Source organism: Anas platyrhynchos, chromosome 3 (genome assembly GCF_047663525.1).
Source record: "Anas platyrhynchos isolate ZD024472 breed Pekin duck chromosome 3, IASCAAS_PekinDuck_T2T, whole genome shotgun sequence".
In the NCBI taxonomy this organism is placed as follows: Eukaryota; Metazoa; Chordata; class Aves; order Anseriformes; family Anatidae; genus Anas; species Anas platyrhynchos.
The window spans coordinates 91,579,623-91,651,711 of record NC_092589.1 but is presented as its reverse complement, the minus strand read 5'-3'; the positions used below and the strand labels follow the sequence as shown (position 1 = coordinate 91,651,711).

Below are 72,089 nucleotides of genomic sequence, written 5' to 3'. Positions count from 1 at the left end.
GTTTCATAAAAGAGCATATTTAGTGCATTCAAAGTGATACTTTGTCCAAATATGGCAAGAGTTCTTGAATGCCTGATGAAAGGCCCATCTCTGAACTTTAATGTAAAAATAGTTGTTTTATTTTTATTATTATTATTATTGTATAACTTGAATGTAATTAAAAAATCTGATTTTCAAAAATAGTTTCTCCTTCCAGCTTGTACATCATAGTAGGACTATGATGTTGCATCTTGCAACAGGCACAAACTGAAACACAGGAAGTTCCATTTGAACTTGAGGAAAATTTTCTTTAGTGTAAGCATGGCATAGCACTGACACAGGTTTCCCAGAGATGTCTCCTTCCATTGATATATTCAAAAGCTGTCTGGACACAACACTAGGTGTCTCTGCTTGATCCGGGAGGTTGGTTTAGATGAGTTCTCTTCTAACTTCAGCCATTCTGTTATCTCATTTAACTTTACATTGCTTCTGGAATTCTAGTCTTAAAAATATATATATATATATAAAATAAAACAAAACAAAATAAAATAAAATAAAATAAAATAAAAAATAAATATAAAATAAAATATATAAATAAATAATATAAATAAAAATTATAAATAAATAATATAAAAATATAAATAATAATATAAATAAAAATAAATAAAAAATAAAATAAAATAGAATAAAATAAAATAAAAAATGCCATATTTGTGGTGTACCTCAATTCCGGAGATGCATTATTAACTGGTGGAAAAATGAAATTACCACTTGTTATAAAAATGAAATGCTTTTAACATATTTCAAATAAGGAACCCCATCAATTTGTCACTTCTAATAAATGATTGAATTAAGAAATTTGAGGTCTTCCTGACATTTCATTTTCATAGAGCTATTTCTCTTTTCTAAAACAGTCAATATCTCCTCATGCTGCTGCGCTGAATATACCTAAAGATAATGAAAAAGCACATTTAGATTTTTCTCCTCTTTTGACCCATTAGATTTTTTTTTCTTTATTCAATGAGACGGTAAAAATTAAGATCTTGGCTAATATTTCTTAATAATCTTGAGTAAGACATTTTGCAATATGGAATTTTCTTTGCTTCAGAATAGGCAAAAAATCTGGTATGAATATTTAACTCTCCTCCCAGTATCACAAAAACATTAGAAACAGTTGTAGGTGAGGAAACAACCCTGGGTAGATCTAATCAACTGGAATACTTCACAGACATTCCTTAAGCTTGTCAGCGTGGCCTCTCAGTGTAGTATTTGAGAAATTCTTTCCGTGTATTGAAATAACCTTGAATCTCCAATCCTGTGATATAAAGCCATGTAGTCTATTTTAAAATCTTCACTACATCCCACATACCTGAATTAGCATAAGTGGTGTCATTCAAAGTTTCTTTGTACTTAAATACAAACACATCTAATTAACCCAAAGCTTCTAAATCTATAGTGGCATACACACAAACACTGTAGAAAAATCAGCCCTGAAATCATAAGACAAACAAGAATTAAAGCTAGCCCTTTATGTAACTATGAATTGTCAATTACTGTTGACTGAATTTAAACTGCTCAGCACATTGTATTTCATTACTTGCCTATTTTTAGTGAAAAAGAAACTGCAGTTTCAGTTAACTGGACGCAGTGACAACAGTACAATTTGACTTGAAAGCTAATAGTTATATGACTTTGCACTCTTCAGGGGATCATGGCATTACAAGAAGATGATAATAAGAACAGATACTGTTTGTACCAGTTCCCATTTACGTTGCAAACTTTGTCACAAAAATGTTATGCTATTCTCTGTTCTTACTAGGTTCTATCTAAAAGAACCTAGAGAGGCATTGGAATGACGCATAGGAATTTTATTTTTTCCCATTTATAGTACTTAATACATTCCATGGTTTATGGTAGAATGATAGATTTCTTTCTCTTTTTTAGTGTTCTGAGTGACTTCAGTGTTTGAAATACAGTGTTTAAGTTTTGAGTGACCATTTTTATTCTCAGAGATAGCTTTCTAAGACTTTTGTGGATTAGTTAATGAACATAATATCGAAAATCAGTTATGAAAAGTCTTAATGCTGTGTTTTCCTTAGAACTTGATTTTGGAAAGTAGTTTTCATTTCCCGCTTATATGTAAATTGCAGGTATAATTAGTCAGGTACTTTGTTATATTGCTTGTTCATTGCAAAACAAATCAGCACTGGTGCTCAACAGACTACTTCCAATAGTTCTAGTAGTTGAATGTAAATGACAAACATTTAGAAAAATGCCAAACACCTCTGTGATCCTGTGACAAAAAATATAATAACCTAGTAGAATGAAAAGGGAAGCACATATGTTTCATAGTGGCTTTTAGAAATTGGACTTGATGATCCTTGTGGATCACTTCCAACCAGGGATATTCTATTTTATTTTTTTCAGCTTCAGTTTCCTCTAAATACAAGAAGGACAGGGAGGTGCTAGCTTTGTTGCTCAAAGAAGGGCAACAAAGTTGGTGAAGGGTTTTGAGAACAAGTCTAACTAGGAGTGGCTGGGGGAGCTGGGGTTGTTTAGCCTGGAGAAAAGAAAGCTCAGGGGAGACCTTATCATGCTCTACAATTACCTTCAAGGAGGCTATAGAAAGGTGGGGATCAGGTTCTCCCAAGCACCAAATGATAAGACAAAAGGAAATTGCTTCAAGTTGCACCATGGAAAGTTTGGGTTGAATATTAGGAAGAAAATTCTTCACTGAAAGGATTGTGAAGTATTGGAATAAGATTCCCAGGGAAGTGGTTGGGTCACCATCCCTGCTGACACATATAAATATGGCCAATGTTTATGTCTACCCTAACATATAATTGTGCCATCCTCACGATCTGCTTATGATCATATACAGGAAAGCTCATTTCTGTGTACAACTTTCCTTCAAAAGTTACTGTGTATTCCTGCAGGCATATGGATAAGTCACTGTCTCTATATCATTTTGGGATGATTACAATTGAATGATACGGCTTGGAAATTCTGTGGTGCTTCAGATATTAGCTGTTGTGTGATTTTTTTTTTTTTTTTTCCAGAAAATATAAGGTAACATAAACCTTATTCTCTGTTAGCTTGTATTTCATTTTGCCTTTTTATTGGTAGATGTCAAGTTCCAAACTGAAGAAGATTTGAGATTTTATAACCAGAGCTAAAAAGCAAATGTTGCAAAGGCAATAAAAATAAAATAAATCTTAATAAGTATTTGCCATGTGTTCTGTAATGGATTGTTTTTTCAATACAAGAAAAGAACAAGGGAATAGTTAGACCCAAGAATGACAAATAAAATTCACCTTAACAGATGCAGATTTGTTCTGATGTTGTGTGAGAGGATAATAAAGACGGCTTGTAAAATATTGAACAGGAACAGTATATCTCAGGTGTATGATAACATCCCCCAAACTTGTATTTTATCACATCATATACCTTTTTAAATTTGATGCCATTTATTAAATTCAGAATAATAAAATTGATGATTCAGATGACAGAATGTTTATTCTTTCTTTTCTAGTTTATGACCAGAACTGATTATTTCCTCACTATAAGTCTGGGGTCGTGTATAACCTATTCACACAACTACAATTTTTACACAGTTGTGTAGAATCTTCAGTAAGCCATTCCACAGTTCCATAAATCTATATTTCACAACAAACAAGAAGACAAAGGCATGAAGAAAGATTTTAGTTTTCTAATTCATTATGATATAACATGACTGTCTCAAGTTGTCTTTGTTTTTTGTTTCTTGTTTTTTAAATTGTTATTGCTATGTATTTTCTAACTTATAATTATCAAATGATGGGTCCTTGTGTGAAGTAAAGCCAGATGAACCTGTCCAATCTGATGTGCACCAGCATATCAAACCATCATTCTGGTGTCTTTAGTGGCAGCTCTATTTAAAAACTTCAGAGAAGCCAAGTATGATGTTAGGTTGCAGCCAAGTATGCTGCAACTTGAACTGTAACACTACCCTTCTCATAAAAGGTACACTTACTAGAGAGACAGTTTGCTTAACACTAAGTACCTCCTGCCTTACTGAGCAAAGAAGAGAGAGTGGCAGCACAAGTTACAGGTTTGTGTGACAAAACTCTTTTTACAGTTGTCTGATCTGAGCCAGTTTCTCTAATAAAAAGAGCTTTGGAAGACATGGGATTTGTGATGTTCAAAATCAAAACATTAGAAAGAAGAGAAACAAGCAAAAACAAACAACAACAAAAATAAACACAAAGATAAGTTGACAAATAAAATTTAAAAGGGGGAAAAAAAAGAAAGGAAATTAAGGGAAAATAAACAAAAAAAAAAGGAAGGGAAGGGAAGGGAAGGGAAGGGAAGGGAAGGGAAGGGAAGGGAAGGGAAGGGAAGGGAAGGGAAGGGAAGGGAAGGGAAGGGAAGGGAAGGGAAGGGAAGGGAAGGGAAGGGAAGGGAAGGGAAGGGAAGGGAAGGGAAGGGAAGGGAAGGGAAGGGAAGGGAAGGGAAGGGAAGGGAAGGGAAGGGAAGGGAAGGGAGATTTAAAAAGAGGCTGTGCACCTGACAATATAGCTACCTATCATTATGGAAGCAATGCAAGCAGTACCCATTTGTGAGATGGATCCTGGACATTTTCCTGGGTGTGTTTTTTCCCCATATATTTGTGCAGTATAAAAAGAAAGATTAATTTTTAACAATACAGAATCCTCAGATGATACTAAATTGCTGGTTAAATGCTAATATTCTCCCACTAAAAGCAAGTCACAGCAGCTATCAAGCAAACAAGAGACAGACAAGAGAGAATATAACACCACAGTGCATTTATGGGTATGTATTTAGGATCAGTAAGACTGATCAGAAGGCTTGAGCTTCTGCTTTTTACTTTGATAACTGAAAATTCCCCATCATCCATAGAAAGATTGCCAGAATTTTCTTGAGGCATATTTTAGCTTTAACAAGAAAATCTTAAACATAATTAAGATGGGAGGATTCACAGTATTATGCTTATTGTGAATACTGGGGCAGCTGTATATTGATCTATATTGATCTTATTAAATCAGATCTGGGTGATAAAAATGGCGGCTGCTTTTTTTTTTTTTTTTTTTTTTTTTGTATACATACATGGTGGAAGAGCAAGTGCCATTTCCTTGGTTCCTATTTCATGCCTGTTTCAGATTTCCTCAGGTCCTCTTTCCTGTCTACAGTTATTTTTCTATCTACTGACAACATGATTTTAGCGTCTGCTTTGTACCTGCAGCAAAACTGTCCATAAGACTAAACCATAAGACTATGCAGGTCCTATCATAAAAATAAGATGTGATCATGTAAGAAGGCATCTTTTAAGAGCCACACACAGACCTTCAGTTATCTTCTTGTTGCAGATCCAACATACAATCATGCATCGGCTTTCAAAAGCAGTATACACGAGAGAATACATTATATATAAGAATCAAATTCTTAATTGTCAGTCCATCAGTTTAGCTGCAGAAAAATTAGGCACTAACTTAATCCATGTGATTCTTGGATTTATTTAAAAGAAGTTTCTAACCAGATTCAAAGGGATGATTTCTGCATGTACCGCACTCATTTGGGAATAGACAACTTCTGCTGGGGAGAGCTGTGTCTGTTCTTATACAAGGGTAAGACTGCTGACTAGAAACAAGGTAACCATGTGTCTTATGGAAAAGATCTTTACTTGGCTTTTATTTTTAATCAAAGATTAATTATTCTATATTTTTGTGTACTGGGTCTGAATAATGGCTTACATAGTTAGGGTGGAATTCAACTCACTTAACCTAAGTGTTATAAGGATGGTACACATTTATGTCCATCACCCTTGCTTCTATTACAGTCAATGGTGTGCAATACATGACTAATTACATTCTGGAATTTTTCAGATTTCCAAGCTGAAAAGCCTTTTAAAGATGTATTTTTCTCAATATTGATTATAAAAGGAGCCTAGGATAATTAGCTAGGATTTATACAATTATCATTTAGAATTCTGAAGTTAGGAACAATGGGCACAATGAATTCCACCCATAGCTCATAACTGCCATTTTGTCTATACGGCATATTACATGTTTACTGTAGAGCTGTCTTCCAGGATTCAAACTGTACTTATTGTTTTTCTTTCTGACCAAAACTGCTGGAAAACTACAAACATCTTCACTGACTCAAGCTGAGACATGAGATTAATTCAACAAATTTCTGCATTTTCTAGCATGAACAATTTTCTGCCTTTACATAGCTAGATGTCAAGTAAGCTTTTCAAATAATGTTACACCTTCAAATGGACTGAGTCAACCATTGCAAAACTGTGTTTGGGAATATCTGGTCAAATTCCGAATGTCTGATTGATTTGGCAATGGTAATGATCACTTATTTGTTGTGAACAAATATGCATAGGTAAAGATATGTTTGGAGAATAACACTTTTTTAATTTTTTCTCCCATGCAAATAAATGCATTTACAAATATTAAAAAAGTGTGTCTGCCAAGAGGACATCACCTGTTACTGTGATAAATGTGATGGCTGATTCAGCAGAAATTCTCCTGCCCTTGGAATTCCTTTATCTTTAGTTATTTAGTACTGCTCCATTGATTTTCAGGAGAAAATGGATCTTTCAAAAAATGACTTGGCTGCTTGCTACAAGGGAATTTTCCCCTTTTGCTAGAGGGTCCAAGATTCAAGATTCTCTTTCTTTCCTTCTTTCTTTCTTTCTTTCTTTCTAGAGGGTCCAAGATTCAAGATTCTCTTTCCTTCCTTCCTTCTCCTTCCTTCCTTCCTTCCTTCCTTCCTTCCTTCCTTCCTTCCTTCCTTCCTTCCTTCCTTCCTTCCTTCCTTCCTTCCTTCCTTCCTTCCTTCTTTTTTTTTTTTTTTATCTTTCACTTTTTTTTGGCTCATTTGACCCATATATAACATTAAGCGGCTCCCTGGCTGACAAACAAGGCCATCTCATCATATGGTAAATGGTAATACACTCCATTACACAGTAAGTTTAAAATCACAGCCCCACTGAGAAAGTTGTGCTCAGAAACTAAATGTCTCTCCTGAAAGACATCAGCCACCACCTAAATATGTCAGTGGGGGAGAGCCACCTACTCCTGAAGATTTTTCAGGAGAAATTCTTGTACATGGTCCATGGAGTATCCTCCTTCACATGACTACACATCTTTGTGTTCCTTCTCTCCCATTCTATAATTACCTCTCACCATTTACATGGTGCTTCTCTTAACTTCCCTTTCTAACACTCAGACATGCACTTGCAGCTTGTATATAAAAAAATCCCATTTTTTTACCCATTACAATTTTATAGTTTGATGGAAATGAACATTTGATTTTCTTCACCCATATTTCTCCTCTCAATGATAAAGTTTCCCCCTCATAGCATCATTAAGGGCTTGAGTTATGTTGACTCTTGCATTGCTTGTAGCTGGTCACAGAGGCCAGAAAATTCCAGATCCAGTCAAAAAAGTTAGCTTCTTTACAGATACAGCGTATGACAGTTCTTCTCAGGAAACAGTATAGACAAATCAGGAAAACATTGCATATAACTCACTCAGACGATGTAAATATATACTGTACCTCGTATAACCTATGCTCTTTGAAAAGCATCAGGAATTAAAAGTAAGTCTGACACCTTATGATAAATTCACCTACTCAGAAGCAAGAACAGAGTTGACTGAAATGAAGGAAATTTTTAAGGAACAGGAAAAAGGAAAGGGATTACTGGCAGGAGAGGTGTGGGAGAAAGGGAAATTTGCGGCAGAATTCACATTAAAATAAATATAAAATGTTAAACTTAAGAGTGTTATCTTTTCATATTTATATATTTAATTATCTATAGGTTATATATGTGAAAGTATGAACCTTGTTGAAAGACAGAAGCATTTACTTTGGGTGCACTTGTATGCCCTTGTATATACTGTATGATCTGTGTCTCTTTCCACTGCTCCACGCTCTGCCTCATGGACATGCCAATGCAGTCAGAGCTTGCTCATCTACCTAATTGGAGCTGAAAGGCAAAGTATGGGAATGCCTTTGTACACTTATTTGGGAATCCAGTTGAATTTGTGAGAACACATAAGGAGAAAAAACAATGAATGCATAAATACATCCACGTATACCTATCATTGGAATTTGTATAATGCCTATCTTTTTTCTGGAAACATAATTTTTATATTTTTACTACCAATTGGAGAAAATTGAAAGACAGAATACTTTCATGACTATCTGAAAGAATAATCATTTCTTTTCCCAAATATATCATAGAATCATAGAATGACTCATATTGGAAGCCACTTAAAGATCAACCAACTCCAACCCCCCTCTCATAGGCAGGGATGCCACCTACTACATCAGGTTGACCAGGGTTCCATCCAGCCTGGCCTTGAACACCTCCAGAGATGGGGCATGCACAACTTTTTTTGGCAACATATTCAAATGCCTCACTACCCTTAGAGTGAAGAATTTCCTCCAAATATCTAATCTAAATCTATCCTCTTTTAATTTAGAATCATAAAATCATTAGGGTTGGAAAAGCCCACCAAGATCATCTGGTCCAAGCATCACCCTACGACCAATGTCACACACTAAACCACGTCCCTAAGAACCACGTCCAACCTTTCTTTAAACACCACCAAGGATGGTGACTCCACCAGTTCCCTGGGCAACCCCTTACAGTGCCTGACTACTCTTTCTGAGATGAAATGTCTCCTGATTTCCAAACTAGACCTCTCCTGGTTCAACTTTAGGCCATTCCCTCTAGTCACAGAATCACAGAAATGTCTAGGTTGGAAGAGACCTCAAGTTCATCGAGTCCAACCTCTGACCTAACACTAACAAGTCTTCCACCAAACCATATCACTAAGCTCTACATCTAAATGTCTTTTAAAGACCTCCAGGGATGGTGAATCCACCACTTCCCTAGGCAGCCAGTTCCAGTGCCTAACAACCCCTTCGGTAAAGAAGTTTATCCTAAGATCCAACCTAAAACAGCCCTGGTGCAACTTTAGCCCATTTCCCCCTCATCCTGTCACCAGGCACGTGGGAGAACAGACCAACCCCCACGTCGCTACAGCTTCCTTTATTGTACCTATAGAGAGATATAAGGTCGCCCCTGAGCCTCCTCTTCTCGAGGCTGAGCAAACCCAGATCCCTCAGTCACTCCTCGTAGGACTTGTTCTCCAGGCCCCTCACCACCTTTGTTGCCCTTCTCTGGACTTGCTCAAGCACCTCGATGTCCTTCTTGTAGCGAGGGGCCCAAAACTGAACACAGTACTTGAGGTGCAGCCTCACCAGAGCCGAGTACAGGGGGACAATCACTTCCCTAGCCCTGCTGGCCATGCTGTTTCTTATGCAAGCCAGGATGCTGTTGGCCTTCTTGGCCACCTGAGCACACTGCTGGCTCATATTCAGCCGACTATCAACCATCACTCCCAGGTCCTTCTCTGCCTGGCAGCTCTCCAACCACTCATCTCCCAGCCTGTAGCTCTGCTTGGGGTTATTGCACCGCAGGTGGAGGACCCGGCACTTGGCCTTGTTGAACTTCATGCAGTTGGCCTCAGCCCATCCGTCCAGCCTATCCAGATCCTCCTGCAGAGCCTTCCTACCCTCAAGCAGATTGACACACGCACCCAACTTGGTGTCATCTGCAAATTTACTGAGGGTGCACTCGATGCCTTCATGTAGATCATCAATAAAGATATTCAAGAGGACTGGCCCCAGTACTGAGCCCTGGGGGATGCCACTAGTGACCGGCCTCCAACTGGATTTGACTCCATTCACCACAAGTCTTTGGGCCCAGCTATCCAGACAGTTTTTAACCCAACGAAGCGTACGCCAGTCCAAGCCATGAGCAGCCAGTTTCTTGAGGAGAATGTTGTTGGAAACGGTGTCAAAAGCGTTGCTGAAGTCAAGGTAGACCACATCCACAGCCTTTCCCTCATCCACCAAGCGCATCACTGTCATAGAAGGAGATCAGGTTCATCAAGCAGGACCTGCCTTTCATAAACCCATGCTGACTGGGCTTGATCACCTGCTTGCCCTGCAAGTGCTGCGTGATGACACTCAAGATAATCTGCTCCATGAGTTTCCCTGGCACTGAGGTCAAACTGACAGGCCTATAGTTCCCCAAGTCTACTCTTCAACCCTTCTTGTAGATGGGCGTCATGTTTGCGAGCCGCCTGTTGACTGGGGACCTCCCCCTATAGCCAGGATTGTTGATAAATGATGGTAAGTGGTTTGTCCAGCTCCTCTGCCAGTTCTCTCAGTATCCTCGGGTGGATCCCTTCCGGCCCCATCAACTTGCATACATCCAAGTGCCATAGCAGGTCGCCAACCATTTCCTCATGGATAGTGAGGGCCACATTCTGCTCCCCATCCCCTTCCACCAGCTCAGGGTGCTGGGTATCCAGAGAGCAACTGGTCTTGCCGCTAAAGACTGAGGCAAAGAAGGCATTAAGTACCTCACTTTTCCTCATTACTTTTCCTCATCTCTTGTAACTAAGTTTCCCCCCGCATCCAGTAAAGGATGGAGATTCTCCTTAGTCCCCTGTTTTGCATTGATGTATTTGTAAAAACATTTTTTGTTGTCTTTAACGGCAGTAGCCAGATTGAGCTCCAGATGAGCTTTGGCCTTCCTAATTTTGTCCCTGCACAGACTCGCAACATCCTTATAGTCCTCCCGAGTTGCCTGCCCTCTTTTCCAAAGATTGCAAACCCTCTTTTTTCTCCTAAGCTCAAGCTACAACTCTCTCTTCAGCCAGGCCAGTCTTCTTCCGCACCAGCTCGTTTTTGGGCACATGGGGACAGACCGATCCTGCACCACTAAGATTTCCTTGAAGAGTGCCCAGCCTTCCTGGACTCCTCTACCCTTCAGAACCGCCTCCCAAGGGACTCTGCCAACCAGTGTCCTGAACAGTTCAAAGTCAGCCCTCCGGAAGTCCAAGACTGCAGTTTTACTGATCCCCCTCCTGACTTCACCAAGAATAGAGAACTCTACCATTTCATGGTCACCCTGCCCAACGCAGTTTCCAACCACCACATCTCCACCAGTCTTTCTCTGTTTGTGAACAGAAAGTCTAGTGGGGCACCTCCCCTGGTAGGCTCACTAACCAGCTGCATCAGGAAGCTATCTTCCATGCTCTCCAGAAACCTCCTAGACTGCTTTCTCTGGGCTGTGTTGTGCTTCCAGGATATGTCTGGGAAGTTGAAATCCCCCACAAGAACAAGCGCTGAAGATTTCACAACTTATCTCAGCTGCCTGTAGAACTCCATATCTGTCTCCTCATCCTGGTTCGGCAGTCTATAACAGACCCCCACCAGGATGCTTTCCTTGTTGGCCTTCCCGCTGGTCCTAACCCATAGGGACTCAACCTCATCATTCCCAGCCTCAAGTTCCATGACATCAAAACGCTCTCTGATATAGAGAGCCACACCAGCACCCCTTCTGTGCTGCCTGTTTCTTCTGAAGAGCCTATAGCCAGACATTTCACCACTCCAGTCATGAGAGTGGTCCCACCACATTTCTGTGATGGCAACCAAGTCATAGCCTGCCTGCTGCACGATGGCTTACAGCTCCTTTTGTTTGTTACCCATGCTGCATGCATTAGTGTAGATGCACTTCAGTTGGGCCATTGCCTTCTCTTTCAGCCTTTCCATTGTTCCCCCTGGCACAGCTCTAACAAATCTTGTTTCAGCCCCGTCCCCCTTCTTCTAACCTAGTGGAGGAGTTTGAGATGAGATTGGTTCTTTAGCCTCCTTATGTAATTTATATGTTTTACACATTCCTCTTTACTATTTGGACTGCCACACTATATCTCTATGGAGTGGGCTGACTGCAAGAAATGACTGCAAGAAATCCCCACAGTTTGCATTAAACATACCTTCTTATTCTATTAGTCTATTAGTTTTATATCTCTGTTTGATTTTCAAAGAAAATCTAGAACTGAAAAGGTAAAATACCAACTGTACCACCACCATCAGAGTAGTTTTGCTCTGTTTTACTTTCCCTCTGGTGTAACTGTCCCAGTGATCCTTTAAGCACGGCTTTGTAAGGAACAAGCATCTCTTTACCACTGTTGTGCTCTGTCCATTTTTTTCCCCACAATCTCTTCTGTGCACATGCTGAAGAAGTACTCAGTCTCTCCTGACTTTCCCTCTCCTTCTCACATAAAAATGTATTTTACGTAATATTATCTGTTTGCTTCATGAGGTTTTCTGAACTCTAAATCAAGAAAATATTGATACATCCAGGAACGCTTATTTCAATTAGCAGCTTTGCTGTCTTTGAGCTCATATCATGAGTAATGATCTCTTAGGCCAAGGCTCTGCTTGGCAAGTTTAGTATTACTTCAGATAAAAAATGGAGTAAAATTATTACCTTGCATTCCTTGGACTCCTTTACCATTTTCCCCTCTCCCCCCCTTCATAGCCTGATACTATGAAACATACTTCAGGAAGCTGTACCATAATTTTCTTTTTTATGTGTGCAGAGTTTTTGAACTTCGAGTATGAGCTTCTTGGAGTTAAGATCCAGTATAGGAATTGCAGGGCTTGCACATTTTTATATTTTACACCCATACCTATTGCTGACAAAAGCTGTAATTCAAATGCATAGCCAAATCCATCCATGGACAATAAATAAAGGATATTAAAAATAAAACCACTACAGAAACCATATACATTTTGCCCTTATTTATAAAGAAAAAAAAAAAAAAAAAGCATGAGACTTAATAAGGAAATTGAGGTGTTGATTCTGGCCTTACTGAAAAGCAAGCTACACAGTTTTATTGACATATATTTTAAAAAAGCTATATTTTAGGGTTTTAGTCAAGTCTCTAAAATACCCTGTTATTTTTAGTTCTCATTCATCATACTGATAAGTTTTAAACTTCAGCAGTGTAAGTTAAGCTCTTTTTAACTTTTCAGGTTATCTGACTGTGAATGTCATAATATACTTCCAAACCAATTTGGTTACGCTGGACAGATAAAATGCTGATTTATATATATCTGTTGATGTTGATCTATATATGTTCAGAAAATTTGTAGGCCATATGTAAATCCTGAAATTGTGTTTATTATGGCATATTTTCGAGAAGAGGTGGTATAATTGGAACAGGTGCAAAAAATTCTGATCCAAGATGTCCTTTAAGCCACTTCTTTTCGTCTCAAACAATATTCATTTAACTTTGAAAACCAAGGAAATGTTTTCAGTTACATTTCTAAATCTTCTATGACATGGGTACAAATGTCATAATATCTATAGCATTTTATCTTTGACATATTTCTTTTTATCTTTGACATATTTCTTTTGTTGTTTGGGCATGTTCATGACATTTCCTCTATGACAAGATTTGTATAGCATACAATAGTTTGCAATGCCTGTCCCAGAGGTATTCTGTTATATCTTTCAAGCCATTTGCACCAAAATGTGTGAGTTAGGGTTGTGTTAGACCACTTATTACTTTATTCCTTTTTTGTTTGTTTGTTTGTTTGTTTTTGAGGAGATATTTGTGAAACACATTGAAAATCTATTTGAATAGAAATTCACCTGGGGTACACCAGTGGTACACCTGTATGCATAAATGGCAAGGCTGGATGAATTTTGGATGAAAATCCTAGACGTACCTATGTTGGATTTGGACAGACCTAATAATCCAGTAAGCTTGAGAGTGCAGCTAGATGTTATGTTCTTCAGATGCAGGGGAAACATATAATAGATTATAATAATAATAATAATTATTATTACTACTATTACTGTTACTCTTACTATTATTTAATATGATCGATCACTGAATCACAGTTTTCAATTTGTAATGGAATTTTATAACCCATAACCCCTTTAAGCACTTGAATTTTCTTTAAAAAAGTTATTTCTCTTCTATTTAGTAAAAATCAAAATCATGTGGCAAGTGAATGACATCAAATTGAGCATTGAAAATCCTACTATGCTATCCTCGACAACAAAAATCTATGTAAAGCAAAGTAGAAATAACATATATATATATTCACTTGACATTTATCTTTAATAAGGGAATTTCTTATCTTTTTTTTGGGGGGGGAAGAGGGCTGGGGAAGGTGTGGGGTTGTGGTAGTTGCATTTATAACATTTTAATACATTATAACATTTAAAAACTTTAGTTATATCATGGTAGACTTAATTGTTTGTTGTATATAAATACTTTTTGTCAAGTAAAAGTTACACACTTGTTGTAAGATTCCTCTATGACTAAGGAAGGATAGATACCTCCAAATCCCACTTGGACTTCAAAAGAAATTCAGCTCTGGAAATCTGTTCCTCTTCAATAACTATAGACATATCTTGATGTAGGATACTATTTTAATACAGGTATAGTACCCAGAATGATGCCAAAGAATTCCCTTTCCATATTTTTTTCTTTGGCTGGTTGGTTGGTTGTTGTTGGTTTTGTGTGTGTGCATCAGAGGTCAAGTTGAGATCCTTCCTTTGTCTTCTGTTTCCAGCCATGTTGAACCTGGGTTATGAGTTATGAGCAAAGGTGTTTGAACAGTAAAGTAATCTCATGGAGCTCTTTCATAGGCATATGTCTATGACCTTTGCCTATACTTTAAGAAGTAAAGCCATCTCTTTGCTGAATCCATGTTAATTCAATGATTGTACATGTACCAAAAAACTCTGGGTAAAATTTTCAGCTGCTTCTGAGTGAGAGCTTCTTCAGAAATTAAAAGAGTTACCAAGCAATTTTACTTTCACTGGACTGGGGAACCTTGTCCTCAGTCTCCTCTCTTGCATGCTACTTTCGAGACATGCAATAACAGAAAGATAGTGATAAACTAAGGAAGTCAGTTGGAGATCCACCAAGATGATCAAGGTCTGGAGCACTTCCCTGTGAATAGAGGGTGTAGAAGAGACCCTCTGGGGGTAGCTCTTGCTATAGCTCTCCAGTGCTTACAGAGAGTGTTGAGGAGATGGAGCCAGGGTCTTCACCGTAGTGTATGGTGGGAGGATGAAAGAAAACAGGAATAACTTGAAAAAAAGAGAGATTCATGCTGGATATAAGGAAAAAAAAAATCCATTGAAGATGGTCCAGAAGTGAAGCAGTCTCTCCCAGAGAAGCTGTGCAGTCTCTATCCTTAGAAGTTTTCAACACCCAAGTGGATAAATACATGAGCAAACTGGTCTGTTCCTCCTTTGATCTGCGTGCTTAACTACAGACTTCCTGAGGTCTCTTCCAACCTTAATTACTCTATGATCTTGTGATCATGAAGTTGTTCCTGTTTGTTGCTGTTGTTTTCCTTTTTTTTTTTTTTTTTTTTCCCTCCAGGTTTTTGCTTGTTTTCTCAGTTTGCATGGCTTGAAATCTAAATGTATTAAAATTATGCTATGAGATTGTCTTAATGTTCTCTCTCAGCTAATGAAAGCACTTGATACCCTTTACACTTTTCAGAAGTAGAGACTAACCAGTCTGAAGAATAAATAATAGTTAAGTAGTAAATCTTCACTCTAAATAATGCATAAAATGGATCTTTCCCTTTGAGTTCAGAAGGAAAAAAAAAAAAGAAGTCTATTTCCATACATGAAATCACTCTTTCTTACTGGAGACGCCAAGCTCTTTGTTGTTGTTGTTGTTGTCATTGTTTTTGTTGTTTGGTTTGTTTTTGTTTTTGTGTGGGGGGGAATTTCTTTCCTAAATGGGGGCACTCAGAAATGTGGTTTATTAAGACATTGTTTGAATCACATTCTTTTAGTTCTTTTGTGATTCAGACCTACAGTAAACTAACAGTAAAATGTTAATAGTATTCTGCTTTCCCAGGCTGAAATGATGATTAAGTATTTTAAAAAGACAGAATGTGTTGATACAAAGCTACATTAAGGCAGTTACATAGGAAAATCTTTTTTATGATGAACTATTCACTGTGCAAATCAAAAGCACAATGAAAAATGTTGCTTCAGTTTTTGGTGGGACATTTCTACTAGAAAATTTAGATTAATACAGCATCTGTATAGAATACAGTTAAGCTTGAAGGTTTTTCTTATTCTACTTCCTTTGCAGAATATTCCATACGAGTAAATGCATATAAACCAATATCATATCATGAACCTGAATAGCATTCTCAGGATAATACAGCATGGTAGGTTATTTCAGACAATATAGGGTCTCCTCAAACTAATAATGCAAGTACAATTTAAAGCAGGTCAGAAGAAGCTTTATTAACTATGACCATACTGAGAGAACATTTGGAAAGCATCTCCCTCTCTGTTACCTTGTTCTCTCCTAAGTAAATGAAGATATATACTGATTGGGAGGAGGGGGAGAAGAGGGGGGAGTGGGAATAGTGAGGAAAAATAATAATTCCAACGTTAACAAAACCTCATCTAGGAAGAATCGACTCCAGACATTTATTCATATATTAACCAGGCTCAGAACCCATCCCTACCAAGGAACAACTCCTTAAATATTAATTGTCACAATTCTAAGAAGGAATGAAGCAGTGAATATGTGATAATATGGAGAGATTGTTCTTGGTGGATCCTACAGGTGTGGCACGTTTAATATTACTTTAGCTCAGTAGGAAGGCAAGGGTAGGAAACAAAGTCTTCTTTTAGTCAAAAGTAATGTTCTTTTTAATTTGGATAAACTTCTTTTCCGGGCCTTTAAAATCTTAAATATCACATTAGCAAAGTCCATAGATGTAAAAATGATTTTAATTGCAATGTTAGGAGAATTAAAAAGATGTTCTGAAATGTCACTTTTAAAATCTGCTATTAAATTTCTTGTCCAAGTGTTGTCCATGTATTTTTGGAAATGCATGCTGAAACGTATATGTATGTATACATATGATTAATGTGCCATAAACATAGTTTTATGCCTGTTTATGCTGATATATAGTTCTCTCCCAAGAGTTGTTGTTGTTTTTTTTTTTGTTTTTGTTTTTGTTTTAGCTCATGTCAGATAATTAATATTTATTTCTATGTAGTTAGTTAATTAGATTTATGTAGGGCTAGGTTTCCCATCTGCCATGAAAAAAAAATCAGAACTGGCTAGTACCATATTAAAACTCAGAAGTTACTATTCCAGAAAAATAAAAGATATGCAAACTTTATCATGGAGTTCTTAATTATGTATGAATATTATCTGCATAGGCAAAGAGGGAGAAAGAGAAAACTTAAAACCTCTGTGACACAAAGCACAGCAAATATTCAAATGTACAGCTAGGTGCCAGGATACAATTGACAATTTAAGTGCAAATTGCATGACCTGGACAAAAGATGAAAAAACAAATTAAAAGCAAAACCAAGAAAACCTCATGTTTTTTCTTGCACCATCAAGAAAGAAGTACAGAAATATCATCTGGTAAATTCACACCTTTCAACTTTAAGTTTATTGTGGACTACTTCCTACAAATGTTTCTGAAGACACATTATATCATAACATTATCATATAGTGGAGGGGGGAAATTATAATCAGCTACTTAACATCTTTGACAGATGTGTATGAGAACATTTTAAATAACTATATACTATATAAAATTTTCTCCATTAAAACCATATTCTGTCTCAAATATAATTTGTTTCATTTTTCTGTTTAATGAAGTGTAAAACAGTGATAAATTATAGAATTCTTTGTAAAGAGTGTTCATATTATTTGTATAATGCAGTTGGGCTAACTGTTTCTAAAAGCAATGAGTTGATGGGATGGAAATGTAATTTGCAGCTTAAGGATCAAAAAGCAAAGCAATAACATGGCACCACTGATACTTAATTAAATTAGTGTGTATTTCACTTAGAGCGGCAGCTTCAGTGCTTCAGCTCAGTAGCCCTCTTAGGAAACCTAGTGCAGCAGACGTGCTGAGGCACTTAGAAAACGAAATCTGCAATCTCTTCTCCACAGAGGATTGCTTGTGAGCACACAGAACTCTACTGCCATTAACAGGGTCTGGCAGCCAAAGGGATAAACAAAAACAAAGAATGGCAGTCATTTAAAGGATTGAGGCTTGGCAACTTTGTCACTACCTAAACAGAGATAAACACAGAAAATAAGGAAGTAAAAGTTCAGATTTTGTACTTAAAAGGGTCCCCACGTAGTGTAACAAGATAAATGTAATTCAGAAGACAACACCTTTTACCTTTGTGCCATATATGGGATTGGATGTATAGAAAATCCCTAACAAGAAATGCAAATGGATTAAAAGCTGCTACTTAAAGGGAAATGATTATTTGTATGAGGCATTTTTGACAGCTGAAACAAGTGAAAGCTTCTTATTGTAGTCATTGGGGAAAGAAGAGAATGAGCAATAAATATGAAACCAGAAAAACAGACTGGGTTCCTTGGAAGCTGTTAAGACACATGATGTAGAAGAACAAATAAATATACCATTTAAGAATGAGTATTCTTTTCTCAGATGAGTGAGAATTCTTTTTTTTTTTTTTTTTTTTAACAGTTATCCTCCTTCAGTTATCTCAAAACATATGACTTAATCTGACTGTTCCTAATATATATAACATTTTAATATAATAATAAAATTTGTTGTTCTCCAAGTATCATGTCAGCTATATAAATAAGAATTGTTTAAAATTGAGTAACTGTCCAAGCAAGAGGATAGTAACTGTTGTGGTTTAACCTGGCTGGCAGCTTAACTTCACACAGGCATTCATTCACCCTCCCTCCTCCCTCTCTGGGATGGAGGAGAGAAACGGGAAAGTGAAGCCTGTGAGTTGAGATAAAAACTTTTTATTAAGATAGAAAAAAAATAATAACAATAATAATAATAACAATAATAATGATAATAGTACTACTACTAATAATGTGTATGGAACAAGTGATGTACAATGAGATTGCTCACCACCTGCTGACTGATGCCCAGCCTAACCCCGAGTAGTCCGTCCCCCCCACCCCAGCTAGTCATATTTTTCAGCCTGACATCAGATAGTATGGAACTTTTGGACAGTTTGGGTCAGTTGTTCTGGGTCTGTCCCCTCACAGCTCTTGCTGCACCCCCAGCCTGCCCGTTGGCAGGACAGAGCAAGAAGCTGAGACGCCCTTGGCTTGGTGTAAGCACTGCTCTGCAACAATTAAAACATCGGGGTGTTATCAGCACTCTTCTCATCCTAAGCCAAAACATGGCATTCTACCAGCTACTAGGAAGAAAATTAACTCTGTCCTAAATGAAACCAGCAAAATATTATGAACATTTTTGCTGCAGCTGTACTGCCAAGACAAATACCTATGGAACGATTTTTCTTCTTTTTTTTTTTTTTTTTTTTTTTCTGTAGCTTCTGGGGAAAAAAAAATACTGATCCCATATGACAAGTTGATATTGTAATACTTTTAGTAATCTGCTAAAAGTTTAACTGTTTTGAATGTTTATAATGTCTTCAGGGTAACATTTCAGCTTGCATACTTAGGAAGTTAGTTTTAATGCATGAGTTGTTTCCTATGATGGCCTACAGAATCAGTCACTGATTCTGTGCTTGAGGTGCAATGTTTGTAAGCTTTTTTGAGCAGCTGCTGGAATGCATGCACTCTCCCAGACATGTAATCAAACACAAGGAGACCATTTTATTTTTAAGCTCTTCCTTCCCCAGTAATCACCTGTGCAACATACATGGTGTTATCCAACTTATCCAACACATATCCACTATCTGCACTCCCAAGGGTGAATTAAAATCAGATCTGTTTACGTTTGAGACATCAAAATTATCGATGCATTTTCTCCTGGGGTTTATTAAATAATTATGTCAAGATACTCCTTATGCCTTTAAAAATGTTCTATTAGCCACATGACTAGATAATATACCATAAAGATGTAGCAATGATCTTGTTTCCAGTCTATAGAATGAACAAGTTTAGTTACTAGGACAAAATAAATCCCCAAGAAGAAAAATATATGGAAACAGTAACCTAATTTCATAATTGTGAAAAGGACAAGCATTAATTCCCTGATAACTTAAGCTTTGTTTGCTACTGCATACATGAGATGATAGAAAGAAGTTCTTTTTATTCATAGCAAGTAAACTAAAAGGACAGTCTGTCAGCTTACGTGTATATAACTCAAAGGTGTAATTTAACCTGTGTAATTGTCTCTGTGTCACTGAAAGGTTAAGACTGATCCTTTATAACAGAGGCAAACGCTACTGTGGCTTCAAGGGAAAATGATTCCAGAATGGCTTCAATCCTTAACACTTCAATCCAAATTTATAAAAGAGCATGGGAAAACTGAGACGTCTTTAATGCAGCCTGGCATGATTTTCTTCTATGACAGAAACAAGCCACTCAAAAGGCCGCTTTGAAGATATGTTTTCTGTGCAAGATGCTCCCCATACTTACAATATTATATAATAATAATAATAATAATAAAATATCTGCTCTGCGCCACAGAAATGGGAAGTGATTAAGTGATTGAATACATGAAAATGTCCATTTTTATTGGTACAAAATCATTAACTCGAACAAGAAACATTTGAATGAATATTTTGTTATTCAGGTTATTGGTCTTCCACATCTTTTCTATTTTATTTTTTATAATTTGGAGTACATCTCTTATACTTAATGTAATCTGTAAGTCTGTTTTAGAACATACATGTATAGTTCTAATACATGCTCTAAGAAAAGAACTTCTGTGTTTAGAACTGTATCTTTAAATTTTTATTTTTTTTGTCAAAGTAGTAGTAATAATAGAAATAAAATATCTACAGTTTGAATACTTACACTAAATAAGGCCAAAGATTACATTTCAATTGTTCAAGTATTTTTAATTTGCCAAAGTAAAAAGAAATCATTTGCTGAGGAAGCAATGGCAAAGTAACATTAGGAACTTCTTGAAGTATAATTACAGTGTCATTACTGTAATTATTGCCGTATTATAAATACAGTATATTACAGTGTCAATCTTTTATGCTAATGTTCAGGACATACTTTACATACCAGTTTCCCCTAGTTTTGTCTTTTCTTATTTTGTGCTCACTTTACATTCATTTCCTGCCTTCTCTTAACCACTCTTGAATCTTTCTTGTCTCACTTAGAATTTCAGACAGTCGTGATAACAGGTCTGGAAGGAGACAGATTGTACAGGAATAAGAAGAAAATAGAAATCTGGGGCATCTTAACAAAGTCCTAACTTAGCAAGGCAGAGTTATAATTACTGCATAATCTGAATAAACATGAGAGACTAGGGTGTCTATATGTGGCTTTGAGTACCATTCACTTGGTACTCTTTTATTTCCGATTTAAAGCTCTGTGCTTTGTACATGTCTTTTATATTCTTGTGAATTACATATTTGTGATCACTAATATACTGCAAATAATTTTCATAGTAATAAATCTTCTTGATTAGGAGACTATGTCAAGATTGAAGATTACATATCTGTATGAAAGATTATACCCTCCTTTCTATTCAATTAAAACAGGTGAAATATGTCTGAGATTAGATTTTTATTTCTTTGTATGTTGGAATCACAGCCTAGTTAGATAAAAAACGAAAGTTTTAAACAGAAGTAAATTGACATCTAAATATGAATAAATCTTAATAAATATCAATTTCAACATATAAAACTAAGATACAAATATATATATATATATATAATAAATTTGTTATTTTTTGCAACATGAAGGAATTGGGCTATAGTCCCTCTCAAACATCACAGAATCTGTACTTCAATACACACACACACAAATACATGTATATGTAATCACTATTGGTATTGTTTCATTCTCTTTTACAACAACATTGTTTGGAAGTCACTCTCTACTAGTCCCAGGTTATCAGCATACAAATAATAATAATAATAATAATAATAATAATAATAATAATAATAATAATAATAATAATAATAATTAATAATAATAACTACACAAGTAAGAAAGTGTTAAGAATAAAATATTTGTCAATGACTGAAGATTCAAAATATTCATCTGATTTCAAAAGCTGTCTTTTAACATGACTGGTTTCAGGACCTGCTAATGGTCTATGAGGTCTTTTTGTAGAACATTGACACTATACTTTGACCTCTTCATTAACAGAAATGAAATTGTTTGGAATTTCAGTTCCTGCTGAGAAGTTGTCTACATTACAGTCTTCATGCCTGTGGCAGTTTTAGCAGCCAGATCAAGTACTAAATGTTCCATAAAATATACTAACATTTTTTTTGGATAGGACTTTTGTAGGAAAAGAAAAAGACAAGGCACTTTCAACATAATTGATGATGAAACAATAAAGATATGAGCAAGACACACTGCATTTGCCCATGCCATAATTACTATAAACATTCTGTTTATTTCTACTGTCAAAAAATTTTATCAGCAAATATGGAATCTAGTCTTTTGGTAACTAACTGAAGTTTTCTTCTGAAGACTGAATAAGTGATAGGAACCCAAATATTTAACTTAAAAAAAAAAAAAAAAAAAAAGCATTTAATGGGTTTTATAAAACAAAACAGAACAAAACAAAAAATTTTTGAGAGCCCTGTAGGGAAAGTGAATATGGAACAAATACTCAGATAAATTACTCCTTCAGATTTGTAAAGGTCTTGGACTGAGAAGACCTGAATGACCAAGGTCTTCTTAAAAAAATGTGCTTAGACTGATATTCTAATTTTGTGGTTAGTGTGTTTAAGAAATTTTTATGCCTTAATCCTTTGTGCTGTTACCTTGTCTAAGATTTATATTATTTGTTTTTTGTTTTATATTTGTTTGATATGTTAGCCTACTTCTACAGCTACTTATTTTTTAGTATTGTTAAAACCTGTACAGATATTATTTTGGAAAAAATATATGTGTATATTCATATTCACTCTAAAAAGGCAACATAGGTCCTAAACTATAAAATATACATTACTATTGAAAACAAAAATGAAACCTTAGAAAGCTTTTGTTTTCAAGTTTAATCATTCTGTACAAAACTAATGACTTCCAAATAAAAAAAATAATTTACATATCAGAATTAATGAAGCACCCAAAATAGTAATTATCATTAAAAGCATTTGTCGTCATTTGAAGCAGAGAAACAATAGCTATAATGTTCAATTGTTCAAATTCTACAAGAAAAATAACCTACAGTTTCTTTTTTGCATGTCTACATGAGACAGCTGATACTCAAAATGATTAAAAAGAAACTGTCTAGTCTAGAATGTTAGTGGCTAACTAAACATTTTTGACAAATTTTTGACAAAACTAAACATTTTTGACAAATCTCAAATCTCAAAGATAAATGAAGTCATACACTAGAAAAAAAAAAAAAAAAAAAAAAAAACATAAACCATCAAAAGGGCAGCTTTCTTGTGCCTTTCCTATGTGGTCTCTAATATTGGTTTCAGAAAGACAGAGGGGTTGTTTCAGTGTATCTGAGTGAGTTTTAGTACTGAGTTTTAGGCTTCCAAGAAAACTTTCAAGGACATCAGAGTTTTCACTTTCCAGGGTGCAAAACTTGTGATAAAAGAGTGTGAATGACTAACATGTTTTACTAAAATACTTTTATTCCCACAGTCTGAAATGTCAACTATACAAATGGGGTTACAGAAACCTCATATATATTTCACATGTGGTCATCTTTAGTACCTAACTAAGAAGAAATGGGTTCTGATTTGTAACTTTAATAGAAATTTTACTATTTAAGCTAAGTTACAGGGATTACTCGGTCATATTTTTTTCAAATTACCAACATTTTTACTTCTTTTTTTTTTTTTTTTTCTTCTCATTAGTTATCTTTCATCCACAGATAACTAACTTCATATCATTAAGAAATTTCACAATTAGGTAAAAATACACCTTTATAATTTGTCAAGCATCCCATAGACTGCTAGATTTTCTAGAATTGCTCTTCTTGTATTTATACACCTTTATAATTTGTCAAGCATCCCATAGACTACTAGTTTTTCTAGAATTGCTCTTCTTGTATTTACGTAGCACTTTGTACAATATAGCCATATATAGATTGATTCCTTTAGATAGTGTTGTAATAAAAACCTGTCACTAGATTTAAGCATGAAGTCTATAATATGTTCTATGAAGCCTGCAATCTTTGGAATTTTATTTTTTTTTTAACTTATTATTATTGCATTTAAAAATTCTTCAGTGGTTGTTTTGAAATAAATTTGAATATTTAATTTGGATGTTTCATTAAAGAGAAATACTACTGTTAAGAGTAATGAAAAATTATCAATAGCTATCAGCTGGAGAACATATTCAAATACGCTCTTGGTTGTTGTAAAAAACATGTAATTGTTGTCACATATAATATCTGTCTGGTGGAAGAAGAGTCAGGCAACTCGGGAAGAGTACAAGGAAGTTGGAGGGGAAGACGTACGAGGAACGGCTGAGGGCACTGGGCCTGTTCAGCCTGGAGAAGAGGAGGCTGAGGGGAGACCTCATCGCAGTCTACAACTTCCTCGTAAGGGGGTGTCGAGAGGCAGGAGACCTTTTCTCCATTAACACCAGCGACAGGACCCGCGGGAACGGGGTTAAGCTGAGGCAGGGGAAATTTAGGCTTGACATAAGGAGGGGGTTCTTCACAGAGAGGGTGGTTGCACACTGGAACAGGCTCCCCAGGGAAGTGGTCACTGCACCGAGCCTGTCTGAATTTAAGAAGAGATTGTACTGTGCACTTAGTCACATGGTCTGAACTTTTGGGTAGACCTGTGCGGTGTCAAGAGTTGGACTTGATGATCCTTAAGGGTCCCTTCCAACTCAAGATATTCTATGATTCTATGATTCTATAAGTTGCCAGCATATGCAGAGAAAAATCAGGAAGACCAAAGCCCCGCATGAGCTTAACCTGGCCACTATGGTTAAGGATAAAAAAATATGTTTTTATAAATATATTAATGGTGAAAGGAGGGCCAAGGAGAATCTCCATTCTTTGCTGGACACAGGGAGGAACATGACTACATAGGATAAGAAAAAAGTCTGAGGTTCTTAAAGCCTTCTATAGGTCTGTCTTTACTAGCCAGACCACTTATCCTCATAGTACGCAGCCTCCCAACCCAGAACTCTGGGATGGGAAGCAGAAGAAACCCCCCATAGTTCAGGTGGAAACAGTTAGAGACCTCCTGGACTGCCACAAATCCATGGGGCCAGATGGGATCCACTGGTGCTGAGGTGAGCATGGGTGCTGACGGAGTTGTCAGATGTGATTGCTGGGCCATGTTCCATCATCTATCAGTGGTCATGGTCATCCAGAGAGGTCCCAGATGACTGGAGACTTGCTAATGTGACACCTGTCTATAAGAAGGGTTGTAAAGAGGATCCAGGGAACTACAAGGGAACTACAGGCCTGTCAGCCTGACCTCAGTGCCAGGAAAGGTGACAGAACAGGTCATCTTGAATGCAGTCATGCAGCATATGTGGGACAACAGGGGCATCAGGCCCAGTCAGCATGGGTTCATGAAAGGCAAGTCCTGCCTGACCAACCTTATCTTCTTCTATGACTGGGTGACCCACCTGGTGGATGAGGGAAAGCCTGTTGATGTAGTCTACCTAGACTTCAGCAAGGCCTTTGACATGGTCTCCCACAATATTCTCCTGAAGAAACTGGCATCCCACAGCTTGGACAAGAACACTGTTTTCCGGGTTAAAAATTGGCTTGATGTCTGGGCCCAGAGAGTAATGGTTGTGAGGAATGTGTTAACAATTCGTGTCCATAAAGAACAATTCTGTTTGAATCCTGTCTGCCTGTCTGACATGGATAATGGAGTGATATCCAGCTGGTGACCAGTCACCAGTGGTGTTCCTGAGGGGTTGGTGTTGGGACCCATTCTTTTTAATGTATTTATTGATGATTTGGTTGAGGCAATTAAGTGCACCCTTAGTAAGCTTGCAGATGACAACAAGGTTGGGGAAAGTGTCCATCTGCTGGAAGGTAGGAAGGCCCTGAAGAGGGACTGTACAGGATGGGTCGATAGGCAGAGGTCAGTGGGATGAGGTCCAACATAGGTAATTATTGCTCTCCACAACTACCTGAAAGGAAGTTGTAGATAGCTGGGGTTCAGCCTTTTCTCACAGAGAACTAGTGATAGGACTAGATGGAATGGACTCAAGTTGCACCAGTAGAGGTTTAGACTGGAAATTAGGAGACATTTCATCTCAGAAAGAGTAGTCGGGCATTGGAAGGGGTTGACCAGGGAGGTGGTGGAGTCACCGTCCCTAGTGGTGTTTAAGGAAAGGTTGGACCTGGTACCTAGGGACATGGTTTAGTGTGTGGCATTAGTAGTAAGGTGACAGTTGGACCAGATGATCTTGGAGGTCTTTTCCAACCCTAATGATTCTGTGATTCTATAAAAGCAGCAACCAAGCAGAATATTAGCAAAATAGAAATCAAATCAATTTCATAAATGGTGCATGCATGCTTACTTGACAGCAAATTTATCTGCACAGGCATAAAGAAGGGTAAATTTCACAAAGTAACCTGTCAAACTCAGTTTCATTTACGAATTCATGTTGGATTCAGGCAGCCTGAGTTTAAAGTCAAGTGTCTGGGTTAAACTGCACAGTGGACTGTAAATAGTCTGTGTTGCTTCACTCGTGTACAGCATACAAATAAGTAGATTCTCCCATAGTGGCATGTGTAAAGGAAGCAAAAGATGAAAAGGTATGCACTCCCTGGACATGACTCCAGTAGCTGGTACTAAATTCAACTTATACTAGACTCCTGGTAGCTGGCACCACAGCTTAATCCTTCCAAATCATGTACAAGACCACTGTCATACTGGTCACCCTCAGTAGCTGGTTTGCAAGCACAGCTCTAGTGTCTGGGAGTAAAAGACTCCTACTCACTCCAGCAGCTGGTATTGAGACCCTTGACTCATTCCAGTAGCTGGCACCACAGGCCAGGGCTGCCCACATCACCAATCCTATTTCAGTAGCTGGCATCCATTTCACTCAAGCCAGCTCCCCAGGAGTTAGCACTCCAGGCATAAAAACTGTAGGACCCTCAGTAGATCAAGAGAGTTATGGACTCTCCAATGACTGATGCTAAGGTCCCCACTCACTCCAGCAGCTGGCACCACAGATGATGGGTACCCACACCCTTGGCCTCACTCTAGTAGCTAACATCAGTTTCACTCACACATGATTCTTGCCAGTATCTGACACTTAGTCCTCACAGCACACACACATGGGATAGAGAGTGTGAGTATGCAGAGGAAGAGTCAAGTAAATTAGCAAGGACATATAAGACAACGTGACAGGCCAAGGTCAGGTACAGACCTCAGCCAGATAAAGTGTACTGTCCTGTTCCATTTTACATACAACCACCCCTTTTCTATCCTTTTCTACCTATTTCCCTCTCTTTTTCCTCCTCCTCTCCCTTCCCCCTGCACACCACCAATAAATTTGCAGAACTCTACCATTTTTGCATCCGACCAGTCTGTGCCCCCTTTTTCGCAATATTCTCAGCTGCAAGCTTCATCTTTTCTGGAATTGCATCTGTGGCTTGTTAGCCTACCAATCAGTGCAACTTGGAAGTTTGTTTCTTGTGATTGTCTTCCAGACTAGAAATCCTTAATCAGATAACCCTGTTGCAATCAACATTCCCACATTCTCACACAATCTTGTAAATTAGTGTGACCAACCAGAATTGGTTCCCATCACTTTCTTCCTTCCTTATTATCTCTTATTGGCTTGGAAAAGGCCCTTGACCATGTACACTTAAAGGACCAGACACTCTTCTACATATACTTACAATATCTTTTGAAAAGAGGTAAACTATATGGCAGTAGAGAAACAGAGTTATCATTTATAGAAGTTTTTATCCATTCTCCTCATTCTGAAATCAATCCTAATGCTGCTCTGGGTAAAGAGATTCCTTTTTGTGAGCAGGAGATAAGCCTAAACATCATTAGAGTCCCTCTAGGCTGAAAAAATTTAGGATTGCAAGAACTAAGTTGGTCTGGAGACCAATCAAACCTTGAATTACAAATATTATACTAGTGACTGAATATTCTGCTAAAGTTCATAAAAATCTCAAAGCTTGAATATACTTGCTGTAACTAGTGGAGCAGTTTGGAGAAACAAAATGTATACAAATGTCCATCTGTTCATAGAGACAGAATAAAGGTCTACATTCAGCAAATACATGATGAATACTTCAATCAGCTAAGAATAATAACGCAGCTCCAAATATCTCATGTTTCCTACAGTCACCTCTTTAAACAAGATATGGGTTTCAGCATGATCCTGAGATTTTTAAATCCAGGCTGGATTTATTTGTATATATGTGCCTGAATGTAATTCAGTAACTATTGCATAATCATATGAACAAAGACAGTCCAAATCATGCAAGGAACTTTCTAAAACTAGGATGTTTTGGAAAGATATGGAAGTATTGCAGGAAAATTATAAAAATAATGGCAAATCAAATTTATCTTGATTCTATTTAACACCAATGTTTCTATAATGAAATTGAGTACAGAATGTTTGAGGGAAGATTAAATAAAAAGTAAGGATATTTAAACTGGTGCTCCAAAAATACAACATTGTCTCAGAACACTGAATGCAACGTTTGAAGTTTTACAATGTTAAAAAAAAAAAAGAAAAAGAAAAAAAAACACCACCTAAAGTATTGTGAGCACAAATAAATAGACTTACACAACATAGTCCATTTAAAAGCTTTTTGAACTGACCAAAAAATATAGAATTTTTATAGAGCTAAACCTTCTCTCTCTTATCTCTTGGGCAAAAAAAAAACAAAAAAGAAATAGTGTAATAACAATTAACATTGTTTTAAAGTAGTTTTAATGAGTAAGTAGAGTTATGTTTTCACTGCCTTATATAACTTCCTGTTCGCTGTCAGTTTGTGTGAAGCTATTATTACTTCATTACATTACTGGCTTGACACATGCATTAAATCCACTGTGAAGAGACACAAAGCAGAAAGGAAGACACACGTAAGTAGCTGTGGTGGTTTTACCATGCTGGGCAGCTAAACCCCACAACCGCTCTCTCACTCCCCCTCCTTTAGATGAGGAGGGGGAGAAGTAAAGCAAAGAACAACTCACGGGTTGAGATAAGAATAATTTAATTAAAGGGAAATAATTATAATAATTAAATAAAGACTACCATGAACTAAACAATTTAACTAAGGGGAAATAAAAAGGGAAAGGGGAAAAGGGAAGGGAAAAGGAAAAATAAAAAGAAAGGAGGAAAACAAACAAAATAAATGAAAGCTATATGGAAGTGCAGAGGAAAGAAATTACTCTCTACTTCCCACAAACGAGCGATGATTGACCACGTCCTTGAAGCAAGGCCTCAACGCACGCAGCAGGTGTTGAGAGGAGGACTGACATCTTCTCAACAAGAGCCCACCCCTCCCCTCTTCTTCCTGTTTCCACCTTTTATTGCTGAGTGTGACATCACATGGTATGGAATATCCCTTTGATTGGTTTAGGTCAGCTGCCCTAGTGATGTTTCTCTCCTCACTTTTGCCCATTCCCTAGGAGGGTTAGAGAAAGGCCCAATACTGTGCCACTGCTGCTCAGCAGTAGACACAACACTGGTGTGATAACACTGCTGTTCCAGCTACAAGTACAGAGTACGGCACTGTATGGGCTGCTGCTGGGAAAGTTAACATTCCAGCCAGACCCAGTACAGTAGCAAGATACACTTTTAATCATATTTCATGGAGAGAATCATTATACTTCAGTATGATAACACTAAGCTGCTTTGTGACATTTCAAAACAATGGATCTTACGTAGTTTTGAGTTACTTTAAGTAGGCGTTGAGAATCTCCTTGTATTAAGAATCATATTCAATTATAACCATGTGAAACAGTGCAGATATTTATAAATATAGATTGCTTGAATGTTACTTCAAAAAATTTGGCAAATTTGAACCCAACACCTTGCCTCTAGGTTTATATGAATATCTAAGATTTTTTTTTTTTTCCAAAAAATATTAGAAGGATTAAAGAATCTAAATCTTCTGTTTTAGAAATTATTATTTTTTGTTTGTTTGTTTCAGTGGGGAATACTTTAATTTCTCCTGGTAAAATTAGACATTTGATGTGATTTAATCCTTTGGGATTACAGGACTCACTAATGCTCTAAACTTGTCTTCAGGGTCTCTATAACAAACTGTTACAGAAAAGCACCTGCAGAGAGAGATTTATGCTCCCTGCCTCACATCCTGAGGCAGATGGAGTGAATCATCATTGCAGGTGCCAGTTTATCTTCAGACTGAGGAGAAACCTGGAGACTAAACTGTGGCCTGATGTGTAATTGTGGCCTGACCAGAGGTATGTGAAGTTGGAACCACCCTCATGGTGGGTGTCTTTGATGATGTCACTGCTAAATTGTTTTTCTCTGCATTAATGTGCTCTAGTACTTTTTTTTTTTTTTTTTTTTTTAATCCTCTGCATGTGAATTAAAAATTCCAGTGCAGCTGTGCAGCTGTCCTGGGGACAGAGGACATCCATGGTGTTCTGAAAACCTCTTTTTTTCTACCTATATGCTTTTCCCTGTTTAAAGTCTATGTGGGTCTGGATTGTTGCCATTATTAAAAATGATGATGTAGCAAATCAAGAGAGTATTGAGGGAATATTCTTTTTTGTTGTAGAAGTGATCTTTCCCTTCTAGGACTGGAATAGGCGATACCTTTCTGTATAGATACTGTAAAGCCAACTCTTGATTGCATTGTTTTAAGTAATGAATATTCAAAATGGAAATTTTATTTGCTAACAAAAAATTATGTGAGTGGCTATCACAGACCTTATGATGATTACAGAAACTACATTTGACAACACCATGAAATATGACCTCTTCTGGTAGAGGCTTCGTATGACTTCATCATAAAATTTTCCTTCTTTCTGTACTTTGTTATTAACTTTATATTATATTTCTATTTGAATGCACCTATATTTACATTCATATCTAAATGAATAAGTACATATTATTTCTTATTTTAACAATCTATTATTGTTTGCTTGACTTACTACATTTATCTTATCATAAAATAAAATTCAAAATAATATACTTGCAAGACGTTAATAATGCATATCTCCTAATTGAAAGAGTTAATTGTTTATCTCCACAGTGGGTACCAAAAGTTTAAGCACTAGTATATCAAGTTAATTCAATGTCAGCAATGTGTTTTCACATATTCAGGTTTTCTATCATCTGTTTCACTCTACATTTTAAGCGTTTTAAAAATGGATAACAAACAATCATAAAGTTGGAAGTTATAACATACTTTGAAATGAGAATGTACAGAAGGAAAACAAACAAACAAACATCCACCAGTAAATTTAACTAGATATTGATCATGCTCTATATTACTGTGCATTTTTAATTTTGCTCATAATTTTATAGTTCTAATTTAAAGCAGAATAAGGTGAAAACTGAAATACTTCCAGAAATAATATAATATGTATATATATATATATAAATATATATATATATATATATATATATATATATATACACACATACATACATACAAGTAATGTATGTGGTAGCTTGAATGAACTGTATAGTTAAATTGCTAAAAACTGAACAATTAATTGGAGGTAAGAACATATTGTTATCAACATATTGGTAAGAACAGCCTGGGTGCCATCAGGGACCTTGGACCACAGAAAATCATGGTAAAGAGATTAAAAAGAAAATTTTATTTCAAGGTAATGGTTACTTATGTTTGGTAAACCTGTATGTAAGGACAATGATGAGCCCACAGAAGTAAAATAGTATTTAAGGCAGGTAGCCACATCTGATTCAGGGGTCACACCCGCACAAGAAATGAATATGGCTATGTATTTTACTTGTTCCCATAACTAAGATCTGCAGCATGTTTTCACAATTTATTTACTTATGTTTGAAAGAGGTTTATTAAAACAAACTAATAAACAAACAAACAAATCTCTAGTCTTTTTTGAAGTTATTTATTTATTCATTCTCCTACAATGCTAGCATAAATGTTTTACAAGTTTTCTAAGAAAGGGAGATGGCCCCCATGCCATTTTATTTACTAGAACATTGAATTTTGTCTAAAAACAAATTAACAACAAAATTAAAGAAACTCCAAATATTTGAAGATTTTGGGGGATATTTAGAAAGTGTTCTAATCCAGAATGGATATTTAGGATATATTGGATATGCTTACCATGCTACCTCAGGGCACTTAGATGTTTCCAGCATAGGCCTCACTTAAATGGTGCTTCCTTCCAGCCAGAAGCAGATAACACCTCACTTGAGAACTTCCTCTGGAGTTAAATAGGCCTCTGGAGATAACAAAGAGGCACCTGCTCATATCTCCTCTCAGCTTGCTGCTTGTCAGTTTCTAATAAATAGCTCTACAGTATGGGAAGGTACACTTTTCTTGCTCTTTCAAAGGTCTGAGAGTATTTCTGCTGAGACAAAACCCCTAATTTAGTCAAGTGTTAAGTATCATGAATCTGTCACAGTCCTTCCAATTCACCTTACAAACATGCCACCAGAATCAAAAGAATTAGATTCCCTTCCTTCCTTCCTGAGTTCTTTGTATCTCTCTGCCTGTGAATTGTGACACTAGCAATCATAGATAGTAGGGATAATTGGTTATGGCTTGTTTAGATTTCACATTCAGTTTACCATGTTTTAGTCAACTCCAAGGAACAAGTGTTTTTGTATTTATTTTATTTTATTATTTTATTTTATTTATTTTATTTTATTTTATTATATTTTATTATTTTATTTTATTTTAATTTTATTTTATTTTATTATTTGTCTTTGGTTGATTTGGTTCATTGGTTGATTACCACTTCATTAGTTCAAAAGTTACAATGACATAATTATATTTTTATAATTATCTTTCTTTTCTATGTCATTTATCTAATAATGACATAACTTGAATTAAAATTTAAAAATTGAATTTCAAATAGTTTTAATATTAGCTATGTTGTATTATTATTTTAGAATGGGCTTAGAGGATAGTTGTAAAAATATCATTCCATATGCAAAATGCATACATATGTATTTGTCTTGCACATATTCTTAAAAACAAATAAAATATGCATGCTAATAAATAGGTATATTCTAAGCACACAAATGTGTACTTATTCATGTACACTGGAAAAATAAAATAGTAAACATTCAGAATTCTGAGTGATAAATCATACTTCTATAGTCACTTTTCCTGTTCAAATGTGTAAATATTTGTGACCTCACAAAATTAAATGATCATCATCAGACTCAGAATAATCAAAATCTTGAAAAGAGATAATATGCCCCAAAAGCTAAATTATGAACAAGATATGTGTGGCAATAATACTATGATTAGTATTGGAAATTTTACAGGAATAAGAGGATAATTAAAATAATCTTGTTATTATATTATAATTTTGAAGTTAGTAGTATATAGAGGGCTACTATGTGACATTATTTTTCACTTGCTGAAACAGCAGTTGGTAGTTCCTTTTCTGTATTAGACCCTCCAGTATGATGAAGATGCTTTGCACAGCAACTGGATTATAAAGTCTCCAAAGTCTCACCATTTATTTATTTTATTTATTTATTTTTGCCACTGAGGAGTTAACTATAAAAATGCTTCGAGGGCCCATAATTAAGCGAATCTTCACTTGACATTTTAGACCCTTTTGCCACTATCTTAAGCCATCCTGTGTTTCAGCATCACACAGAATCATCAAAATACTGTTAGACTGCTATCAAGTAGCACCATAAGGTCTAGAGATGTGCAATATCCAGCTATAAATTACTATTACAGCACTTCCAGTCTGTGCTTTTGATCATAGAGAGAAAAGCAAGTCTATTGAATCTGGGTAATAAAACCTCAAAATAAGATTTCAATTTTTTCTTTCTCTTTAGCTTTCTTGCTGTTCATAATTCAAGGTAACATTTTAATTCTTATTAACACATAAAAATTCCATTATATCAATTCATTTTTTACATGTTCAGTGGAATGCTTCACTTCAGCTTTCAACAAAACAGTCCAACAGATATAATTTTAATTCCGTACAGAGAAACAGCATTTTTATATTTTGTTCTATTTACCACTTCATATAGTATATAATCTATAATAAATATGAGCAAATATATATAAGCATAAATTCTGATCTTTATGCATGCACTTTATATGTAGCAAGGTTGAGACAGACATGTCAAAAGTATTAAGAATGATATGCTCAGATTTTTCCATCTGTATATTTATACAGATGAATAATTTCACTCAAGTCATTTTTGTGGATATATAAATCCCAAATATTCAAAGTCATTGTAGGTGTCAAGTTGCAGGAGCAAAACCTAAATACAATAGAATTATTATTATATTCCAACTCCTGAAACTGTCAGTTAAGAAAAGTTGTTTTTATTAGAGTTGCTTAAGACATGGACAACTGAGAAAGCTTAACTTTCAAAATTCCTTTTTTCATTTTACCTTACAATGGAAATGCAAATTCTGATGAATATTCTTAGATTTTTTTAAGTGTGCAAAAGGAATTTTATAAAAACAAATCAATATTTAAATTGAAACTTGTTCCCTTTTTGCATAATTGGTTCTGGTAAATAAAATACTTTGATATTCCTTCCATGTTTTCACTAAATAATTAGAATAAAACAACATCCCACTGCTAAGATAAACAAAAAATATTGTAAATGTCAGTGTCCACCCCTCCCTTCCAAAAATAATCCTAACAATTTTGTTCAAAGCATGCCAGCTCCACTACTTTCTTTTTGCCCTATACATGATGGATGCATTCTGAAAGTTACCCAGCTCACAGGTGAGTCAATGAAAGTCTTCCTACTGACTTCAGTGACAGCTGGGACAGCTGGATCAGACCCAATGTCTGATGTCATTGATGCAGTTCCAGGACTGCACGGTAGAACAAAAACAATGCACAGAATATGATTCTTAACACAGTGCAGATGAGGTAAAATCAGCCATATACTCTCTGTTTTCTCCCGTATGACCTACCAGTGGTGCTTTGTGCTCTGTTTGCTTCACAAAATGTCAAATTAGGTACAGCTATGGTCTAATTTTTTTTTTTTTTTTTTTTTTTTTTTTTTTTTTTACTTTTCCTGTCTGTAAGTGAAGTGAAGATGAAGTTTCTGGGACCTTTGGGATAATGCACTTGAAACAACTTCTTTTTTTCTGCCCTTCTCAAACATAAATAACGAGTACCAGATGCACTCTGTAATGATCATAAAGAAATGCTGGAGAGAAGAACCAGAAAACTTGTCTTTTATATGTGTTAGTTCAACCTATTCTTCCTGCTTTGTCACTATCTTTAATTTCCCCTCTAGCTCTATAAAAACTTCTAGCTGTCTCTTAAATTCATTTATACAATGTGCTTCAGTGGGCTTACCTGACAACTTATTCCTCACATTTATTACTTTTAGAATGAAATACATGTGCTTCAATACTGCTGCTGTTTCCACTTAAAGGATATTGTCTACTTATCAGGTCTGGTTTTGATTTGGTTTGGTTTGGTTTATATTGACTAACTTTTAAAAATAGCTTTTTGTTTGTTTGTTTGTTTTGTTTTTCTTACTGATATATTACTCTTTACATTTTATGCAGAGATATTGATATTTATAATTGGATGTCTCCTCCACCAGGCAGGTATAGAGTGGTCTTATAGGTTAGAACTATTAAGCTACCTCTCCTCAGTCACTACAGTAGGTGCTGTTATTGGGGGAACATTCACTTAGGGACATTGTTTAGTGGTGGATGTGTTAATGTCAGGTCGATGTTTGGACTTGATGGTCTTAAGGGTCTTTTCCAACATAAAAGACTGTATGACTCCATAATTCTAGAATGGGCAAATACTGTGGCAAAATGCTGTAACAAGAGCATTTTGAAATAAACAAGAGCTCTGAAATAAACAAACAACTTTGCAAGGTAATAAAAAGATCTCCTGTCCTAAAATTGAGAATGTCTTATCTTGTTAAATAGCAAAATATTCCAATAGATTTTATAGAGCAGTATTATGAAATTCACCCCTCCCCCCATTCCCCCTTCCTTTTAATTTATTTATTTATTTAGTTTTCAGCATCTATGCAGGCTTTATTTATTAATCAGAAAAACAATTTTTGGGGTAGATAGTTTCTGGTTTATTAAGATACTTTACATATATGCATAGCTACAATCAAGCAGTTAATGTACTAAAATACAGGTAAAGAAAGAGAACATATCTATTGTACAATTATTGATAGTATGTCTATATCACACTTTATAATCTGTGTAGTTTATAGAATGAGAGAGAACGTATTCCAAAAGTACACTGTATACATGTCCTACATTTCTCTGAAGGAGCTACCTTTCTTCATTGACTATACCCCTCTTCTCAGTCTGAAGTAACTGGGATGAACACAATGAATATACTCACTACAGCTCCTGCAAAACATTCTCTCCCTTTGGTGTAAAGAGCTAACAGCTTTCTACAGGAATTAACTGTATTCTACAGTTTATTCTACAGCATTTCAATTCAAGACATAAACATTTTAACATACAATATTATTTATCATTTTTGCAAGATTACCATTTTTGCAAGATTACCATTGATTCTAAGAATAAGCATTTTTTAGAATAGAAATGCAACAGTCTAGTATTTCAGTTCCAGATATAGTGCTGCAAAATTCTAGAGCTCATATTTTCCCAGTACATTTCTGTGATTTCAACCTTTTTGAAAGATATTACGAGAAAACATTTTATGTTTATGCTTAGACAGCTGTAAGAAAGAGGACAGTTGTCTGTTAAAACTGTACCTTCTGGGGAAAATGTGAAGTATATTTCTCAAATTATTGAACTGTATATATCCATTCAGACCAGTTAACAAGTTACTGGGCTAGTCTCCAAATCTGTTTGACTTTAGGTAGACTACACAAGGAGACATGTTTCCATCTACTGGTGAGTGTTAAGGATGTTATCATCTTAAAATGGACGTGTACTCAGGCACCATCTCTACAGGATTGGTTTAATCAACTTTAGATGTTGTTACCATGGAAAACTCATAATACTAAAAGAACTCTTTAATGTATTCTTATGCTGTGTGTCATTCCATCTTTGAACATATGGAGGAAGACAACACACTCTTTGTTAAATATGAAACCTATCAGAATTTGAATATTTAGTATGCACCTCAAATGTATAGTTGTCACACAACAATAGGATAATTTTATTTTTGAAGAAACTGTTTCAGTAAAAGAACAAATATTACTACTGAAACTTAAGTTTCAGTATATATCAAATAACATATCATGTATGTTATTGCCTGATAAAACGTATGATCCTAGATCTGTTTATTAAACACTTCTGAGTGTTAGACATGTATATAGCATTTTCAGATGTTCAGCTAGTCTTAAAAATCTACTTTTGATAATAAATACCATCTGATTCTTCTTTAAAATCTTTATTCTCAATTGTTTTACCAGCATCATTAGTGACTTGTTGTGCTGTAAGGACCCAACTCAGCAAAGTACTTGAGAAGCACTCACTCTTGAACATGGAAGTAAATTAACCAAATCACTTATGTCTTTACAGCTTAAATATGGTAAAGTGATTTCTAGAATTGCCATTCAAAAGAAAAGTTTAGGATCAAAGGTCTCTTCACATCCTTCACAATCACCATCTGCACAGGTGATGAGTGTTTGTAGCTGATTGGCAAACTTTTATTTTTTTCTTTCTTACTATCTACCCACACAAGATTGTATGAAGTTTCAAAAAAGAAAAGAAAAGAAAAGAAAGATCACCTTGCATAGTTTTAGATTTGTATTTTAGCAGCCAAAATTTAAAAGATTTTTGCATCAGATGAAAATTCAGAAGGCATTGAAATTCACAAGGAATTGAATATATAAATATATATATATATATATTGTTTTTTTCTATATAACTCTAATAGTAATAGAAACAGAGAAGGCAACCAAGAAGCTGAGACGAAGGAAAAAAAAAAAGGTTAAAAATTGATTTCAGGTTGATTCCTTATCAACATTTCTGTAGTATTTTTTTTTATATATATATATATATATATAAATAAATTAATATTCAAAAAGGTCTAAGAAACTTTAACAAGATTATTTTTTACCCTGACAGTTTCTTACAACGATGCCATGCCTCGTTCTGGAAATTGCAGCTACCTCAGGTATTCTGCACATTTTGAGAACTATCTTTTGAGGTAAATAAGAAAACACACCTGTGGAGCTTTAGTTTGATACTTACAACCACAATCAAACTGTTAATATTTGGAGAATAATGTAAGTAAAATAACTTCCAGTCACAATGCAATTATTAATAGAAAAGATAAAACTAAAATTATTTTTACCAGTGGTATGGCTTCTAATGTTTCTCAAATTTAAGATTTGAACTGCCTATAGCAAAATAGATCACTATTGTTCTATCCATCACTTAAAAGAAGGATGACAGATACTTTGTACATGGATTGCATTTCCCAAGCCACTCATCAACCTACACATTGCAACAACATGAGGAAGGATGCACTTGAAATTATGATGATGTGAGCTTTTGGTATTGCTCATCTTTGCACTAGTCTTTGTTAGTCAACTATATTGCAGTAAATCTCAGAAGCAAGGGAACAACTATCAAGCACTATTTTTAACTCACAATACCTTCAAAAAAAAAAAAAAAAATCAACTTGCTATGGTATTGTTAAATGGAAGGTTTTGGAACCTTCCATCTGTAACCTGTAGGAATTCCAAAATGATACATCACTACTGTATAATAACGAGCTGGAAACACTTCAAATTAAGTGTTTGTATCAGATTCATTTTTTAATCTGTGAGTCAATAGAAAATACACAGTTCAGTTCATGAAGATAAACCATTTAAACAGAAAGGTAAACTGCCAATAAACGGGTAGAAGTTGAATAAAAGATTGCTTTAACTAGCTAGAGAGTCTCAGAGGACATCTCCTTATCTGACTAGTGTGACATTTGCCACTTAGAAGAAGTGAGGAAATGCTTAATTTGGTCATAAAAGACTACAGATCTTCTAACCTGAATTAACTTGAGGGAAATACAATTGTGGTGGGTTTTTGTTGTTGTTGTTTCGTTTGTTTTAATTATTATTATTTGTTTTCGCAAGGATGAAAAGCTGGAGATTTAGTCTGTCCAGATTCCCTAGAGAAATCTAAGGAGAGGAAAAATTGTAATCTTTCTATCAGAGCAGGTTATTTTAGTTAATTGAACTTGAAATTCAAGATATACAGAAAGACAAAATTTCTGAAAAGACCATGTAAAGCAAACATGTATAGAAAGTAAACTGGTTAGGGGAAAAAACTAACAAACAAAAACCCAAAACAAAACAAAACAAAAACTTCTAGGCTGAATTTTGTTATAAATGTATTAAACATTTTGTTTGATTTCTTATCTTGTATAAATAATAACTTTTATTTTCATTTTTCCTTATCTGCCATTGAGTTAAGTACAATTTCAATTTAACATTAAGGCATTTCCATTTATACCAAATCAGTAGAAAAAAAAAGAACTGGGACTTTTCTGTGGAAATGTATCTAAAGAGTATAATTGCACTTTCCCACAGAAGTTCTGCAAGCTATCCCGAAAGACAGTATAATGGAGACTAGGAAGTATTCTGAAGTTGGTGTGGATAAACAAAGAAGTTCTGCAGCACATAACAAGACAGAGATGTCATCACAAGATTTGTTAAAGGGTTAAGCCTAAATTAATAAAAATATAATAAAATCAAGCTACACACATTGGAGAACCCAGCCTGGTGTGTATTTACTCCATATTATGAACTATATATTTCAGTGTAACTTAACAAAGTTCCATTGCTCAGTTAGCCATACAACTTCTAAGAACTTTGCTACATGATGAATGCCTTTCTTACTAAACTTGTTCTTGTAGGTTGAATAATATTTAGATGCCTACAGTCATTTCAACAATTTATGCTTATGCATAACCTATAATACAACAAAGCAAAGTAATACATGAATATCTTGATAACTAGTGTATTCAACCCATCCTAGTTCCCAAATTGAACTCTCCATGCATCTATTATACAATTCATTATTCAGAAATGATAACAATGATCAAAAGAATGCAGTAATTTTGCTCTGAATTGTGCACTGATTTCATTCAGATACTGCCTTTTTTGCTTATTTTTTTCTTTTCTGTGCTGATCATAAAAAAGTCCTAATATGATATTTCCACAGCTATCTTTGCAACAGATAATAAGAGTGATTTTACAGTACTTCTTCTCAGGTGTTTTTAGGAAAGTATTATATCTCATCAAATTATTTTTATCAGAATTTAATTTTTAATTATAATATTTTATCAATTATTAATGTGAAGAGGTTTCCCTAAGTTTTCAGTTAATTTAATTGCAGCTTTATTGATTGCATGATCTTTATTTCTTTTCATACAAGTACCAGTGTAGCTTTTTCACACATTTTTCTCAATTTTATTTTTCCCTATTTTTTTTTCCTTTCCAAATCCATAGTTCATGGATATGAATCAAAGAGGACTGTTCAGGTACGACTTGTTCTATTAGCTGTTTTATAGTATCCCCAAATTGGTAGAAAATGTACCTCATATATGAATCTGAAGGTATTTTGCTAAAGTCTTTATCTGTCAAAATATTTCTGTATATCTATACTTTAGATTCAAACTGTAATCTGAAACCTTTGAAAGGACAAGTAATGAAGCAGATAAAAGAAACTAACATATATTTGCAAAATCAGAAAAGTTTTTAAGATTGTCCACATTCCAGATATGTCTGCAGTCCAATCTCTGGTACCCAGACATTTCAGTATATGAGCTTGGTATTTATAGTACCAATCAACATGACTAAATTTATTATTCTATCATGATATCTCTTGAATAAATAAGGAGGTGTAGGAATTCTTTAGAAGATGAAAACTCCTTTCAGGAATAAATGGTCATGCAATGCATCTTCAGGAAATACCTAAGATCTAATATATTTTTGTCTTCTGTACCCACTTTTCGCTCTCTGCCTCCCATTAGCTGCCCTCAGAATAATCTTTTCTCCCCAACAGGCATGGGGGAAAAAAGGAGAAGGCTAGAGTTTCTCCACTAAGCCATAAGTTTCTCCATTTAGATTAGGCTACATTCTCTCATGCTTATGATGCACAGTCGTTCTCTGCAGACATATCCTAGTTATTTCTGGTACCGGGGAAATGTTACCATGGCAGTACTGTACTTATTCTTATGAGCTCAAGTTAGCTCAGATACATCTATACGGTGTTGAATTATGCTATATAAATATACCCTTAACTCTAGATCCCAAACCACATCTACATGTTACAGGGTTTATCAGTTTTCTGATGCCTGAAATCTGTGCTTGCTTAAGAAGAGTTATGTAGCTCAGAGTGCATTGACAAGAAGCAACATCTTAGCAAACTACTTTTTCTTAAACATTTAGGTTTAGGTTGGATATCAGGAAGAGGTTCTTCACTAAGAGGGTTTTCGCACACTGGAACAGGATCCCCAGGGACATAGTCACGGCACGAAGCCTGTCAGAGTTTAAGAAGCATTTGGACTGTAATCTTAGTCATATGGTCTGAAGTTTTGGGTAGACCTGTGTGGTGCCAGGACTCAATGGTCCTTGTGGGTCCCTTCCAACTCATATTCTATGATTCTATGATTCTACTACTAATGTCCCCCACTAAACCATGTATTTTAGCGCCAAGTCCAACTTTTCCTTAAACACCCTCAGGGATGGTGACTCCACCACTTCCCTGTAAATATCATAAGGGAAAACCTATATTGTTACACTTTCCACAAAAACACTACCAAAGTTGTTTGGAAAAAAAAAAAAAAGTGTGTGTGTGTGGGGGGGGGGGGGTGCGAAGGGAACAAATGTTTACCTTTGAGGTTAAAAATAGACTGTCCTCCACCTTCTTTTCATGAGTTTCTGCTTTCAGGCTTCACAATTTCAGTAGAAATGGTACAAAATATATTCATGAAAGCATTTCTTTCTGATTTGGGTGTGGAAGGAAACTTGTCACTTCAGACTGAGGATGGTTGAGAGTCTAAGATGTTAACTTCTAGGATAAACTCTGGGCTATTCACCAGTGAGAAACCAATCCTGGAGACACAGATGAGTCTCATCAATTCAGCTTTTTAAAAACAAAGCATATTAAATTCATGATAGTGTTTTACATTTTGAATTACATACAGAGATAACTACTAGTTGCTGCTCTGTGGAAGTGTATTGTGATATCATAGAGCACAGATTCATTCATTTTTTTATTTAACCATAACATGAACAAGGTTTTGGGGCTGATTTATTATAAACATAGCTTAGGAAAACAAAAAAAACAACAACACACAAACAGCAATTTTAAATCTTAATAAAATTCTGAATGTGATTAGGGAACACAGCCACCCATCATGTAGATCTCTATATTAGAAAGGTCAGGTCATGACTACTTATTTGTACATTTCAGCACATAAAAATTGTAAATGGTGTAAGTAAAAGAGCAGAAAACACACTAAACCATCCATTACCCTTTTCTAGTCTTCCCTTTTCTAGTCTTCCCTCCTTTTAGAACTATATAATGCCATTTATATTAAATTTATATATATATATATATATTCATTTATATTAAATCCCATTAAAAATGCTTGAAAGAATTTCTAGTTCACAAACTGGATTATGGAGATGTTAGTATAAATATTTACAATTGATTCTCAAATATAATCCTATTCCTACTTTACTTTACACGTACCTTTTAATAAATATTTTCTTACTTTCACTGCAAGGAACCTCTTTACTAACTCTTAACTCTACTTTTTTTACTAACTGGGAAAGAAAAAAGCTGTTAGATGTATTTTTACTTTATCAGTGTTTATCTTCTTTTTGAAGTCTTCAGGCCAATACATCTTCAAGCCACATCTGAATACAAAACACTTCATTTTTATAGCCAATAATATCTACCATACCTTACTTAAAAACAGAGAACTGGGGAGGAGAGGAACAGATGTGTTTTCCTGATCCAAGGTTTGTCTGGTTCAGATTATTAGTTTTAAGGAAAAGAAAGGTAAATTGTACTTGGTGTCTATGTAATGCTGGGGCAGCAATGGCCTCTCCTCACAGAGGCTGCCCCATGACAGCCCCAGCTGGTTCCAGCTGGCTCCAGCAGCTCTGTCGCAGAGCATGAATGGCCCAGCAGCCAGAATGTTGGCACCTCAGGGAAAGAGGATTAAGGAAAGGGTAAAAATGCTGTATTGCAGTTGTGAGAGAGAGAAGGCAGTCTATCTTGACCCATGGGTTTTTCACCTTTTTTTCTTCCCCTGTTCTGTTGAGGAAACTAAGGTCAATCCACAACAGAGGGCTTAGCCATACCATCATCACATATGAGATTAAAAAGATGGTCTCATTTTTCTCTCTGAAGAAAGTCAAGTTCTTATCAGCAATAAAAGCTGAGGTAAAGAAGAGTAAAAAAGCTGAGGTAAAGAAGGAGGAGATGGACATTTGGAATGATGGCAATTGTCTTCCCAATGAGCTATTATGCATGATGAACACTGTTTTCCTGGAAGTTGCCAAACATTTGCCTGCCAATGTAGCAAATTAAATCCTTGTTTTGTTTTGCTTGCATGCACTGATTTACTTTATCTAGTAAACTGTCTTTATCTGAACCTAGAAGTGTTTTCACTTTCTGATTCTCACCCTCATCTCACTATGTGGGGAGTGAGCAAGCAGCTGTATGGTGCTTAGCTGCCCACCAGGCTTAAACAACAACATTCCTGCATACCTATAAAGATTTCCACTGAAAATAGCTGATTACTTTTGGTAAGACATTCAGTGTTCTAGGAATAAATAAATATTTAGAAAAAAAATGTGTTTGTCTCACCCAGATAAAATGTAATCTTTATTTCTAAGATACTGTTCTGGTCAGTAGGTATCCCTCTTTTACTTAACAATAGATGTACATTTCATCAGGGACTTCAGCAATAGATCCTTCCATAATGCACATGCTGGTAAGAGTTTTTTTCTTTTCCCTTTTAGTCTTGTCTTTTGGAACAGTTTCACCTTGCATTGTATTATTAAATTTTAATTGGACAAGGCCATCTCAGATGGACTGACTCTGTAGTTTAGTCAGCTTGTAGTGCTTGCTAGAGATATTGATAATGAGGGTTCAAGCCCTTCTTTATAAGTTATAACTTCAGATACAAAGGGGACTGAAAGAAATTCCTGCTACAATAGCAAGAGAAAAGTAATGATTTCTTGGGATGCTTTGACTGGCATGCTACGTATATGAAACAAGCAGTGAGGAGATCTGAATGTGATGTTTTAATGTTAAGCAAGTACTTAAACTACCTTGGTGTTGCTGAACAAATATGCAGTTGTGACTGCAGGGCTCCGTCTTTGTCCTCCGTTTTATGCATGAACCTTATAAGTTTCTGGTGAATGAAAATGGATTTTTTTTTTTATTATTATTATTTTTTTGGGGGGAAGGGAAGGAGAATAATAACTAAACTAGACTAAAATAAATAAATGTCATAAAACACCAGTGAGAAATATATGCAGAATGGCAAATAAGAACTTGAATTCATAAGGTAGTTAGCTACCTAGAAATGCAGACTGTCTCCCAGTGGCATCTTCATTATGCCTAATGCCTTACTGGTCTATAAATCAAAGCAAGGAGATCCTGAAAATCATACCACGCACTTATCTGCTTATTTAGGCAACTAAGTATCTCTTACAAGTCTGGGCCAGAGGTTGTAACTGTAAAAACAGTATGAGCTCTAGTTGGATGTAATTAGTAAGTAGATTTTGCACAGTAGTAAATTAAGTCAGACATAAGTGTCTGTAGGCTTTTTATATATTAATGGGAGTGAAAATTATGGAAGGTACAATATATATGAGCACTGTATTTCTTAGTCATCCTTCTTGATGGTAAATGTAATTAGTAGCATTGGCATGTCAAAGTATGTATACAATTCCTATATACACAGCCACACCTATAAGCACATACTTACAGTTTCTATTAATGTTTCAGAACAAAAGAGACATGGAAGGAAGTGTTAAAAAATACCATCTGTTCATCCATTAACACAAAATATTTTGACTTCCTGTTAAAAAACAGTTTTCAATGTAAACTGAAATGTGTTTCAGTTTTCAATGTAAACTGAAATGTGTTTCAGTTTTGAATTTGGTAATGTTTTTTAACCATTTAATTGAGAAAAATATCAGGCTCATTCATCAGAGAATGAATAACAGAAGAAAAATAAATATGTTTTGGAATCAGGCATATATTCTATGAAAAATACAAGTTCTATTCATAGTTTAAAAGTTTTTGCAAAGTCACCATCCAGATTTTTAACTGGATATGGATAAAATTATGGATAGTTTTTTAACTATAGTCTTAAGAAGGGAAGGATAAAAAATAAGAGCATCAGAATGAGAGAAAGAAAGAAAACTACCAAATATTCTAGGGTCTTACAGTGTTAAAGACCTGTAAGACCTTTTATGTTTGTTTGTTTGTTTTGTTACTTCAAGTGTCAGAGATATCAGAGTTTGGTAGTTTATGACTTGAAAATTTCTGAATAAATCAATAGTCACTATCAATCAAAACTTTCTGCAAACTGACTTGTTAGATATAATTTCATGATTAAAAAAAAAAAAAAGAAAAAGCATAATTTGAATACAATTTTGCTATATACTCATAAGCTTATTTCTCTCTATTGTGTAATGCATCAACAGGGTGTCTCCATTTTTAGCCAAGTATCATTAGAAAATATTTAATGGAATTTGTAATTAGAATCTTAAATGGGGTACAGTTTTGTATTTACTATGTTTGGTCTGTAGTTGTATATGTATATGTGTGTGTGTGTGTGTTATTTCCTATAAAGGGAGCAAAGTAATTTATTTGATCATAAAAAGCAGTCACTATGAGGAAGAAAATATTTAAATGAGTCTCAGCAATCTGGACAAGTTAGCAGAAAGAAACACCATGAAGTTCAAGAAAAGTAAACGAGAAATCTTACACCTGGAATAGAATAAGGTAATGCTACAGGAAATGCTAGGCACTAAACAGAGAAAAAATGAGTTTGCAGGAAAGGACCCAGTTTCTTAGCTGAACATAAACCAGTAGTTCATCTGTGCAGGGGTGAATAAAAACTGCTTATGGGGCTGTATTAATAAAAGTGTAGACAGCAGTTTGAGGGAAGGGATTCCTCACTGCTGTCTGGAATGTATGAGACAAAATCTGAAGTTCTGTGTCCAGTCTGGGGCTCTGTAGTACAAGAAAGATATTGGCAGACTTGTATAAACCTCAAGGAAGACTGACAAGATAATCAAGGAACTAGAACTAGTAGTATGAGAGGCTGAGAAAACTGAATTTGTTTATCTTGAAGAAGAGGGAGATTAGGGGATAAGTATTTTCTTAAAGTAACTTTTCTTAAAGACGGACAACAAGAGAATGAAAGGCAGTGGACAGAAGTTAAAGTTGAAGGAAATTCCAATAAAATTTTAGGAAAAAATAAAAATCTTCAGTGTGGATATGGGCAAGCAGTTAAACAGTTTTCACAGAGAAGTGGTAAGAGTTCTTTTCCTGGAGATGTTTGAACCCTCAGCAGACCCTGAGCAAAATGGAATAATTTTAAATTTAATTTGAGCATGGGACTGTACTAGGTGACTTCTAAAGGCTCTTATAACTTAAGTTACTCCATGATTCTATGATATCTGGACAGGAGTATCAAATGTTGTTGAGACAAATAGTCTTTGATGAAATATTTATGCACTGGTGTTTATTATATAGGCTCTTCTAGACATGCACAGCACACATCCATGTTTCCTTAAAAGAGAGTTAGATGTCTTTGTACGTGTATATGAGGATGTGTATACACTTAAACAATGCATATGGACAGACAACATGTTCACTTAAGCAACATGTAACATATAACTAAACCCGGGACAGATATTGCAATAATTTAGTAAGAAAATATTTTTGTCTTACCATATGATTTCTACTCAGTAGTTTATCAGTCCAGACTGTAACCAAGCATCTGACCTCCATCAAGGTTTAAACACATACATAGAAGGAGTGAAATAATCAGTTTACAGTAGGCATTTCACTAGATTAAATTGCCATGAAGATATAATTTCCTGTTGGAAAAGTCAATGGTGGTCACAGATTTTGAGAGTTCATGACTCCATAATGAATAAGGCAGTGGGCATTGATCATATCATCCAGGAATGTCTATATTTTTTATTTTTTGTATTTGCCACTTATATATCAACAACATGAAGAACAGCCTGTAAAAAATAACAGAGCTTTACAGTTTAGTACTGGAAGTGAACCAGAAAAAGATTACCAGTTTTGAAGTGTTATTTCTGCATGATTTAATTTAAATATTTATGATCTGAGGAAGATATTTACCACATAAAATTATTCTAAGACATGTTGTAATGCTCATTGTCAAGTTATAAGCAAAAGTCTCATCACTAATGCATTTAAAATTGTTCTTAAGAAAAAAGTATTCCTAATATTTCCATCACACCAGCCTTTCCACTGGTATAATGGTGATCTTTCCAGTGTCCCTGTGGCCCCGAAAGCTGGTGCTTCAGCTCTTCCCAAGGATGGGTGACATGTCAGCAACTGCAGGTCTTAACTGAAAGAAGTGCGAGTCTTATTTCTCCTCAGGTTTAGGCTCTTGGTGCACTTTTGCAGTTTCTCTGTCACAAACCACTTTCTTCTTCCAAGCTGCCAGATGCAGACTGGAGGTGGTCCCCTAATCCCCCCAGCACCATGCACACAAAAGGATATTTTCTGTCAGAAAGTGGCTGGACATTGTCACCCCCTCTCCAGCAGAACCATTCTCAGAACTGAAGCTAAAGCAGGGGAGGCAGCAGTCACTAGTTCCCAGCGCAGCTCAGCTTATGCTGAGTAACTCTCAACAGATGTGCTGACTGAGAGGTTATGTAAGGTGTTGGAACCAATAGTAATCATGTACTTGGATCGAATACCACAAAAATATGACTTGAAACATGAATTAAAAGAGTACTTATATCTGTGATAAATCACTGAGCTAGATGAATTACTAAAGAAGTCTAGAAAACATAATTATAATACATAATGTAGTTGATAAATTGGTGGAATGGCCTGCAGAAGAGGGAAGTAAAAAAATGTTTTATTGTAAGTAGGAATACTCATCTGTGTATCTATTCAAAATGGTAAATGGTGGGCTGGATTGGATTTTACTGCAGAATGTGATTGAAAAGTTGCAGTGGATCACAAAATATATATTTTTTTTTTTCAAAGAATAAGGTGGGCATGGCCTCAGGTGAGGCCAAGAGGTCTGTTCTATCCCTGTCCCACTGAGAAGATTATTCTTTGTAATCCTTAACCATTGTTTGTGTAGTTTGTTCTTAAAGACCCTGAGTAATAAGGACTCTCAAGCCTCTCCAGAGAATCTGCTCTGGTGCTTCACCAACATTCTTTTCAGAGATGTTCATCTAATATCTAAAGTTTACTTTTTTTATTTATTTTTATTTTATTTTCTGCAATCAAACCCTATTTTTCACTTTTCTTTCCTATTATGGACATGAAGAACATTTTTGTTGTTGTTGTTTTTGGTTTGTTTCTTTGTTTTTCTACAACCTTTTATGAATGTATAAACTGTTAGTGTGCTTCCCCTCCTACACTTATCTGTACACGTATCTGGCTTGAGGCAAACCAGTGTTACAGTATGGTATTGTGTAGTTGTGGGACATAAGGAGGGTCACAAAGATGATAGAGGGCCTATAGCATCTTGCCTATGAGGAAAGACAGAGAGACCTGGGTCTGTTCAGCCTGGAGAAAAGAAGACTGAGGGGGGATCTTAACAGTGTTTACAAATATCTTGTGTGTGAGATGGAGGGATTTGGCCGACCACTTTTCAGTGGTTTGTGGGGGCAGAACAAGAGGCGATGGCCACAAAATGGATCACAGAAAGTTCTGCACCAACATGCAAAAAAACTTCTTCACGGTAAGAGTGGTGGAACACTGGAACAGGCTGCTCACGGAGGTTGTTGAGTCTCCCTCTCTGGAGATATTCAGGGCACATCTGGACGCCTACTTGAGCAACCTAATCCAGGGAACCTGCTTTGGCAGGGGGTTTGGAGCTGACGATTTCTTGAAGTCCATTCCAATCCCTACAACTCTGTGATTCTGTGACAAGGTCTGTCAACTGATTAAGTCACAGTCCTCATCTCTGAAACTCAATGAGTTTGTACAACTAGCTGTCTCCCAGGTATAGTTTGAGAGGTATCATGGGCCAGGGACAAATCCCAGTAGTCACTCTTTGTCACCCTGTTGCCTTAGGGAACTAAATAGTGTGGATATCTAAACTGTTACTTGGTTTGCCTTAGGGACATGGAATAAGCTCTGGTTTTCTTTATTAGACTAATAGAAACATATTTTCAATGTAGTTCTTCCTTTTTCCTCTGTCCACATCTGGGCACCACACTTCAAAAAGCATGTAAAAGCAGATAACTATGTACTAGAAAATGTGTTCTACAAGAAATTTTGGAAGAGCTAGTATTATTTGACACAAAACAAGAAAGATTTCAGTAGTACACAATAACAGTGTTCAGATATGTGAAAGATTGTGCAAATAAGTGGATAAATAATTACTTTTTTACACTATGAACAAGACAAGAAATACTAGAGCAATTTTGCAGCAAGGAAGATTAAGACCGTCCATAAAGGAAGTCCTCCTGATTGGGAGATAGATAAGCTTCAAAGGGAGGTAATTAGGTAGTTTGTGGAATTATGATAGCTAAAGATTTTTAGAAATATATTAGAAAAAACATTTGTTTGGTTCTTTTCAAGTAAAATTAATCCTGCTTTGGAGCAGACTCCCCTTCTCTCCAGCAGGTCTCTTCCAGTCTTGTTTCTATGGTACTACTATCACAACTGTGAAAAAGACACGAGGGATGATGCCAACCCCCCAACTATGTTGCATTGTATGAGAGACTGTTAACTGCATGGAACGAAAATGATACTGGCAATTATGCTAACAATTCACTGCTCTGCTATGAAAATGCTTCAGCTTGCACTCTGTATCTGGTAGTATATATCCAAGTGACAATCTAAGCCTCTACAGGATAATCAGGTGGCATATGTGCTCGCAAACTAATCTTAGGGTGGGATTGCAACATCAAGAGTGAAGTAGTTTACTAGATAATAGATGGGAAAATATCCAACAAAAGTATAGAAACAAGAAAGGACGAATGAGGGGTTGGAAAAGCCTGTAACTAATGTTGTTAAGGCTGGAATAGAGAGAGACATTGTAAGCCAGCATGGTAAGCAAGGTTTCAGTCAGGAGAGAACTTAAAAACCTAGAACAGAAACTTAAAGCAAGCACAACTAAAAGAAGAATAAATGAATTTGTGAAAAGATTCAAGGCTTTTTGGAGATAAAATGATTTCTTAGATTTCTGTGTAGGTGGCAAGACTAGTGGGTCTTAAAATCGGAAGGGTTAGTTTATTTTTACATGTGTCTACAAAACAAACAAAAAAATATTTTAAATCATTGTCTTCTCTCTCTCTTTTTTCACCATGGAAAATGGCATGTCAATATCTGGCATTAAACTCAAACAATGGAAAAGTAGATTTTGCTCAGCTTCCTGAAAACTGAATATACACATATTTTTAAGTGTTTTTTATGACAATGACTAATCCTGAAAAATATTTATAACAGAGAGAGAGAGGCTGGGAATTTTAATTAAAATTCTCAAATCAAAAAATAAATGGGAGTTTTTAAGAGTCAGAACAAAGGTATACGTATGATTTTCTTTGTGTAAAAGATTTGTACTAACTTTGTGGAGTCACTGAAGAAAGTTATAAATGATGTATGAAATGAAAGTTCACTGCCCATTGCACTGAGAGAATATAGTCATGATTTTTCAATCACCGTTGCCATATGTTTTATAATTTACTATACTGTTGGTTTTCAGACTTTTTTTTTTTTTGTATGTGTATATGTTAGTGCTGAAATGGACCCACAGAACACCACTAAGAAAAGCCTGAAAAAAAGCAACCAGCAAAAATAATTTTTAAAAGCTGTTTGAATATGGGCTCCTACATATTTTTTCCATTGTTTCTCTAGAGACCTGAAGAGATAGATCTATTTTAAAATCATTTATTCTCTTTTGATTGCTAAGAGAAGTTAAGTTACAATTGATCATACATATACTTCCATATTGTTTAAGAATAACACCTTTCAGTTGACTCTTAAAGAAGGTAGAAAATGGAAGCTGTACGATGGATTGTGAACTATGGATTTTTTTATTTTAATTTTTTTCTTAATAACAAAATATTTTTTTAAATATGAAACTATATGATACAAAGGATGTAGCAAAAGTCCTTATCAGAGGTTTTCCTTTGGGGATAATAGAAGTGTATCCTTTTTATTTCCATCTTCATCTTGGAATTTCAAGAGGAATTATATCATAGTTCAGTTGGAAAGAATCAAGAGAGATCTGAAATTCACATTTTTAAGAGTATTAAGAACATGGATAAATGTAGTGCTTAGAAAGGTAATATTACACAAATGTTTTGCTGAGGTATAGCTATAATCCACACTAAATATATATATATATATAATATATATAATATATTATATATTAATATAATATAATATATATTATATATTATTTATATTATATATATTATATATATATTATATATATAGCCATAAAATAAGACCATAAAAAAGCCACTAGCCATATCACTGATATATATAGCAATATATGAAGATAAGAATGCTTAATACATTTTTTTTTTTTTATTATTGATTCCTTGTTACTTGTTGCTATACTGATTTGGGCAGTATATACTGACAGCAAGATTATCCACTTAAACAATGTAAAGCTGCAATATGCCAGAACAGTGACTTTCACATATCCGTGTACAATAATCCACAGAAAAACAAAAACAAACACACACAAAACAAACAAACAAACACACACACACAAAAACCACAACATTACTCATGAAGCATGTTCAGAGGAGTGCTACTAAGATGATTAGAGGAGTGGAGCACCTGTTCACCTGTTCACAGACTGAGAGGACAGGCTGAGAGAACTGGGCCTGTTTAGGCTGGAAAAGAGAAGACTGAGGAGAAACCTCATTAACATATATAAATATCTGAGAGTAGGGTGTTGAGAGGATGGAGCTGGTCTCTTTTCAGTTGTGCTTAAGAAAGGATAAGAAGCAACAGGCACAGACTAAAACACAGGAGGTTCTAGCTCAATATGAGAGGGCACTTCTTTACTGTGAGGGTGACAGAACACTGGAACAGGTTGCCCAGAGAGGTTGTGGAGTCCCTTTCTCAAAACCTGCCTGGATGCCATCCTGAGCAATGTGCTCTTGGTGATCCTGCTTGGCAGGGTGGTTGGACTAGGTGGTCTTCAGAGGTCCCTTCCAACCCCACATTCTGTGATTCTGTGATTAATTAAAATATGTGCTTTAATGTAATATTTAAATAATGGATATTTATGATATCGATGCCTTAAATTCATTATTATATGGAAATGCCTAATACAAAATGCTAATGTAACTGCCATATTTCTTTTGTATAGAAGACAAATGCTGTTATATTTTATCATTGAATTCTCTCAAATGAAGTCAAATTCAAAGCAAACCCACTCAAAATGAAAAGTTTATAACAGGATTCATCCTGTTGTATGACATTTGTTTTAGTTGAATCGACTGCTAGCAAGAGTTAATCACAGAATTGAAGGGGTTAGAAAGGATCTCAAAATATCATTGGGTCCAACCCCTCTGCTAAAGAAGGTTCCTTAGAGCAGGCTGACCAGGTAGGCATCCAGACAGGCCTTAAATATCTCCAGAGAAGAAGACTCCACGACCTCTCTGGACAGCTTGTTCCAGTGCTCCGTCACCCTCACTGTGAAGAAGTCCTTTTGCATGTTGGTGCAGAACTTCCTGAGCTCTATCTTGTGACCATTACTTCTTGTCTTGGCCCGCAAACCACTGAAAAGTGGTTGTCCAAATCCCTCTGTCTCCCACACCTCTGATATTTATACACATTGATGAAATCCTCTCTCAGTCTTCTTTTCTCCAGGATGAACAGACCCAGGTCTCTCAGCCTTTCTTCATAGGGAAGATGCTCCAGGCCCTGTATCATCTTTGTGGCCCTCCACGGGACTCTTTCCAGGAGATCCCTGTCTTTTTTTGTACTGGGGAGCCCAGAACTGGACACAGTACTCCAGGTGAGGCCTGACCAGGGCAGAGTAGAGGGGGAGGATCACCTCCCTTGACCTGCTGGCCACACTCCTTTTAATGCACGCCAGGATCCCATTGGCCCTCTTGGCCACAAGGGCACACTGCTGGCTCATGGTCAACCTGTCATCCACCAGGACCTCACAGGTCTTTCTCAGAGCTCCTTTCTAGCAGGTCATCCCCCAGCCTGTACTGATACATGTGGTTCAATGTATATCACAAATACCGTAATTTGTAACAGTTGATTGCTTTATCATTTGTTATATCATTGGTTTTATTCAGTTTATGTTTACTTCAGCACAAAAGTTGAGAATATCCAGCACACAGAAAGAAATAATGTCCTCCCACCTCTCTTTTGAATGAATTAGTTCAAAACTGTATTATGTTTTCTTTGGCACTAGAAATTGATTAATGTTTATTTATATTGTAAATAATTTATTATCTTAGAGTAATTACTTTAAATAAAAATGTATTATACAGAATTATATAGCACAGTCTTCATTCTTTTAGGCACTGTGTTAAAGTGAACTCCAGAATGAAGTTCCTCAATATGATCTAAAGTAGGAATTTAAGAAGAAAATACATCTAAAATTCTAAATCTATATCCTATAATGAACACCATAGGCAATATGTAGTTCCTAAATGTGAAGTTGTACTATGAGGAAAAAAAAATCAAATCAAAAAGTTTTTAGTTATAGAAAACTTCCTAATTTCTTTCTCTCCACGACAGAAGGAAACATTATAGTAATTTCAAGGTATCTAAGATTAGACAGAATAGATTCAGATCTTTCCTGATTTTGGGGATGATAAGTGACTTGAAGTATCATTGCATCTTTTACACTATATAGAGTTAGTCACTTTGTTGAAATAAGGTTTTATGCAGATCTATGTGAAGAATCTGTATATTTTCCCGTACACCTATTATGTATGGCCAGACAGCTTGTCTAAACAATACAAAATTCAACCATTTCATTTAGTATTTCTAGTACATCTGAAATAAGAAGAAAATTAATATTAATCAATTAAATATATGGTCAAAACTGAAAAGAAAAAAAAAAGATCAGAAATACAGGGTTTTAATATTTTTGCTGCTGAAACTGGTCAAAAGACAAGATAATAAAACCCTTGATGTACATGGTTTAAATATAGAATGAAAAATATGAACTTGGTTAAAAAAATAAATAAAAAATTCAGTAACATTTCTTACATCCATAGAATCAGAAGTGTTACCAAGAAAATACTTCAAAAATGAGATCAAAGCCCTAAGCAAGATTAGCCTGGTTCACCAGTTTGGATAGGATGTTTAGACAAGCCATAGTATTTGAATAGGAATCAGTCAAAGAGAACAGAAAGTGAGACAGACTAGCAGAACAATTTTAAGTCTGGATTTTTACAGGCTTTCTGTACGTTGGCGAAGTTCATTATGGGGAGAAACAGAAAAAGACAATAGACTACCAGGAAAGGTGGAGACTAACAGGTTTTAAATAAATATTATCAAAACCAGAAGACAACTATCAGCCTACACAGCCTACCTGCTAAAAAAGTTCAAATAATTGAGATAGTCTAAATTGAGTGCCTGGTTCACTTGTTGGATGTCCCTTTTTTAGCAGTTAGGAAATTGCTAGCAACAAAGAATTGCTACACAATAGCTGAGCATTCCATAAAAAGTGCAAGTGTAATTGAGAATTTTACATAACAAAAACACTCCTGAAAGGAGAGACAATATACTTATTATTATTATTATCATTAGTAGTAGTAGTAGCAGTAATAGTAGTAGTACTAGCAGTAGTTTATGATACTTTTGTTGAATTCTAGTGCTTTATTAATAAATACAAAATAAATCACTTCTGGAACAGCCAATCAATTCTGGAGCAACTAAAACAAGATAGCAAAAAGAATTAAAAATAAACAAGTGTTCCATGTAATATCAGTCATCTTATTTTTGTTATAAAATATGAGCCATATAAGAAAGAGAGAAAGATTAGATTGTTAAACATCAGGAGGGCAATACAAAGTCAAATACAGCCAGGTGTTTCAAGGTTCAATGTAAAAGCCATTCATTTATTTCAGGAATTAAATTTGTCAGAGCAATGAATGATGTCCATTGTCTGATGAGTCTCTCTCTTCAAACCATTAAATGAAAATCTGACATGAATCAAATCAAGGATCTTCAACATGGAAACAATCAACCAAGGGATTCATTTGGCTTTCAGGATGATTAATTTTAGAATCTCTGTGGTTCTGGATTAGAAGAACTGAGCAATCTACTTTTTAATACTGGCAGACAGTCTATTTCTATACATTCCTAAAACAGACAATTGTATCCTTACCAAGCTTTGATTATGTTTAATTTGGGTAGACTGTTTGACTGAACAACTGTGTAATATTACTTATGGAACATGGGGTGCGCAGGAGGGAAGATCACTTTGTCAGCCATCCTCTGTGTCATTGGATTCTTAACAGAAGCTATTGGAAGACTTGCTTTTTCTTAGCTACTTGTTTAGCTACTTAGCTACTTAGCCACGTTTATTTTATTTTATTTTTTTCTTTGTTTAAAAATAGACTAAACTCAGAAGTAAATGATCAAATTAAAAATATGTATTACTGTGCAATGCTGTAACTGTATGTATGTGTGTATATATATTTTTAGTTTGAATGTTATGTAAAAATTTTGGTTACATAAGGGTTCCAAGATTTTATTATCATTTATGTAGCAAATATGTTATAGATTTTGTTCACTTTAAATTACTTTAGTATTGGGGGAGTTAAAGTGGAATGATTAATAATTTTCTATTAAACTAATCTTCCTCCTGATGTTGAGGTACAGCTGAGCACCACAACATTTCTCATCCTGAATGGGCCACTACTAATCATAATGCATCCTCTGTTTACAATAATCAGTGACATTCCCATTGATCACAATAGATACATTCTTTTTCAGATGACTGATCTCCATATCTCAGCATTCAGTATTGATAATACATTAAGCCAGTATCAGCTCAGTAGAGAAGAGCAGCTGAAATGTAGCTCCTTTATCATAAAATTACAAATGAATCATTTATTCTGTTTATTGCCTCTTCCAGTTTCTGTCACTCCACAATAAATTATCTAGCAACTCTTACAACTCACAAAGTTTAATAGCAGAATACAAATAGGCTGTTTTGGTTGTTTTGTTGTATTATTATTTTTTTCTTGAAATGAATTTCTATGCCTAGAGTTCGGATGCTGTGTTTTATTAGTGACTTGTAGGAAACCGTAAATTAATTAATTTGTTTAAAAAATATATATATATATATTAAAAAATCATGAAGTCATGTTACTTAGCTTAGGCATTTTTAGGTATTTCTTTATAAATTAAGTTTTAGATATGGAAACTAATCTGTTTCTAATGATCAAAACTCTCTTAACTAACTACATAAATGTGCAAGAAAATCTATATAAAAACAAAATAAAAATCAGAATTTTTTGTCAAATAAAAAAAAAATAGAATTTTAAAATGACTCAAAATTGTACTGCATAATATGTACAGGGCTTAATCATATAATGTTGGCATTATCTGGATCTCTGAAATGTCTAAGGTACAAAAACATTTGATAGTTCTAGTGTAGTTTGCATGAAACTTTCTGACAGACATTGAGTCTGATGCAGTGAATCTGTAAGAACGGTCACCTTAAAATCTTATGACACCCCCACTCTTAGCAAATTCTTGGACCAGATGATCTTGGAGGTCTTTTTCAACCATAATTCCAACCGTAAGAATTCTATGATTCCATGATTCTAAATTTCATTTAATTATTATATTTATATATATATATATATATATATATATATATATATATATATAATATAAAAAATAATGCCATATTATTCAAAACCACTTTATTAATTTAATATAAAACTTTGACCACAATGCTAAATGTTTTTGCTGCTGAAAAAAATAATAATAATAAAAAAAAAATCCACCAAGTGTCAAAGACGCTTTGGATTTGAAAAATAAAGATTTCTATCTACTTGAGCTTGGAATGTTTATACCCAGAGTTTCACATTGCAAATACTGGGTCAGTCCAACTCCTTTTGAAATCAATGATTGTCTTCTGAAATCAGTGTAAAGGGAGATGGATCAGATCTGGATTTGGTAGCACGTTCTTGTGCTACCAAAGAAAGAACATGAAATAGATTTTTCCTCTCTAATCTTCCAGAAGTGAGGGCTAATTAAAATAATAAAATGATAACTGCATTTCACCACTCACAATTTGCAAGTAAGAACTGTATTATGCTGATTCTTTTTTTCACCTAAAAATTTCAGTAATGAGACCTCCTGGAAGGAAATTAAAATTTGGAAAGATATATAAAGTTTAAGATCAATAGTTGTTCCAGTATGCATTGCATGGGAGAGGTGTGCCTATATAACAATAATGCAGAAATACGTTGCACCTGATGAATATCATGTTCTTCACTATAGCTGCAATAAAATAAGAAATGAAAGAGTCTTTAAATACAGACAAATTCCTTCACAAGAAGCTATCAGCCATTGCAGTGTTTTATGCATTTGAAGATGGGAAGAAAATGCACACTAGTGCAATATTCTACTTTTATTTTCTTAAAAGTACTCAAACAAAGTTTCATATCCATTGTGTGATATTTATACTAGAACATATTACAGTGGTACAACTGAGAGTGTTTGGCATTGGTATACTGTCAGTGTACTACAGTATGAAGGCATCCAGTCCAATTCTACTTTTACTGCACTGAAATGTTAAAAAAAAAAAAAAAAAAAAGACAACTTGAAGTGAAATAAAACATTAATTCAAACATACTTGGTAGGCTTCTTATAGTCATTTATTAAGTTATTTCTAGGAACAAATTAAACAGGTCAACAAATCACCTATCTCCTTAAGTCTCTTTTACTTAGAGGCAATATTTCAGTCATCTAGTGGACTCATTTTTCATGTCTATATGAATGATTATAAATACGTGAAGTCCACATTCCTTCCCTCAGTGAGCGACAGTTTGTGACTTTAACGATACATTTTTCCATTAAAATTTTATATTTTATTTCCAGAACTAAAAATATTTTCTATCATAAGCCATAGTTAAGATAATGCGTAAGTGCTCTGCATTCTGTCCTAACAGCCTAAAAATAATTCAGATCAAAGTTAATCTTTAAGTTGGAGGAACTTATTGTGAAAATATATTTAAAAGAAAAAAAAAAGTAGAAAAAGAAACGTATATACTTGACGTGCACCAACTCCTAAAGAAAAAGTGTACAGTTTTCAGCTTAGGAAACTGTTTGTGTTTTTGTTTTGTTTTGTTTTGTTTTGTTTTGTTTTTCTTTTGCAAAACAGGCATATGAAGCATTCTTCAATGTATTGATCCAGTTGTTCTTGAATATGATGTGGTCTTCTAGACCTAGTCAATTACTGAATTACTAGTCAATTACTGAATTAAGACCTTGCTTACAGAGGTCATATATTTTCTTTTTCTGCCCTTATTTTAGGCAGGGTTCCTCATTCAGCCATACTTAGGAGAGCTGCTCACTCAGTGCTTGTGAAAGGAAGTTATCTTCAACATGATTCAGGAATTTCCCAGCCTTGTCACAGAAGTATAATACTCCCAGTTTCTGTCGGGAAAGTTGAAATCTCCCATAAGGAAAAGGGCAACTTAACCAGAGGTTAAGATATGTAGAGAAGTATTTGCAAATATCTGTGCCATACAGTATGTGTTGTAATGGTCTCAAGTTCCCACTACATGAACTATCCTTGCCAATTCCGGTTGCCAGTCTGCAGTCTAAACATAGATAAACATTCTGAATGTGAACATATATCCTAAAATGGAAAACAGCCCACAGACCTATATATCATCCACTTGTCTCGGTTGATACCATTTCCAGAAGGTGTTTGCAATGAGATCCTTGTTATCCTTTCTGGAGTTGAAGAACTGTGAACTATCTTAGATGCATAGTAACTGGTTTTCCATCTTAAGAATCTGAATTTACCTTTCAAAACTGAATGATTCCATGATTTTTGCCTTTTGTTTTACCAGAAGAATGTTTTGTTCCTTATACACCGTTAATACAGATTATGCTAGAAACAATGACCATAGCATTCATGCCAAGCAATACACTTCACTGCTGGTTTATTATACATTTCAAATGCTTCATGTTTACCATAAAGTCAAATTTCCATAGTCTTTGTTCTGGGTAGCTCAGGCAGTGGAGATGATGTTTTGCTCACTGTATAATTTGAAAACAAGCTTATGAAGTAAGCATAAAGTTGCCATGAATCACATTTCTTACAACAGTGGCTTTACAGAACACTTGTTTTTCACTCAAGGTTAGTGTATAGTTGAATTTTTTTGACAGGTTAGTTTAAAGTTGAATTGTTATGGACTTTCTAATATACTTGTTTTTGCATGCAGTAAAATATGAATCAAAAATATTCTTCCTTGAAAGTATTTGTAGTAAGATTTAACACATAACTAGAATTAGTAGCTTAGCAAGAGTGCCTAGTACCTGTGCCTGTGTCTGTGAAGTGGTAAATCTTCTGAGGAAATTTGTGTTCCATTTTGTCTTGAACAGAACACCATCTATAAATTTATCCTGCAGTATCTCTTTCTCACAGCTGTTTGTTACTCAGACTGTATACTTTCCATCTCCAGGAAATTCTATAGCAGTGCCTGCAGAGTCTCAGAGGAACCAGCTTACTCTGAATACAGATGTTTCAACCAGAAATTTGGGAGTGTCATCCAAGGATAATAAAACTATAAATTCCACTTTGAAATAATAAATATTAGTTTTTCCCCTTTGCAAGAAGAAACATCTGGAGACATGGCTTAGAAAAGCAAATTTTTGCTTTAAATATAAAATGCTGCCAAATAATGAAAGTATTGAAAAAGAAAAAATATGCAAAATGTCCACATTAAAAGCGTTAGTGGACTAGAAATATATTTGTGAAATATTTAAGAAATATGCAATCTGTGACCTCCGGTTTGTCTTTGTCCTACAAATCCATGTGTGCAAAACCATCTTTAATGAAGCAGCAACAACATCTGGTGTGAACTTGTTTATACCAGGCAGACTACCTGTTGTGGTTTAACCCTGCTGGCAGCTAAACACCGCACAGCCGTTTGCTTACCCACCTCCCTCCCTCTCTGGGATCGTGGAGAGAAATGAGAAAACTGAAGCCTGTGAGATGAGATAGAGACAGTTTATTAGGACATAAAATAAAATAAAATAAAATAAAATAAAATAAAATAAAATAAAATAAAATAAAATAAAATAAAATAAAATAAAATAAAATAAAATAATAATAATAATAATATGTACAAAACAAGTGATGCACAATACAATTGCTCACCACCTGATGACCGATGCCCAGCCTATCCCCGAGCAGCTGCTCCCCCCACCCCGGCTAGCCACCCCTATATATTGTTCAGCATGATGTCAGATGGTATGGAAAACCACTTTGACCATTTTGGGTCATCTGTCCTGGGAATGGCCCCTCCCAGCTCCTGCTGCACCCCCATCCTGCCTGTTGGCAGGACAGAACAAAAAGCTGAAAAGTCCTTGGCTTAGTGTAAGCACTGCTCTGAAACAATTAAAACATCAGTGTATTATCAACATTCTTCTCATCCTAAATCTAAAACATAGCACCCTACCAGCTACTAGGAGGAAAATTAACTCTATCCTAGCTAAAACCAAGAGACTACCCTAATTCAGATGAGGACCATGAAGTTACTAAGTGTTATGTGTCTGTGAGGCAGGAAAATCAAAAATGATGATGTTAGCCATACAAATTATGTGTATTTTGTTGATGTTGCTGCTTTTTTCTTTGTTTGTTTTACACATAGTTTCAAGCTGATATTTTATACTCCTTTACCATTTTTTTTTTCAGGATATTATCACTTATATGAAACAGACAAAGAGATAGGGAAAATGAACAAAGAAACAAAACCTTTAATTCCAGAGACTCATGAGGTTACACCAAGGCATAGGCACTTTTCAAGAAAATAAATCATTGCGTTATCAGGGACTATATAAAAATGTAATTGTTCCATTCTAAGAAAGGTGCCCCAAATTAGTCTTCATTACCAAAACAAACAAACAAACAAACAAACAAAAAAAACAACAAAAGTTTTAAGAAATGAAAATACTGTCTTTTTAAAAAAGGCTCTGATGAAGAGAAATTTTGAATATATTGCAGCTACATGGCATCTAGAACATTTATCTTTACTTCCGTACCATGTTCAAGGCTCTCTAAGGCACGTCAGTTAATTATCCATTATTACTGGTGCTTTTAATATTGTAATACATTAAATAAAATGATCCTACATAGTAAACATATTTTATGTGCTGGGATTTATTTTTTTTTGAGTGATGCAGTATTTAGCAATCCAGATTTTCATGAAAGAGAGAACAAAAATACTGTACCATTTGCTGAGATAAATACTGCAGTTACGCTTTGATGCATAAGTTGGATGAAACAACAGCTGCAGTATGTAATGCCATTGCAATGCTCAGTCTGAAATACTCTAGGTTCCAGTAATGTAACATCAGGCTTCAAGTCATTTTGTACAGTCTTCTTTTCCTCTTTCACCTTTGCTGTGGCAGTTCATCATTTAACCTCTAATGCAACACAAAGAAATTGTAAATGTATAAGGTAGCTTTTATTTACACTGAAAGCTAACTGACCCAATTATTAATTGATTGCATGTTAAGCATGCCACCAAATATGTATTGGTAATATTTTAAACATGCCTTTTTAGCAATAAAAATTATCCACAACTCAAAATTTTGCACTCATTAATTTAGCACTTTCTTACCCCTGTATGACATTGCTTAAGTACTTTATTCCATCTCTGTTCTTTCCAGGGTCTATCATTCTCAAACATTTCTGGTTTACCTGTATGCTTACTTAAGAAGGTGTGTTTCACTTGGAGGTGTTAATTACTGGAAGAGATAATCTAGTGTTAACACTCATGTACAACTATTTTGAGAAATGATATCTTATTTGCAAAAGTGTAATGAAGAAAATCTTCATGTCATTTGAATCCACAGATCTTAATGAAATGTTCACTTTGCCAACCTGTTTGATCCCAGCCACACTCATTTGATCCCAGCCACATATTAGCTACTTTCCCCAATTTGGTATCATCTGAAGACTCAGGGATAGCATGTTTGATCTTAAATTCCAGATCACTAATACAGACTTTAAGATCCCAAACTTGCTACCAGTTGTAGTGTTGATAGCAAATTTCTGAGCAAATTTCTGATAGCAAATTTCCCTCAGCACCCTCAAAGAAACCCATTTGGTCTCAAATCCAGTTGGTTTAATTAGTCCGTAAATCAGTGTTCCTCTTCCCTTTTTTTTTTTTTTTTTTTTTTTTCCTGCAGATTCTGACAACAGCTCAGGGACATGAGAGGTTTGAAGCTACACTTAGAGACCTTACCAGATACTAACTGGGAAAAATATCTTGTTGGAAACCAAAAGCTGTCCAATAAAATTATATGAAACTATTTCAGCAAGAAGGGGATCTATTTATGTTTTTTTTTTCCTCTTTAGGTGTCTTGCAGGAAATGTACTGATACAAATATTTCACCTCTTTTCCAAGTGATTGCATTAGCAGTGTTGTGGGTAGCCTGTGTTTGTTATTGTGCTTTGTAGAATAATATTAGTCAGTAAGCAAAACATTAGAGTTACATTTTACGTTGACTGAAATATAGGAATAAAATAGATAAACCATTTTATTTGATATTGCGTAATTTGGGTCACTGTTAGGAAAGGAAATACAAAGATATACATAGAAACATATATTTAGGATATTCATAGAAATATATACGGCATTGAGTTTTTTTTCAGAAAAAGTGCCTAGACTGTCTGGACTATAAAGAGCTTTTCTGGATCACTGAATATATTAAAGTATAAGTCTATTTTAAAGCATAAATTATTAGTCTGTAAGTCTATAGAAGAAGGTACTCAATATATTGAAAAAAAAAAATTAGAAATTACTTTGAACTCATATATCCACCCTATGGGGATTTTGTTTTAAAATCTTATTTTACAGTAAAAATACATATATTTATGTATTTTAGTATAGTATCATAGTATTAAAATCGTTATACTCATTTGCTGAATTTGAGTGAGCAGCAGCCAGCTGAGACAGGGATGACAGATGAGATTAACATCTCTGAAACATATGCCTGAATGGGGATCCAGGAGATCTTGCATCACGTGGAGGCAAAACAGTTGTGTATCAACAGATCAGGAGGATTTTGACAGTGTCAGCCTCTGTGAGCTCCTATTGACCTGTTACTGTTGGGTTTAAATTCTAACCAAGGAAAGAAAATACATCTTGGTGTGCTGTCTTGGAAAGAGAGGTGACTCTGGTTCTAAGAGGTGGAGACAGCAAGCAGGAAAGCTACAGCATAATACAGTCACATTTTATACCTGTCTCAGCTATATACTGTGTAAAGCAAATGTTCATTTTGATGCATTTCATATGTCTTCTTTAGCTAGGAAAGCAAGGTTGTCAAATGACAGATGCTTTCCCTGCTGACATAGTTGTTGTATTCACCCTCTTTAAGAGCTCACTCCAGAGCTGGAGATTTGTCAGTTAAATATATTACATTGTTATGACTCCTGACAACATGTGCAATGACATGACTTACCTGGAGTGTTAAAAATCATCTATCTGCCAAGGATGTGAAGTGACACAGGTCTTGTGCCACTGCTGGTCTTGTGAATTTTGTAATTGATATTGTTGTGCCAGTTGCACCAGTGACACTCTTTCACACCTTCTATATAGTTCCCATCCAAGCAATATAATAGCTTTGTAAGGAACCACTACGTGCATTTTTCCTGGTTTAAAAATAAATAAAGGAGGAACAAGGCCATGAAAACACCACCATGAAAACAGCAATCTCATCTGGCCTGTACTTAGTTAAATGAAATTCCCAGACAGAGCAAGGACAGACTTTTCCCTTCAATGCCAAGGTTTTAACACTTATATCCTAAAAGAAACCTCAACTGAAATTTGAAAGTATTTGTAGATACCAAGTTTATTGTGGATATGCACATCCCAGAGACAGGTTTGAGAATGTCAAAAATCTTATATTTTGTAAAAGTTACCTTAAATATTATGAAGAAAACCATAACCTAAAGAATGAACAAGTTTCCTCTAAAAATATTTGCTGTGCTTACAACTATGAGAAAGCAAAAGGTATTTTTCAGTTAACCGTGGCTGATAGATGCTGCCTGGTATGCCGTCATTAATGTAATAGGAAAAATTGAGCTGATTCACATAGGAGATACAAGCAACTTTTGCACAATAATGAGAAAATTGCTAGAAAAGCACAGAAATGACTTCATAAGAAAAGAAAAGTCATATCTGGAATAAAACTGCATATTTACTGATTAATGTTTTTGGAAGCACATTACTCACTATATTTAAATGTCCTTTCATGCAAAGTGTAATGGTAAAAGTCAAAAAATATGCATAAACGTTGTGATGTTCAAAGCTGAAAGGTCTAAAAGTTATGCCTTTCTCTGCAAGAGTGGAATCAATGACTTTTTATAATCAACTGAAAAAAAAAAAAAAAAGTGCCTAAGCATGAGCACCACTTTAAGCAGAATACTAAGTTGAAGGGGAAATGTCCCTGAAAATATAATTTTCACCTGAATTTAGACATATATATCTAGTCTATAATTAGTCACTAAAAGAAAAAGTTGCAGGATCTTCCTTCTGCATAAGAGGTAATAAGATCCCAAAAGAAAGAGGAAACCTGAGCTTCCATTATTCTTATTGTAAAGGGATTTGAACACAGAACCCTTCTTTTCAAGGAAAACCATTGCATCTCTTTATTTGTTTATTTATTTATTTTCTGCCAAAGCTGAGCTATTACGCAAATGCAAGCTTCATAGGACCTGAAAGAGGAACTATGGTTCTCTTTGGAAAGAGGAACCTCAACTCCAAAACTACTGGGTACAGTAGTCAGCTGCAAGTTGATTTTGTTGCCTGATTTTTTTTTGTTTGTTTTGTTGTTGTTTTTGGTTTTGTTAAACAAATTGTAGAATAAAAGCAAGAAACAGGTTTACTACAGTTGTTTTGAATGTACACTGGGTATTACATGTAGTTCTTTGTTTTTCTACCTACAGTATACTCATAATGAAAACACTTTTTTAAGTACTATTCCAGTACTATTAACTATTGTTCTTCCTTATTTTCACAGCTATTTCAAAACTCTTAATTCCTAAAAGCAAAGTAAAAAAAATCTCTTGTCCTTTGTTTAATGTTTTCTATATTCAATTTGATCTACAGTTTGGGAAGAGAAGGACATATTATAAAGCTGTAAAAAAGAAAGTCTGGAAATTACAGGTCAAATATGAAAGGCACTGGACTGATATGAGAAGTAGAAGCACTTGGTTAAGTTTGGTGCTTTATGCTTATTCTGGTTTGTTTTGTTCAGTAATATTTTGGGGAAGATATGGTAATATTTGATGCTAACAATTTCAGAGAATGACACTGATTTAATCTAAATTTACTTCTAAATAAAAGGAAAAGAAAGGTTAGAGAGAAGTCTGGTATATACATTGAATGAAGCATTTTCATTTTGATATCAGAAATGCTTTCAAACATTTACACAGATTGTAATTATTTTCTGATGCAAATGTTTGTCAAAATATAAAAGACCACAGTATACAACACAGTCAGGATATGTTTATATTTTAAAAACAAAACGGCATAATTGAAATGCAACATAATGTCTAGTATGTTTTCATTTGAAGGGTACCTTTCAGCAGCACTTGGCAGCAACTACATAAAAGACAAGAAAATATACTGAAACTTTTGGAGTGATTAAAAAACTATCCATTAAGAAATTACAACAGTGCAACAGTGAATGCTGAGTATAGATCGATCTACTTAGAGGTAAAGTGGTTACCTGAAATACAAAAGGTAATTTTTATTAAAAACTATTTATTAAAAACTATTGCACAGTTTCTATCCATGCAGGGCAAAGAAAATGCTCAAGTTTTTCAGGGGTCAGTCCTTCTGACAGTTAAATAATCAGAAGATACAAGAATGCTTTGGAATGATTATTCAGATATGAGCACTTTTTGTTCATAGAAAAGATATGGCCTGCATGTACTGGGAAGGGCTACATGGGAAGGCCTTTGTGTAGTTTCAGGACTAGAATCAATCAATTCTGTAAAAAACCAAGAGTTAAAATATTTTGTTCAGATTGTTTTCTGGTAAATACATTTAATTTCACAAGATCTGTTTCACAGGGATTTTAGTAAAATCTACTGAAATATTTGGAATATGCTTCATAGAATCAAGTGTTAAGGTTCATACAGCAATGGATTGTAACATTTGTGTGGTTTTTCTTTGTTTGTTTGTTTGTTTGCTTGCTTGCTTTTTGCTTCTTTTCCAAATTGGACAAGTAAGACCAAATATTTCAAATATTTCACTTATTGCTTATGTTATTTGTCACAGGACCAAATAATATCTCATAATTTTTCACAATTATTCCTGTGACTGGGGCCCTGAATTTGCATGTTAATCCATGCAAATAGATATTTTGCCTATTAATATTCAAAATAACAAGGTAAATCAAACATATATAGTAGCTAATATTACTTGCTTTGCTGTGTTTTTGTTGTAGTTTATCCTAGCTGGCAGCTAAGCACCACACAGCCATTTAATATCTCCTACCCACTGTGGGATGGGGGAGAGAATTTTAAAAAAGTGAAAGCTTGTGGGTTGAGATAAAGACAGTTTATTAGGACAGAAAATAAAGGAAAGTAATAATAATAATAGTAATAGTACCTCTAATAATAATTGTATACGAAACATGTGACGCACAGTGCAACTGTTCACCACCCGATCACCAATGTCCAGCCTATCCCTGAGCAACTAGTCCCCCCACCCTGTCCAGCCATTCCATATTAATTGTTCAGCATGACGTCAGATGGTATGGATTATCCCTTTGGCCATTTTGGGTCAGCTGTCCTGGGTTTGTCCCCTCCTAGCTCCTGCTAGGAGCCCCAGCCTGGCAGGACAGTGTGAGAAGCTGAAAAGTCCTTGGCTTAGTGTAAGCAGCGCTCTGCAACAATTAAAACATCAGCATGTTATCAACATTATTCTCATCCTAAATCTCAAACACAGCATTCTACCAGCTACTAGGAGGAAAACTAACTCTATTCTAGCTGAAATCAGGACAGTTTTCAAATATAATTTCTGGGTATATGGATATAACTTTATTTACTGGTATGTGGAAAGAACTTCAAAAATATTAATAAACTGAAAAAGTGTCTTCAACGTTCAAGCTTAAGGATACTTACATTTAAAAAAATACAGTAAAAGACCATTGTAGTTGAAAAGTGAAGCACTCAAAAGTCAGAAAAGGCTAGACTTTAAGTAATCTGTGGTATCTTAATTTGTGATCCTGTGCATAAGCAGTATAATATAGTTTTTAATTCGATGCTCGTGTATTGCTTTTTCATGAGACACACACGAATAGTATTCAATAAATAAGTGGTGATTCAATATTTTGTTTTCTCCTCATTATTCACTAAGTAGCCTTAGGGTACTATTCAAACGCTGCTACGGAGATAGAATTATTAACTTCCTTGTGTATTTTTTGATGGCATTCATCCTTATAACATCTGAATGCTTCACAAGCAGTAATTAATTTACCTTCACAGAACTTCTATGAAATGAAAGGGTGTTATCCCTGTTTAATGTCTGGGGAGCTGAGGCACAGGGATATCTATAACTGAAGCTTATGATAATTTGAGATTTTTTTTTTATTGTCTTTTTTTTTTTTTTTTTTTTTAAGGATGTCAAGTTTTGTAGAATTTAATTTATTCAACACATAAGGTCTCATTAATTTCAGTTGCAGTAAGATCTACACATAGCTACAAAAACAAGTTCTAGGGCTAGGAATCAACTGAAGAAAGAAAGATGTCTATATTGTAGATGATGATTAGTTATCCTTGACTCCCTTTATATTCAGTGGGGGGAGTTTTAAGATTTGGCTCATCTCATCTGTGGTGAGTTGCTCCTTTTCTCATGGCATGGACCATAAGGCAATAAAAATGCTTATGTGACATGCTTGCATAAACAATGTATACAAAGAAATCTGTAATTTATCATGTTGTCATTCTTGAATATATTAGTGGACTATACACAAGTGATACACAGCTGTGGTGACCTCTCAGTAGCTCATGAATGATCTAGATTATCCTTCTCAAGAATATGGATAGTCTTCATAGATTCACCAGACAACATATTGCTATTCATAGACCAGCAGCCCTCTAGAAACACACCTGGCGCTCTTGCACCAGCCAGTCAGTCAGACAACTGAAAGTTACAACCTTGTCGGAGCAAGTCCTCAACTTGAGCTTGCAGTAGCTCTCACTGGATTATCCAGGGCTGCTGCTGGGAGAAGGAGACATCAAATATAGTGATGGAGAACATAAGAGGCTGACAACTTTCCTCACTGTTGCTTATCAGCAGGTAAGACTGATCATTAATGGTACTGTGCCTTGCCTACATGTCAAGTGCCTTTTCCCTTTGCCTCTTGCTTATGCTTAGATTGCTCGATTTCATTCAGGTTTAATTACACTTGTAATCAGTGTGTGATGATGTAACAAAATCCATCAAAATTAGTCCATGATCTGTTGCTATTTTATCATCTGATATCCAAAGAATATTGATGTTCTGGTACATTGTCTTAAAGTATATTTCAAATGCTGCAAGTGCCTATTTTACTCCATAAAAGACAGAGAGATTCTTTTACAGATGAGCTCAGATGTCTAAATGTGAAATTAAAACAATTTGACGTTTCTGTCTGTGGTGAGATGGTGAGAAACTTATACTGCAAAGGTTGATTTCAGTGATTTACCCATCTCTACTCATGATGGCTGTAGCCAAGATGTTCAAGATGTTAAAAAAAATTCCCTGAAAGGGCATGAGAAGGCAATTCAAGTCATCTAGACGTAAAACAATTTTTCATCTTTAAACTTCAATTTCTTTCTGTATTCATATTTTAACATAAATATATATATATATATACATATATATAGACAAAAGTCTCTATTTAAATATGACATTTGGTAATGTGCACTGCTTCTTTGCATAAGCAATTCATTTTATTGTTAGGTGTAGAATCTTCTAGTTGAAGGACCAGTCTAAACATTCTCACCCATCATTATCATTATGCCCTTACTCCTCAGATTAATGCTCACTCATTACTTCTCTGTTTCTCATTCTTTGAATTAAGGTCCTGCATTATTAACCTGTACATTTCAAAATTATTTTCTGCTCTTTTTCCTAATGAATGGAGAGAAAGAGCATTGGCCACTTCACACACTAACCTCATAAATTCTCAGATTCTGCACCTTGTACAATAGCAATCTTAGTGATCAGTCATAATAGGGTAAGAAAGTAATTCCTAAAATGTAGTATACCATATACAGATGGAATGAATGAAGCAGATCCCTTAAAAGGATTCAGTGAATTTAGTTCCCAGGCATAAAAAATGAACATTGTGACTGTGTTAATTAATGTTTTCTCATAATTTAACCTAATGAAGAAGCTTTTCATGGCAAGAAATACCTCCTCAATTGCATCGTTTCTTATCTGTAAGTTAGGTCTGTAATAAAAATAACTGAAAATAATCCACAAGCAATTCTTTGAATTCATTAAAAATATGTGAATATAATTTATAACTCTATAGGAATACAGATTAGTAGTTTGCCTATTTCTAGGAATTAAATTTCTAATTTTATGTTTTATAAATCATTATTCATTTTACAACGTGTAATTCTATAAAACTTTTGTTATATTTTCTATTTGAGACACATACCGTAGTTACAGAATTTAGTTACATAATCTAATAATTGTTTGAAATTTGCTGTTACATTGATCACGTTTTGTTTTGTGCTTCCATGACTGGCCAATTGAAACAATCAAGAATTACCTTTCTTATACTGAACAGCAATTTTTAGGGCAGCCATGAATGATGGGTGTGATTTATTCCAGACCAATATGTCCTAGTATTGATTCATCTATTTACAGCTGTGAGAAAATACCTCTCATATAGCAAAAATGATGCCACATTTTCTGAAGGTTTAAAATTATAGAGATTCTTTGATCATCATATCGTCATAGAATGACTTGGCTTGGAATGAACCTTAAAGATCATTTATTTCCAACCCCCCTGCCATGGGCAGGGATGCCACATGGCATTGTACAGGATTGATGTACAAACTTGCAAAGTGTAACCTCAGTAAGTAATGTAGAGAACTGAGACAACATATAATCTTACCATGAAATAAATAGTTTTCACACTAAATAAAGACAAAGCAAATGGAAACACTTTTCCTTCTTCTGGATTTTATGTTATGAAATCTTTTCCAGGACACATTTATCTTTGATATTAGATACCAGTTATTAATTCCAACTTAAATATTGACATATGATAATTCAACAATGGAATTTCTACAGAATCATTCTAAATATTTTTACCTGAATATGGTGCATTACACAACCAAGTCTTACAAAGTCTTATTTGCAAATATGATGATATGAAATGATGATATGGAAATGATGATATGAAAATTAATTTAGCTGCATTTACAACAGAATAACAAAATTCTGACTGTAATTGAACATATATAACATCTATTTTTGGTGCCTTAATAAACCTTTGGACCACATTGTTTTCATAAATCTAAGCAGTGAATTAAGGTTTTATCCAATACATACAATAGCATCTGATCACCAGAGATTATACCTAAGGTAACAAAAGAAAGAAAAGATTCTCAAAGTATGACCAGATATTTGGTAACTATTCAATAAGAGATGTTTGGATAAACAGTTTAAATAGTTCAATCTTACTACTTCAGAATATAAACCTTAATTTTTAATAGTACATAGAGTAAATCAAATGGATGGTGGTTCATAGACTAGAGGTCTAATGTAGGAACTGGTGACAGGAACTAGGCATAAAAGACAAGATAAGCATCATCTCAATAATTCTCCCATTTTAAACCATTTTAAAGTCAGAAAGGTAAAATAAGTGCCAGAAAACATGGCAGTGCCTTAAATACGAAACAGTACCTTTGAACCATTCAGAAGTTTAAGGCAGCAATTTGATACCATTTTTTGTTTGTTTATGTGTTTCAAACATGGAAGCAAGGTCTCTATGAATGATCATGATGGTCAGTTCTGCATACAACGCAGATTTCGGTGTTATAGTTTTGGTAAATGCATCTGAACTGAACCACGTCTGACTTCTCCAAGACAGTTCCCAAATCTAAACAGAGAGACAACTTGCATAGGGTTTTTAATTTAGATTTTGCAATGCTGCCTAGAGACTCTGACTAAACATAAAATTTACCACTTAATCTGTAACATTGAAACAGGTTTTGTATTCATTGTTGTTAATTTGATTTTAATAGCTATGTATATCTATGAATATATCTCTGTTATAGTAATATATATATTAATATATATATACATAGTATAGTAAAAAATATATTTGGGCAGAGAAGATAATTCCTTGTATTTGGCTGCTGTAAGCATTCTGAAAAGTATGAGTCCAGGACTTATGTAGGAAGCACTAAAAAGCTTCAAACTGTTAGGGTGGGTTAGGCACAACAGATGCATTTCTTCAGGGTATTCATAAAATCCTAATTCAAAGAACTTTAATCATATAAATAGTGTGGTTCATCAGTAGTACAAGCAATAAATAATTCTTATCAAAAAGAAAATTCAGACTAGAGTTTGAACATGTTAATTATCTTCAATTATTTAGCAATCGAGAACTAAACTTTGCTAAAACAGTGATGATTTACTCCAATTGAACATCTGGCTTATAACACAACAGTTTACACAACACTACTATATGAAGTGTCCTGAAGATCTTACACTGGAAAGATACAACCTAATAAGTAAAAAAAAAAGAAATAAAATAAAATAAAATAAAAAATCTGT

At 34.9% G+C, this 72,089-nt stretch overlaps 1 long non-coding RNA gene across 1 annotated transcript; it reads left to right on the top strand.

The window, feature by feature from the left end:
* Nucleotides 1-28,777: 28,777 nt before the first annotated feature.
* On the top strand, nt 28,778-39,580 carry LOC106016669 (uncharacterized). The gene is made up of 4 exons (XR_001189542.3): nt 28,778-28,822; nt 29,994-30,169; nt 37,954-38,035; nt 39,417-39,580. It is a non-coding gene; the product is annotated as an uncharacterized lncRNA (long non-coding RNA).
* Nucleotides 39,581-72,089: the final 32,509 nt, after the last annotated feature.